Source organism: Nicotiana tabacum, chromosome 21, assembly GCF_000715075.1.
Source record: "Nicotiana tabacum cultivar K326 chromosome 21, ASM71507v2, whole genome shotgun sequence".
Lineage (NCBI taxonomy): Eukaryota > Viridiplantae > Streptophyta > Magnoliopsida > Solanales > Solanaceae > Nicotiana > Nicotiana tabacum.
In genome coordinates, this window is record NC_134100.1 from 1208944 (window position 1) to 1281032 (window position 72089).

Genomic DNA, 72089 nt, shown 5'->3' on the forward strand with positions numbered 1-72089 from the left:
GAAGAAGGAAGAGAACTGCCCCAGAAAATACACAATGCGATCACGAACTAGTCTCCGTTAACGCGAAGAACAAACTCAGCAGCGCCCCAAAATATCCTACACGTTCACGAAACAATGCATGCGAAAGCGATGAACACATAAGTCTGCAGTACGCAGTCGCGACAGGACCAATGCAAACTCGAAGACGAATCAACCTCTGCCAGCTCAGTCCAAACTACTACGCGAATGCGTCACTCTAATAGAGAACACGAAGAAGGAATTTCCAAGTTACAGTTCTCCCTCTACGCGATCGCATCACTTACTCCGCGATCGCGAAGACCAAATGAGGCACCGGAAAACCAGATTGCACCAGCAATCCAACATGAAGGAAAAATGATCTGAACTCAATCCGAAACGCGCCCAAGCCCCTTGGGACCCCCTCCAAACATACCAACAAGTCACATAACATAACACGGACCTAATCGGGGCCTCAAAACACACATAACAACATCGAAATGACGAATCACACCTCAAATTCGAAATCATTGAACTTTGAAACTTCAACTTCCACAATTGATGTCGAAACCTATCAAATCACGTCCGATTGACCTCAAATTTTTCACACACGTTATATTTGACATTACAAACCTTCTCCAATTTCTGGAATCGTAATCCGACCCCAATATCAAAAAGTCCACTCTTGGTCAAACTTTCCAAAATTCCAACTTTCGCCATTTCAAGCCAAATTCTACTACGGACCTCCAAATCACGATCCGGACGCGCTTCAAAGTCCAAAATCACCCAACGAAGCTAACAGAACCATCAGAAATCCAATCCGAAGTCAAATACTAAAAAGTCAAAACATGATCAAACCTTTCAAATTTAAAGCTTCAAGCTGAGAATCATTCTTCCAAATCTATTCCGATTAACCTGAAAACCAAAACCGACGATTTATGTAAGTCATAATACATCATATGGGACTAGTCATGCCCGAGAACTGGTGAGCAAAGTGCAGCTTCTCAAAATGACTGGTCGGGTCGTTACATCCTCCCCCACTTAAACATACGTTCGTCCTCGAACGTGCCCAGAGTTGTTTCGAAAGCCATCAAATTGCTGTATAATCTTACCACTCACATACTCGGAGGTGATCCCACGTCACCCTATCCCATATAGGTTTGATAACACAACATGACTGAAATTTCTTAATCCAACCTAGCCCATAAGTCTTAGAACCCAATTTCCACCATCTAGCATTTTCTATAAGATCAAAATCTCGTATCTACACACTATATAAGTCTGAACAAGCTGTATCAAACCATATCCGTAACCTTAGATGTAATCACATGATATACCACATAACTCAAACACTCATAGCGATAACTTCTAATCACAATAGCTGCTCAAAACAACCCAATACTGGTAATACACCTCTTAACAAATAAAGCCTCATTCTAACACTTTTTATATACTGCCAATGACAAAAGAAACATGCAAAAACTCATAACCATCTGTCAGATCAACAAGACATGGAGCTCATCTTCTCCGACAAGAACTATAGCAGATTTTTAAGCCGACTTCCGATATTATTCTTCCAACCATGCTGTAACCAATTCTTATAGTATTCATTCTAGACCCAATGAAATTATCTCATCCAACACGACCAGTCTGATGACATGATACATCAATACAATCTAAGGCCATAACTTGTGCAATTCGTGCACCCACTAGCGACATCCCTATTGATACCCAATTTTTTCCTCATATTTTTTAAATATGCATATATATTTTTAAAATAGTGCATATGCACCATCACTTTATTTATTAACATATGTAAGTATTTTTCATATTTTTCTATAATTTTAAAGGCTTTAAATCAATTTATTCTTGCATTTTTAGTATATAAATATTTAATAATTATCCTTCAAATTATTTTATGATGATTTAATTATTTAAATTTATCATTTATATCCACATAATGTATAAATATTTTTCAGTGTATTTTTATAATTAAATTTGCATATTTAGAGCTAAAATGCATATTTTGCAATAATAGCCCATATGCATATATAATTACATTATTTATACAGAAAATGGCCTTTTATATTTTTATAATGTTAAGTAATTATTTTTAATCAATTTCAAGCACAAGTAATACTTTTGTTTTTTATCAAATATTTTTTACAAATTATTTATTAATTAAAGTGGGGTATTTAACTAATAGCCTATTTCTAAGCCATTTTCGGACCAGCCCCATAGCCCAATTACCTAAATACCTACCCATACCCGTGGACCAATCCTTAAGCCCAATCCAAACCACCCTTAATTTCCAACCCAGTCCAGAACCCGACCTAATCCCAGCCGTTGATCAAAAGTGATCAACGGCTCACAATACTCCACCCATTTCTCCTTATATCCCCACCCCTTAACCCTAGAGACCATTTTGGTCAGCCATCCGCCTCTATACTCTCTCGAACTTTCTCCTCTCTTCGTCTCTGAAACCCTAGCGATGTCACCAATTTCCCCTCCGATTCCATCCTAGATATGGAATCAATCATTGATTCCCTTACCTTATCGACCCCTTCTCGCTATTGGCTACTCATTTATGGTATCATATAATTGCTTGCCTAACATGGCAAGCCAATTTCTTTCATTCTAAACCAAATCTGGTTTGGACCTTTGCTTTTTTCCATCTATGTTCATTTTCGTCTCTTTATGGTATGAATCTCTGAGATTTTTCTCGATTCTTTACTTACCATAAAACTAGGGTTCAGATCTTTCTAGATCTATTATGGTTCTCCATTTTTTTTCAAAAAATATTTTCCTTTAATATTTCCGTATATCTATCTATGTGCATCTTTAGCATGATTTTTCGTTGATATTTCTGACTAATTTTTTACCCTAAAAATTAGGGTTTTTGATTCTTCAAGATCCAACCAAATATGGTTCAATCTTTAATGTTTCTGTTTATCTGTCTCTGTGCATCTTTATTATTGCTTTTCCTTTGATTATTTCCGTCAATTTTACTTACCCTAAATTTAGGGTTTTCGATTCTACTTTTCCTTCAATGATTATGTCTATCTGTTTCTATGCATCTTTATCACAACTCTTGACGTTAATTATTGACTAATTTTACTTACCCTAAACTTAGGGGTCTTCGATTCTTCAGATCTGTTTGATTCTTTAATTGCTTGTTAAAATCTCTGTCTACATGCTTATATGCGTTTCTTTACCTATGGCTTACCTTAAATAGAGTTCCGAGTTTTCTTTCTTTAAGTTAACTTTTAGATGCTTTCCTTGATTGATTATTGCCATATTTGTGTGCCCTAGTCCAATTCTATTTAACCCCTCCCCCATTCCCCTTTAGACATACTAAGAACTCTAATACTCTCACTATTCAAAAAGCTATACACTGTTATTCTTGTTCTGTGTTTGATTCCTGGCCGCTTGGAAGCCAAGGCCAGAAATTCTCTATTGCTTGCTCCTATTGGTGATCATTGCAACACTGTTAAATTTCTTTCTGTTTCATCTGAACTAGTAAGTTGTTGAAGCCATTTTTCTACTTTACTACTCGATCAATATGTTATTGTTAATTGATTAGTTGCTTTCTGTATTCTAGACATATTTAACTCAGTAGACTAATTGATGAAATATGTTTAATTATGTGTAACTTAAGACTGTATTTTAATATTAGGTATGTTTTGATACCTTTCCTAAAAACTAGTTCATTATGTGTACCTTAGTTTGTTGTTAAATCTGTTAACATGTTATTTATCTGATTTTGTGCTCGCCATGCTATTAGTTCCTACTGATAACTAATGTGCTTCTTGACTCATTATTGATCAATGAATTGCTTTTCTATGACTTATCTTAGTCTGAATTCCTTACTGCCTTTTGTGAAACATCTTTAGGAATTAGTCCTTATCAGTTTATGACTTCACTTATTTTCATACTTGTTAGTTTTAAGTATGTTTAGTTTTAAAGTGTTTGTCTATGTTCTATGTGTGATTTTATCCCTAAGTATACTTCCCAATCCTGTCCTGCACTCTTCTGAATTTTAATTCTTTGTTAGCTGAAAGCTAAAGTAATCTAAATATTGTCCTTTGGCCTTCCTAGTGTGAGCACTGCTTAGGGTTCATATGAGACCCTCGTGAACTCTGACACACTAGGATTTGGTCCATAGTTTTCCTTGAACTAGTTCTGATCTTCCTTATCTAGTGTGAGCCGTGCCTAGGGTTCGTGAAGCCCTTGGGAACTCTGACACACTAGAGAATTGAGTCTGGAATGCTTATACTTAAAATAGAGGAATTATTCATTGTTAGTCACTATGAACATTGGGCTTTGGAGTTATTGTGAATTGAAGGCCTGGCTCGTCCAGGTGTATTTGGGCCTGCTGCAGGCTTCATATAGTCTACATACTTTGTAATTTATTCATTCGATTCTAGTCTGTAATAATTATTTCTAAATACAATTGGGGCAATAATAAATTAGGAAATGGGTTTATCTTGATGTTCTATATGAAATGGGTAGATAACATGACTATAGGTGTTCACTATTATTACTAGATAACTTGCCTATAGGTTTTACTTTACGTGAAGAAATGTTCTGCTAATTGTGTGCTGAAAACTTGTCTAGATGTTTACTATGTTGCGTGTTAGATAACCTGTCTATAGGGATTTTATTTTTGCTCAAGTAAGGTTCTGTGAACATCCTGCCTAATTCGTTGTTACGTGATTAGATACCATGCCTATAGGAAATACAATTACTAAGCTCAACTTACATTATAGCATATTCGAATCTGCTTCATGTCTATAGGTTTTAATTAATTGTCACACTCGCTTTGTTAATATGCATGTCTATAAGAGCTAATGGAAATTTCAATCACCAAAGGTACAACTCATGCCTATAGGGATAATTATCATTTGTGCCATATACTAAAACTGGACTCTACATAGTGTCTTGCTGAATGTCACTAGAAAGCATGCCTATAGGGACAATTAAGTAATTCTTATTATTTTCTGTTGTTATCACTGTCAACTGCTGAATAAGTTACCTAGATCACATGCCATAGGTTTAAATGCTTCTAATTGACATCAGTAGGCAATTACACAGTCACCTAAAAATTACTTTCATGAACTGCCAGTATGTTTTAAAATCCATAATCGCATAGAAATCATGTTTATAGGATCCAATTTCTGAAACTCTCAAATGCCTAATCTATTTGCGTCCATTTGTTGTCTAAGTGTGGATGCTAACTTGAGCCCTTAACTGCTTTTATGTGAAGTTCAACTTGTTTTGTATGTCACCTAGTTTTCTCATTTTGAGCAACCTAAGTTAGGTCTAGAACTATCGAAAATAGAAGTCCAAACGCCTCCTAGACCATAGGCATGGGACGGGTTGTGCACGTATAGGGTATGAGTTATAATTGAACTAGTACGCTTCAGGTAACAACTTAAAGATAGTAATCGGGTAGCAGGAGATGATAGTCTGTGCCCGCTGAATAATATGAGTAACACCCCATCTTGAGGGAGTTAGGAAGTATTATTTATGTTGCACGGGGTGATCCTTTAGGCTAAAAAATTTAGGACCCCACCTTGTCTTTCATCAATTATTTGTGTTTAATAATGAACCCACCAGATCCCTTTCTTTCCTTATCTTTGATCACATAGACTAATTCACATAATTGAGTTCGGTCGGGACCCACAGTTGTGGACCTCGAAGAGTGCCTAATACCTTCTCTTCGAGGTAATTTCGAGTCCTTACCTGATCTTTGTTGGCACAGATTGGTTAAATAGAGTTATCTACAAATAGGTTCCCTAACGCACCTTAATCCGTTAGGTGGAGACTCTCTCTTTTAAAATCCTTCCTTAAAAGAGTTATCAATGTCGAAACCCAATTACGCGAGAAAAAGGGGCGCGACAACATGGCTACTCTGCTGAGGATATTTTTAGGCTCTTACCACAAAGGAACTTGATCTTTGTGAATTAGTCTTCCCTGATAAGTGTGTCTTTGTTATATTGTTGTTACCTGAATCTCCCGCTCCCATTGTTTCCCTTTATTGCTACATCCACATCCTTTTCCCCATTTCCCCTTTATATGAACTCATATGCAATTCTTTGTTTAATTTGATTACAACATGTGTTTCCCGTTATTCCCTAATCATGTTCACATGCTCCAAACGTTTTTGCTATATCATATCTCTCCCCAACCCTTACCCTTTTATTTGCTTTATTACAATTCTTTCATTATATGAACTAATTTCTTCCTTGTTTTTTTCTCTTATGTCCTTACGTTCCTTCAATACTGCATTTATTTTTCAATATATGTGAAAAGACTTGACAACGTATTATTTTTGCATAAAGCATGCTCCGTATCATATTCCACTCGTGCGTATTAATACTATAGCGGCACTTGACGAGTGTCCGTGCTCTTTCCTAAAATCACCCTTTAAATTTGGAAAGGCTTATTTGCGGTAAAACTAGTCGATCAATGGTGCAATCGATGGTTCCGTGTCTTTCCCTCTCAAGTTGTTCGCTTGAGAGTACCAATCTAGACTCTTCTAGAAACCCCATCCTAAAACCCATTGTGCATACATCATGTTTAAACCTAGTATGTGTTAGAACGCTGTCCGCACAATAACTCACTAAGACAAACCGTGTCCAAAGTCCGCTAGGATTTTCATAATCCGAATGGATGTAATCACGATATTGATTCCTACATGATATTGACCTTTCTTCTTGAAAAATAGTGTATGGAACGAGGGTTGAACCTTCGACCCCTTATTTGAAATTGCAAAATTAAACCATTTGAGCAAGATACATAATTATTGACAACAAATAATTTAAAATGATCCTAGAATCAACAACCTTTAAACCTTAAATTTGAATAACTATAGCAGTTATGATGGTGTATTTGAATTATACTTTTTATACTATTAAATCACATAGTGACAACTAACTACTTTAACAGCTTGTTTGGAAGTTGTCACATATTGTATCGTACCGTATTATTACTTTAAATATAAATTTTGTTTTAATTGTTATTTAAATTTTATTGTATTGTATCATTAAATCCGTTATTATATAATGACAAAATGTGTCACTTTATGCAACGACTGATTTGGTGTGGTCGCGTTGTTACCTTATCTTTTTCTTTCAATCTCACCCTTCATTACAATTAAATAATTTTATTTTATCATTTATCCTATAATTTCATATAATAATTTTACCCCGCATCATAATTTTTTTTTATAATATTGCAAGTTTATTCTTCGTATTGATGGTGCATGATATCATCAAATAACGTCAAACGATATAATCTATCCAAACATTGTATTCATCAAACAATACAATACAATATAATACAATACAATGCAATACATTATGAAATGATATGTAACAACCCTCGGCTCCCCATCTCAAACTTACTAGGGTGTGGTGTCTAGAATTATCCATTTAATATTGATTACCTCAAAAAACAAATAATACTATAAAATTTATGCCCCATTTCATCTCTCTTCCCCAAATTTTCCATCAAATCCTAATTCAAATCTTTTAATAGAAATGGATGGAGAAATCATTGATATCACCCTACGACCAATTGAAATATCAGATGGAGATAATTCATGTCATGGGCAACAGTGTAAAGAATAGCAGAAGAAGAGTATTATTCGAAGACCTTCTGCTAGCCCAAGATCGTTAACCAAGATTGGAGGATTCAACTAAAGAAGAGGAAGCTTGAAAAAAGAAGAGAGATTTTAGATAGGAGAACTTATTTAGGAAAGAAGGCTTTCTTGATTTTGGCTTACTTATAAATGAACAAGATACCCCCTATTTATACTAGCCTATGGATGATTCTAGATATGATTCTAGATAATGTACAAAGAAAATTCTAGCAACCTTATCTTCTAACAACACTCTAGAATATCTAGATATGTCTTGTCTTCCTACAACATTCTAGAACATCTAGATATGTCCACTAGATAAATATCAAGTATACTAAACTAGGACATTCTAGAGAATTCTATATTATTCCAAAAAATTAACTTTATTTTTTTCACACTCCCCCTTAAAGTGATTTTTTGGAAACTACTCCAAGCTTGTCACGGAAGAACTCGAACGAAGCTTTAGTAAGTGACTTGGTGAAGATATCAGCGATATTCTCCTGACTTCTCACTTCCAAAGTATTGATAGTTCCATCAAGAACCTTTTCCCGAACAAAGTGATGTTCCACCTCAATGTGTTTAGTTCTTGCATGGAATACTGGATTGTTTGCAAGCTTGATGGCACTTTGATTATCTCCATAGATCACAGTTGGCTTTGATATAGGTAGATGCAAGTCTTCAGCAAGTCTTTGTAGCCATACACATTCTTGAGTAGTGAGAGCAGCTGCTTTATACTCTGCCTCCATGGTTGACAAAGAAACTGAGTCTTGTTTTTTGCTACACCAAGAAACACTTGTTCTACCACAGAGGAAAATATAGCCCGATGTTGATCTTCGGTCATCCAAATCACCACCAAAATCAGCATCCGTATAACCAGCCAACACCAAATTATTCTTCTTTTGGAAGAACAAGCCCATGTCTGATGTTGAGTTGATATACTTTAGAATCCTCTTTGCAGCTTCTAAGTGAGGCTTTCTTGGCCTTTGCATAAATCTGCTGACATATCCCACCGAGAACGCAATGTCCGGCCTTGTAATAGTCAAATACAGGAGACTTCCAACAAGAGCTCGAAAAGGCTTGGAATCTGCAAGAAGTGAGCCTTCGTCCCGCCTTAACCTTGTGCTTATCTCAAGAGGAGTAGAACATGTTTTGCTTTGCTTCAACCCAAACCTGTCAACAAGTTTCTTGGCATATCCTTCTTGAGTGACAAAGATCCCTTTGTTCATGTTTGTCACCTCTAAGCCAAGAAAATGGTGTAGTTCTCCCAACTTCTTGATGTCAAATCTTATGGAAAGCTCATCTTGAAGCCTAGCAACTTCATCTTCATTGTTTCCTGTTATTATCATATCATCCACGTACAAAAGAACAACCATATGCAAGTCTCCTTGTTTTTTAACAAATAAGCTAGGATCTGATTGTGATGCATTATAGCCACAAAAATGTAGATACTGAACAATTTTTCCATACCATGCTCGTGGAGCTTGCTTGAGGCCATAAAGGGCCTTCTTAAGTTTGCAGACATGATTAGGATGTAAGTTAGAGACATACCCGGGTGGTTGCTCCATATAAATATCTTTGTCAAGCTCTCCATATAAGAAAGCATTCTTCACATCAAGTTGCCATAACTTCCAATTATGCGAGGCTGCCAAGGCTAGCACAACTCGGACAGAGATTATCTTAGCCACCGGACTGAAGGTTTCTTCATAATCTTCACCATACTTTTGAGAAAATCCCCGAGCAACTAGCCTTGCTTTATATCTATCTATGTTACCATCGGCTCTTCTTTTGATTTTGTAAACCCATTTACAAGAAATGGGTTGTACATCCTTCGGCTTTGGTACAAGGCTCCAAGTATGATTTTTTATCAGAGCCTCCATTTCATCATCCATAGCAAGCTCCCATTCTTTGACTCCTTTAGCTTCTTCGAATGAGGAAGGTTCTTCATCATCAATTGGTCCTGCAAAGAAACAGGAATACGTACTGACAAAATTTTCATCCCTAAAGCGGGCTGGCTTGATAATAGTTCTTTTTGGCCTTCCCGAACCACTTGAATCATCTTCTTGTTGAGTTTCATGTTGTTGAGGTACAGGACTCCCCCTTTCTCTTAACTCCTCAGCAGTTGTATTATCTAGAGAAGCACCTGCAATGGACAAGCTTGAATCTCCATTATTTAAAGTTTTTGAACTCGCTCCATTCAATGCAGCTCCATAATACAAAGACACTTCATCGAATATGACATCCCTTGAGACAACAAAGAGATGAGTTTTAGGATCCATGCACTTCCATCCCTTTTTCCTTTCATCATATCCGACAAAGATGCATTTCTTTGCCTTGGCATCTAACTTGCTCCTTTGAGAATCCGGTATGTGAACATAACAAATAGAGCCAAAAACCCTGAGGTGTTTCACGCTAGGCTTTCCTCCAAACATTAATTCATAGGGAGACTTCATATTATTTGGAGAAAGCGGCATTCTGTTAATCACGTACGCTGCACATTTCATACCTTCAGCCCACAAGGCTCTAGGTAGATTCTTGGCATGAAGCCAACTCTTACATGTCTCAGTTAAGTGTCGGATCTTCCTTTCCGCCACTCCATTTTGTTGTGGCGTATCTGCGCATGTCAGCTCTCTTTTAATGCCATGCTGACGACAAAAGGAAAGAAACTCATCTGATGTAAACTCACCGCCATTATCAGTTCGTAGCCGCCTTATTCTGGAATCGAGTTCACCTTCAACAGTTTCTTTGAACTCCACAAACTTACTGAAAACTTCTGACTTGTGCTTCACAAAATAAATCCAAGTAAATCTAGTAAAATCATCAATGAAAATTAGCATATAGGAGTAGCCTGAAAATGAAGGAGTTCTCGTTGGCCCCATTAAGTCACTGTGAATAAGTTCTAGTGGGGCATTGCACCTTGACAAGGATCTATCAAATGGAAGACGATGTGCCTTTCCATATTGACATCCTTCACAAACCTCTCCTCCATCAAAATTTCTTAAGTTAGGCAAACCTTTTACTAGATTCGACTTTACCATGGCTTTTAATTTATCCATGCTTAGATGTCCAAGTCTAGCATGCCAAATATGTGTATTATCATTGCTACTCATCTTCTCAATATATGAATTAGAGGCAGATAAGACATATAAATCGTTAACTCTCTTACCTGAGTGAACGATATCTGCCTTGAGTACCTTGATATTTCGGAGGAACTTCACATCACGTGGGCCAAATAGCAAATAGTTTCCATCATCTACAGCATTTGCAACTGAAAATAGATTTTTCTTCATACCTGGAACGTGAAAGACACTGTTGAGGGTGATAGTGTTTTTTTGCTTCTCGTTGATCACAACAGTGCCTTCCTTCTCCACATTATGGATTGTATTATCTGCTGTAACAATGACCTCATGTCCGTTGTATTCGCGAAAGGTGGAGAATTTGGATTGATCTCCAGTGAGATGGTGCCCGCATCCTGAATCCACGATCCAGTCTCTTTCAAAATTTATGGAAGCCATGGCATTTATTGCTCGAGTCTCCGCTGTGAAGCACTTTCCCCAGTCTTCTTCTTTTTCTTCTTCTTCAGCAACTTCCTCGATTTGAGCTATATTGCTCTCTTTGGCTCGATAATATCTTTTTATGTGCCCGACTTTGCCACAACGGTAACATTTTAAAGGCTTTTTATCTTTGCTGGAAGACTCCCCCTTCTTTCCTAGCGAGCTCGAACTACTTGAGGATTGAAAGTGCATGCTATCTCTTGATTTCCCTTTAAAGTTCCTCTTATCGGCGACAAGAGCATTTCCTTCCCCTTATTTGATGGATACACCAACCATCTGTTTGGCTAATAGCTCTTGTGACGATAGCAAATTCTCAAATTCTTCCAAAGATGGTTGTTGAACCCATCCTTGAATCGATGTAACAAAGGGAATATATTCTGGCTTTAAGCCACGAATAATAATTCTTCTTATTCGTGCTTCAGAGATAGCCTCGTCCGGATTCAATAGAGAAATTTCACAACATAGATTTTTAACCTTCAAAAAATACTCAGCGATCGAGAGATTACCTTGAGTGGTGTTAGCTAACTCATTCTCCAAAATCTGTAGCTGAGCTTCATCCTTCTCGTTGAACAGCCGATCGAAGGTCCTCCATATTTCATGTGCTGATTTACACCTTATAATATGATCAAATAAATTATGGGAGATGGACCTCTTTAGGATAAACTCCGCCTTAGCATTAATCTGCTTCCACTTCTTACGTGCATTGCTATTTTCCGATGCGTCAGTAGGAGGACTTGTGTTACTCCCATTGACAACTTCCCACAAATCCTCACCAACAAGGTATGACTCCATACAAGTCTTCCATACCTTGTAGTTGGACTGGTTCAATAACTCAATCCTCAGTCCATTAGCACGACCACCCAAATCCATTTAGAGAAACCAGTTGAATCAACCACTAACCCGACCTTGAAATCCAGGAGCCGACTTATGGCTCTGATACCATGTAAAGAATAGCAGAAGAAGAGTATTATTCGGAGACCTTCTGCTAGCCCAAGATCGTTAACCAAGATTGGAGGATTCAACTAAAGAAGAGGAAGCTTGAAAAAAGAAGAGAGATTTTAGATAGGAGAACTTATTTAGGAAAGAAGGCTTTCTTGATTTTGGCTTACTTATAAATGAACAAGATACCCCCTATTTATACTAGCCTATGGATGATTCTAGATATGATTCTAGATAATGTACAAAGAAAATTCTAGCAACCTTATCTTCTAACAACACTCTAGAATATCTAGATATGTCTTGTCTTCCTACAACATTCTAGAACATCTAGATATGTCCACTAGATAAATATCAAGTATACTAAACTAGGACATTCTAGAGAATTCTATATTATTCCAAAAAATTAACTTTATTTTTTTCACAAACAGATGAAAAAGTCAGCCATTTTTGCACTTGGGATACTTATACTTCCAAACACCAAGCTTTAGAATTTCTCAACACCAACGCTACCCATCCATGGTTTAGAGCAATTTGCATTAATAATAAAGCAACGTAACTGGTAAAATCGCTTTCATATGACCAGAAGGTCGCGGGTTAACAATCTCTTGCAAAAATATAAGGTAAGGCTGCGTATAATACATCTTTGTGGTCCGACCCTCCCTCCCGGACCTCGCGCATAGCGGCAGCTTAATGCACCGGACTGATAAAGCAATTGGTTCCATTTCTGTTACACCCAATTCTGTTATCAGAGCTGAGCTTGGATATGTATTGGCTTATAAGTATTGGGGCAAAGGGATTGTTAGAAAAACAGTGAAAATGGTAACATCAGTCATATTTACTGAGTTGCCAAATCTTGAAAGGATTGAAGCTTTGGTGGATGTTGATAATAAAGGGTCCCAAAGGGTGTTGGAAAAAGCTGGTTTTTTAAAAGAGGGAGTTCTGAGGAAGTACATGGTGTTGAAAGGGAGATCAAGAGACATGGTAATATTCAGCTTTCTTGCAACTGATTCTCATCTATCGTAGCGTTCTTAATTTTTGCTCTAGAGGCGGATCCAAGATTTAAAATTGATGGGTACAACATATAAGTTTCTTAGTGTTGAACTCGTTGTACTTATAAAATTATGAATTTAGATTTAATAGTTGTTGAAATTTTTGTGGATTTTCACATATAAATATATACTTTGTGTATAAAATATTAGGGTCGAATGAATCCTTTATCGAAGTGTTGCATCAGCCATGTCTTTACTCCTTGGCTTTGTGTTGTGGAAGTTTATCATAAATATATAGGCAGTTTATATATACTAGTTGTTAACTTACTGCTACTCTTTTTTATTCGAATTTGAGATTGGTAATGTGAGTATGCTCATTTTATTTAATTTTATATAATATTAGAGTGAAATGAGCTTAGGTGGACGATATCAACTATGTGAATTCATATAACCGACTTCAACTTGCTTGGATTTGAGATATAGTAATTGTTGTTATCTATGTTGCTCTTACTCTCCGATAATATTGCTGAATGCGTGTTAGATCCTTTAAAAGTAGTGTATTTTTGGAGGATCGGACACGAGTGTGGCAGCATCTTGTAGAGTCCGTGCAACATAGGTTGTTATTGCTTTTACCAATTGTCTATCGGAAACAACCTATCTACCTTCACAAAGGTGGGGGTAAGGCTGCGTACACACTACCCTCTCCAGACCCTACTTGTGGGATTTCACGAGGTATTTTGTTGTTGTTGTTGCTTTTACCACAGCTTTATTTGATGATTCATAAGGGAAGTAAAGGGCGCTATCTCAATGTGATACTGTGTAGTAACCTGACCCCTTGTTTTGCTTATTTGCATTCTAAAATATGTTTTGATCTTAGTTGTTTTGGATGACTTTGGCATGTCGGAAAGCTTTTCCAGCTTCACAATACTTCCCTTTAGATTGTGCTTTTAAGTTTAGTATACACGAAATATCATGGGATATAATATTCAGGAGAAAAATCCATGGGAATATGGGATGATAGGGGAGGGCACTGACAAAATGTGATGGAGAAGACGGCGGGCGCAAATAGCTTCTATTTTCAGGTCATGTTGTTGATGCTTGTTGGCTTTGTCTTTTTTCTTGAGCCGAGGGTCTTTCGGAAACAACCTCCCTACTCCTGCGGGGTAGGGGTAAGGTCTGCGTACACACTACCCTCCGCAGACCCCATTAATGGGATTTTACTGGGTTATTGTTGTTTTTGATGCTTGTTGGATAAAGAGAGTACCAAGTCCAAGTCCTAATGGAAATTTATATGATGAGTGAGCGAATAATTGAGTGTTTATCATATGATGGGAAATCTGGGGTGCCATCCTTACAGCAAATAGTGATCAGTTATTACTAGATATATGCGGAGGAAGGGTGAGAAGCAGGGACGGAGCTACCCTGGTCCAAGGGGAGTCAATTGGTACCCCTTGGCCGGAAAATTACATTGCATTGGTGTAGATAGATTGAATTTTTTTTCTCGTGTGTTTACTTCTTTATATTTTAAATCCCCTTAGTGAAAACTCTGGCTCCGCCGCTTTGAGAAGCATTATGAGTTATTCTCCAGTTGAGTACTGTTGCGCTAGCTGATTTTTCATGATTTCTTTGTTTTTCTTGCCTAATAGTAAAACAGCTTATATTCTGAAATCCATTTATGATACTTGACTGCCTATTAATCCTGATATCATGCTATTGTTCTGGTGAAATAAGTTAGTAGCAATTATCACAAACAGAAGCTGGACCACCGACTCCCGCTATTTCCAATAAAGGCCGACAAATTTGTTAATACAAAGAAAAACTAGTTAATACATATCACAATAATGGGCAGGTCGGTGCACAAGGCATCCCGTGTTCGCGCAGGATCCGGGGAAGAGCCGCACCCCAAGAGAATGTTGCAGATATATATTCAACAAAAATACAATAAAAAATCAATCTCTGTGAGAAAGTTGACTTCTGATATGATCCCAAAACCTGATAATCCGGAGTTAGGCGGTGGTGAATGTTGAAGCATAAGAACTAATGAAGAGAAGGAAGAAGAAAGGAAGACCAATCATCTTGGTTAAAGTTGCATCACTGGAACCGCCTTCTGATGATGGTACAGATCCACGCCCTGTCACGCGATATGGTATATGTAAGTTAAGTGTTTCGAGTTAAAACCCAAAATTTGAACTTCCCAAAAAAATGAAGACTAATTTTAACGGATTATAATGTACCTGAAGCTTCTGTACCAGGAGAACTTGGTGTTCCAGCAGGAGAACTATTCGGGGAGCCGGCTGTTACAGGTAAGTAATGTTATTGAACTATCAAATTCGCAAGTAACAAAGTTTATAGTTGATGCTCCTTCCGTTTCAATTTATGTGGTGTTACTTACCTTTTACTCTGTTTCGAAAAGAATATCTATTTTGTAAGTTTTTACTTTCAACGTTCTCAACTTACCCTTAATGACACTAAATGGCGGAACTAAGTAGAGGGAAGGGGGCTCAACTGAATCCTCTTCATCAGAATAATTATATTGTGCAAGTAGGGTGAAATTATTATTTTCTGATTATATGTAAACCATTGAATTCACTTGACATGAAGAATTTTAGTGTAGCAGCAAAAGGGGGTTCAAAAGTTGTTGTAGGTCATATGTTCAAATCCCAATTGTGATATTCTAGAAATTTATGAATCCCTTTTTTTGAAATTCCTGGTTCCGTCACGGATGACACTCCATAAATGACTGTTTAACGTTCCAAATATCAAAGGGTACTTTTGGTATATTATACATACCTTTAGTTTAAGACAACAATATAATCCCGCTAGTGGGGTCTGGTTAGGATAGTGTGTACGCAGACCTTACCCTACCCTGAGGTAAAGAAGTTGTTTCCGATAGACCATCGGCATCCCTTCCTCCAAGAACTCCCCACCTTACTCTTGGGGTGACTCAAACTCACAACCTCTTGGTTGGAAGTAGAGGATGCTCACCTCCTTAGTTTAAGACGCAAGATTCAAAAGTCTTCTTTACATTCTTAAATTTCGTATCTAGTCAAATTAATACATAAAATGAGCGAAAGGAGTATTTTAGAATGAATTGTCTTTCTTACCATTGCATTTGCTGACTGATGGAGTCTGAACTTTGCAAGCAGTAGGAAGAGCCAGAGCTTGAGTCTGGTTAATGTTGAGGCCGAGGTTGGAACCACCACCGTTGAGGACCTGGCACAAGCACTCGGGGTTGTTTTTAACCACCGTGCCAAGCTGCGTGCAGCATCCTGAGGACGGCGATGAAGAGTTCCCCGTGATGTAATTCAGGCAAGGCGACATACTAACCAACACATTCGTGCAGTCATCGTTTGATTGAGCTGCAGCTCCTGTCCAGATCATCGCTAACGCAACGAAAACAAGACCCATTGAGTTCCTTTGAATTGCCATTTAATTGGTGTTTGATGCTCAGAAATGGTAGTGAAGTGCAGAGAAAATGTGGTTTGATTTATATAGAAGATAGAGAATGAAGAGTCAAAATAAGATGTTCATATAATTGGTGAGTTGGAAAGGAAAAATAATTGTTGATGATTTGTTGTCATAATTTACAAATGAATTAGGTAAAGTTGGAAAATAGTTAGTTATACAGGTTACCAACTCATGCTAATTGTACCCCACAATTTGTTTAATCACAATTAGTTTACTGGTAAATAGAAAACAGCTAAGACTTAAAAAGCTATTCAAAGATAAAGACTTTAATGAACTTAAAGAAGGTTATGATTGGAATCTGATTCCAATTATTTCAAACTTTCTTACAGGCAAATTATACTTATGCTGGAAAACCTTTATTAAAGTTCTATTTTTGCATTTCAAGAAAAATTGCTTTTCTGTTTTGAGAAATTTTAATTTTATCAAAAAATTTATAGTGGAATCTGATACATTATAATTATTTTTTACGACCGAGTAAAAGTTAATACTATATTCGTTTCAAAAGGATTGTTCATGTTTGACTTGACACAAACTTTAATAAAGTAGGGAAGACTTTTGAGATATATGGTTTTAAATAAGTCATAACATTTGTGTGGTTGTAAAAATTTTGAAACTTATAGTTTGAAATCGGTTGCATTTATATGGCTATAAACGCTTCCTATTAAAGAAATATTAAAATATATCAATCTTTTTTATACGGACTAATAAGGAAATAATGTCAATCTTTTTGAAACAGAGGGAGTAGTAAATTGCAAGATAATGTCACATGTCATGCATTTGTTTGTTCGTTCAATGCCATGTCTAAAAGTGACCGGCCCCTTCAACGCAGTGACGGAGCCAAGAATTTTAACAAAGGAATTCAAAATTTTCGAACATGCGCCAAATAGTAATTTTTGAATTATCTTTGCCACTACAAATGAAAACTTCCCTTTAAGGGGATTCAAAATTTTATGTATATAGGAAAAAAAGTTACTTTTGTTCTATTTTTACAGTCTAATATTTTAACGAAGGGAATTCAGTTGAACCCTCTTCATTGGCTGTGGCAGAATTCAAAGGCAAAAACAACAATTAGACCACGGCAAGCAAAGCCAACAAGTCAGTAAAACTATTGAAGAATTTGACAAAAAAGTTTGTTATAGTAGTTAAACTTCATCACCTACTTATTCATCAACAACGTAGCTACATTTCTCTTTTATACATTTCTTCTATATATATTCCCTCTTCTTTCTCCTCACTTAACCATTCCAACCATCAAAATTCCTCAAACAAATCACATTAACAAAACATAAACAAAAACAAAAACAAAAAACTCTCTTTTAGTACAATGGCTTTTCACAACTCTGTTTTATTTCTAGTTATGTTTCTTTCTTGCGTCGTCTTAGCAGCTCTACCTATTAATGCCCAATTTCCAACTTCCCCTTGCACGTCGACGATGTTGACAAGTTTCACTCCTTGTTTGAGTTTCTTGGCCAACAGCAGTGGCAATGGGACAACCCCATCTGCAGGATGTTGCACTGCACTTAAAACTTTGATGAGTAATGGCACTGCTTGTCTTTGTGTTATTGCAACTGGTGGCATTCCTTTTCAAATTCCAATCAATCCGAATGCAACTATGTCTCTTCCTCGTGCTTGTAATATGGCTGCTGTTCCATTCCAATGCAAAGGTAAAAATTTTATGATTAAACTATAATAGAAAAGACATCAAATGTTTGTAAGTTTTGAAAAGAAGGAAATGGACACCATTTCTTTCCATTTTTAGTTGCATAGTTGTGTTGGATTAAGAAGGGGAGCTTTGCCGTAACTGGTGAAATTGGTGTCATGTGACCAGGAGGTCACGTGTTCGAGCCGTGGAAACAGCCTCCTGCAGAAATGCAGGGTAAGGCTGCGTACAATAGACCCTTGTGATTCGGCCCTTCCCCGGACCTCGCGCGTAGTGAGAGCTTAGTGCTTCGGGTTGTCCTTTAATTGTGTTGGATAAACTCAAAGTTTGAGCCACTACATTCCTCTAATCAAAAGAGCGGCTTGATATATTAAGCTCCTATTATGCATGGAATTCGAGAAAGGTTGGGCCTAGAGGCGGACCTATGCTGTAAAGAGAGGGTCACCGACACTCTAAAAGTTGGCAAAAATTATATATATACATGCATATGTCTTTACAAAGCAGATTTTGGTTAAATTCAAAAGTGCAACTACAACCTTCAAATCTTGGGTTTGCCTCTGGTTGGACCACATTGGGTCTTATGTATGCTTATCTTATATTTCTGCAAGAGACTGTTTTCGCCACTTAAATCCCTAGCCTCCTAGTCACGACGCGCAACTTTTACTGATGCGCCAACACTCCCCTTCATTCCTCGACTTGTTTTACAAATAAGAAAATTTAAGAGGACTATTATGTTTATATTTACATTTTTAGCCTTATTGTTACAAAATTTTCAATGGTTACTAACACCCTTAGTGATTTTTTTGATTGCAGCCTCAAGTCCACCTGCAGCGGCTCCAGGTACATATTTACCAATTTCATGTCATAATTTTTTAGTAATATTAATGTCCATTTCAAGGATTTTATTATCTAGAATTGCCTTGAAAAATTATGTGAATTTAATACTTTTTTTTGTGTCAACTAGGTCCTTCTGGTGCTGATGCTCCAAGTTCTTCACCAACATCTGCTCCCAGTCCATCTCGTAGTCCTAAAGGTATTAATATAATTTTGGAATCTTTACATAAATAGCCGGTCGGAATTACTTCTTTATTTTTTCTAGTCGATATACATAGATTATACACTGATTACACATGATTATACATACATTTGTCGATACTAACTTCTTAAAAAGTTATGTGCTCGGATCCTTCAAAAATCGTGCTGAGTGTGTATAAGATTCTCCAAAAGTCATTTATTTTTGGAGGATTCGACACGGGTGAAACGATATTTTAGATGATCTGACCAGCATAGATTAAATTTTTATGGATTCTATGATTTTAACTTGATAACAATTTGCACAGATGTGACTGATTCCCAACCAATGTCACCAACTTTGGCACCAGAAGCTGAGACAGTTCCTACTGTAACTCCTACATCTCCATCCGTGACGAATTCCGGCCGTCGTCAAAATCCTGTTACGCCATCAGCTGCCCCTTCTCTTAGCTATGGTTTTTCACCATTATTCCTCCTTGTTGCATTTGGTGCAATTGGTTTTATTTTATATTAGTTTGAGATGATAAGACACCAAAATTAGTTAATTTGTGTGCAATATTATGAGATTTTTATTATAATATTAAGAAATATTCTTTCATTTGTGAAGTTATGATATTGATGTAATATAGAATATTAAGGAGATTATGTACTTTTTGTTGTATTATTTGGGACCTTTGAATTAATTGAATTTGGGCGTTTGTTATTTTTCAATTGGAGAAATTTGAGAACAAAAACGAGTTTGCTATGCTTCACTTGGTGGGTGCATGCTAATTGTCTCCCCCGTTTTATTTTATATAATTATATTTGATTGGGCACGAAATTTAAGAAAGAAATAAAAACTTTCAAAATTTTGTGATCTTAAACTTTTATTTCATAAATGAAGCGTGTCTATAAAGTTTCTGAAACTTTTATGGACTTACACATATTATAATATTTATGTAACTATAAAAGTTTGTTATACAATAAACTAAAAGTTTTACGTGAAATTATTTTCGAAATTTAAAATTTAGTTTTCCGAACAAACTTAAAAGGAAATAGATTAGCATAAACTTAAAGGAATGGAGTAACCACCAAGGATGTAGGATAGCGGATGTGTTGCTTTTTCCTTAACCAGGGCCCAGGGGTCTCAGGTTTGAGCCCTGGTAAGGAAAAATCTTTGATAAAGAGCGTTTCCCCCTGAATACAGTCCTATGTTGTACGAATCCGGATATAGTCGGGCTCTAATGCGGGTACCAAACACCGGGTGGAAAAAAAAATGGTGTAAGACCATTTACCCTAAAACAAGATAGAAACAGTCAAATTTTATTGGAAGTTTGTTTTGCTCTTATTAGTGACTTGTATGGTAATGCAAGTATGAACCAAAAGTAGAGGAGCTTGGACAACCTAATTGTCCTTAAAAGATAAGGTTAATAAGATTTCAAATTTACAATAATAGCCGGTTTAATTTACTGTTTATTTTTTCTAGCCGGTATACATAGATTATACATTAATTATATATGACTGTATATATATTAGATATGGATTATACATATATTATACATCCGCAAACTATTTTTAATTTAAACAGTTGAGTGAGTGGCGATTTAGGTTAATTCTTCAATACCGCAATTAAGACAAAATTGTGCAACAAGACAAAAAGAATGTTCCAGCACTCTTTCTCAATGAGTTTGACTTTAGTCCATCTGATTAATTTCTAAGTGTAAAATTATGACCAAAGAAATGCAATATTGTGCTCATCTTCATTCAACATTGTTAGCATGAATATAAACTGCAAAAAAAAAAAAAAAAAAAAAGAAACACACAATCTGCATGATCTGAGTAGGTCACAAGCATGCCAAACAACTCATGAATACAAACCATAAATTCATGTCATGTTAGTCCTAAAAACTTCATCAGCCTAATTCACGAAGCATCCGGCGTTTATGCTGTTTAAGTGAAAACTACTACTTGTTAGTGACAATGCATACTAAGTTTACTTGGGCTTTTGCATTTTTTCTTCTTATTATTGTTACATTGTTGCCAATAGCAACATGCCATTTGCCACAATGTTCATTCCAAGGGATAGACTTAGAACAATGCTTGGATCAAGGCAAAAGTCAAGCTTCTTTTGATTCTTGTTGTAATGCACTCAATCAAGTTATTCAAGCAGGATATTATTGCTTGTGCGCGATATTAGGCTCGTCTAGTCCTCTTATAACAACCTCACTTGTTCTGCCTTTGTCTAATTGTTTCATTTCAATACCTCCATTGACTCAATGCCAAGGTAATATATAATCTCTCTCTTAGTTCCAATTCTTCTTTCAATTCTGTGCTTGTTATGAATCTTCGGGGTCTCAGTGGCATATGCAGAATTTTTTACAAAGCAATGTCGGCTTATTATTACAACTCGACTAGTTTATATATGAGTTTGAATTTAGGATTGTGGGGGTTCTAAGGCTTCATTTCTTGTTCCAAATTGATTTTCCATTTCCATTATTTTCAAATGCTTATTGTATAAACATATATACACACAATGTATTTATACCAAAAACAAAAAAATACTTTCTCCATTTAAATTTATGTGTTTTGCTTTTTTTGTCTGTTTTAGAAAAAATGACTTTCACCGCTCATTTTATCCTTAATGAATTTCCTTATACAAATAACTAGGCATGTTTAATTAAGACCACTAGATTCAAAGGCTACTTTGATAAGTATGTTATAGATCATACACACATTTAATTGAAGGTCATGTGATTTAAAAATTCATTTTTCTTTCTTGAGCTTCGTACACAGTCAAAATAAGACATATAAAACGAAATAGAGCAAGTACTACTTATACATATACTTTCTTTTTTTTTTCTTTTTTTCTTTTTTTTTCTTTTTGCAAAACAGTGTCAGATGACACCTTTTGCGGCAAGGCATCTAATTTTGGAGCTAATTTATTTTTATAATTTTTTTGTAGCACCTCAAGCAATGTTTAGTCCAGTACAAGAAATGAAGCCTCCACCAAGTAGACCAGTGCCAATTTTTTTGCCTCCAAAGGAGCCGCCTCCATCACCACTACCATCTGTGCCAAAGGATTTAGTCTTGCCCTTACCACCAAATATGGATGATATTCCAGTTCTAAATTCAACCCGAGACGACAAAAATAACCCTTCGATTCAATCGCCAGCAATTCTGGGCAGTCGTCCTGCTCCAGAATCGAAAATTCCTAATAAGGATGAAAATTTGACGTCGTTTGGTGGAGATAATAAGAAATTTTTGTTGTATGCTAGAGTAGTATTCCTTCTGATCACAGTGTCAACATTTTATTTAATGCTTATAGTATGAATTATATATGCATGTATTTCAGTAAATTAAAGATTAGTTTCTATCTTGTCCTGTCAATTGTTGGCAACTATTAAGAGTAGTTTTAGTACAATGTCACAATGTTAGAAATTTTGTCTATGTTAATATATTTATAGTACCCTAAAAATGATGTTTCTAACTCCATCTAATCATTTGACTTAATCTGAATTACCTTATTTCTTTCTTTTTATTTCATTCATTCGATCCATATTTAGTCATCACTCATCACTATTTAACACCCTTTAGTGAAAATTCCGGTTCCGTCAGTGCTTATTTCTATGCATCATTTCATTAAAGTTGTTTCTTTCTAGTAACAACAACAACAATGACCCAGTTAAATCCCACTCTGGAGTCTGTAAAGGGTAGTGTGTACGCAGATCTTACTCCTACCCCAAGGGGGGGTAGCGAGGCTATTTCCGAAAGACCCTCGGCTCAAGAAGACGAAAAGAAGCAACATATTAGTACCATCAAAAGAAACCATGAAACAAATAATAACATCATCAAAGCAAGAAAATAGATGAACAGCAAAACAATCTTTAGTAACATCAAATGAAATAGTAATGCACAATAATCTCTGTATCTTTATAATCCTGTGGTAAATTTGGAAATTTTGATCGAAAAATGATATTATATAGCCGTTGTGAAAATAATAACTGAAAAAATTTATATATTTTTGTATAGCAAAAAATATACAAATTAATATATTTTTTTACAGCTACCAGATATATATAGTTTCTGACACAGGCTAAAAGTGATAATACCCCAATTTTGATCGAAGGAAAATGCTCACTTATCGCAGTGTTGGGCTAGCATTTTGAAGGCCCTTTCGAGTAAAGAGCTGGGCTGTTGAATTCTCCGGCCTACAAGGACTAAGTTGGGCTCAGTTAGGTCAATTCATTTTGACAGTTTGAGTCAACAACTGACAAAGATTCCACAATAAGGCTACTGGTGGCAAAAATAGCCGCTCATCTAACCGCTTAAACAAAAAGTAGCCGACTCATCCAATCGCTCACCCGATGTCGTGCCATGGCGGCCTGCCACGTATATATATAATCAATATACTATATACGTATATTGATTAGAAAAAGTAAACAGTAAATTTGACTGGCTATTTGTGTAAAGATCCCTTATCATTTAATGGATATTATCATTTTTAGTCCGCGCCAGAAACTATTTATACTTGGTAGCCAAGAAAGTGTATAAAAGTAGTATAATTTTTTTATATAACATACAGAATGTATATATACAAAAAATATATATATATATTGGCCTAAAGTCAAATTTTATAAGGGACCTTAATTTTTAAAGAGAAATTTTCATAAAGCACTATCTTTTAGTGGTAATTAGCTATCTATAGATACCATTTGCTATATTACGGATTGTAGATATGTTTTCTGTTGTTATAAGATGTATTAGATGTATTTAAGCTACTATATTCATGAATACAGTAGCAAAAATAGGCGTGAATCAGGGAAGTCCAGCTAATCAGTTGTTGTATTCGAGTGTATTTGACTGTATTCATGGCGTGAAACATGGGATTACAACTGGACAGATTATTGTATTCGACTATATTCACGGCATGAAACAGGGGATTACACTGTTTTTAAACGAAAAATGAATCAATTAATATAATAGACTCCTAATATAACTCAACAAACTCAATTATAACACACAAATTTTGTATTTTCAGTTATAAAAAAGATTCAACCGAAAAATACCCCAAAAAATAGCAATCTTCAGAGAAATTATATAATACATCTGAATACACAAATTATATTAATTAAAAAAAATATATGAATACATTCATGACATATAGCGAGACAGTGAATACAATAAAATACATATAGAATACAACGGGATACATTGAAATACAATAAAAAAAAGACAGTGAATACAATGAAATACATGAAATACAGCGAGATACATTGAATTACAATGAAAAAAAAGACAATGAATACATGAAAATACATTGAAATATATTAACAGAAAATAAGTTGTTCAGCCCCAAACTCCGTCGTCTTTGTTCAAAAACAAAGCCTAATTTCCGATGAATAGTCGTCTTCAGACATTGACTCATCCTCCTAAAGCTTCTTCACGATGAGACCGGGCATGGCTGTTTTTGTACGGGGGATTTGTAAAATATAGAAGTAGAAGGGGTTCTCAGTGTGTATAGATAAAATTGGCAAGCAGGAAGAAATTTGCTTTACCAGAGAGCTATCCCGAGAGAAGGCATAGCCGAGAGGAGGGGAAACAACAGCAACATCTACACAACAACCTAGGGCCGACATCTCTTCTTCTTCTTCTGTTAAAAGAATCAAAGAATACAGAAAATTAACCTAAATTAAGGGTTTGTTTTGGACAGATTTAATGATGTTTTTGCCCAATGGTTGTAATAGATGGGTGAGAGGAATTTTTAGATTGAGTATCGTGTTTTCAGGGAATGAGGAAGAGAATGACATGTATCAAAGTAGAGAGAGAAAGAAAATAGTGTAACTGAATAACGTATTTAGTGGCTTAAGGGTAGGAGGTAATCAAAATTAAATATTTTGCTATAAACATTAAAAGATATCTATAGAATATAACTTTTTTAAATGATATTTATTTAAAATAATAAGGTGTTAACCTTTGCCACAGAAGGTAAAAACTCCTTATTTAAATGATAAAGTACCGAACTGAATGATGGTCCAAAACCCATATATGGCTTCCATCTCCTACTAATATTGGACTGGGCTTCTTGTTTCCGGCCCATCTTAATAGCAATCCAATTTTTCTTTAATGACGAATTTCTGGCATTTATTCCCTCTTAAGCATGTCCTATTGTAATTTACTTCTCAAATTATATAGTATTTTCTCCTTAATCCTAATTACTATCGTCCCATGCGTTAATTAATTGCCATCTAATGCAAATCGTCTTACAATTATTTTTTACCATTTTGCTTCCTCTATATATAGGAATTTGCTATTTGTCACAAAAATACAAACAATCTGAAAGAGGAAATATTTTGTTCTAACAGCCTCAAAATACTTTGTCAACATGAAAATGGGGTAAAATTCTATTCTATTTCTTTGAAACTTATCAAATAGTCTAAATTCTTAAGACTCAGTAATACTGTAAGTATTGGGTTTAACCTTGATTTGAGAGAATTAGGAATCCTTGAGTCATGTGCTATGTGAATTACATGTGTAGCGGTGTATATGCGAGGTGACGAGTGTATATACACCGTCAAAATGCTTGTTTCCATAATTTCCTATATTTCATTAATTATTTTATTCCAAGTCTTAACTATTATATGTTTTAATTGCTTCCCATGCCTTAACTTGATATTGGTCACCTATTACGCTCGTGTTAAAATGTTCGTCTCTCTCGTGCTTCCATGATTAATTATTACTTGCCTTAATTGTCTTACTTGTACACTATAATTGTCATATATTTGACTTGTCTTGTTGCTTTGTATCATTGTATCTAGATATTGCGGTTATTATGGTTTTTCTCACTTTATTCCAGTTCTATTTCAGTTATTCAGCTTAATTGATATCGGTTAATTTGACTTGTTAAAAATGGCTAGAAACTATTCTGACGTTGGCTTGCCTAGCAAGTAAAATATTAGGCGTCATCACGATCCCGAATATGAGAATTCCTTGTATTCAAAAAAAATGATTTAAATTATATATATTGACAATATAAATGTCCTTTTTTCATGACCATTGAAGTTTAACTTCTTATTATATGTTAGTTATGGTTTTTGTTTATTATCAAAATATTGTTTATCATAGAAAGATACATGTAATTATTATATAAGTTATTTTATTGTGCAAATATTTTTTACAGCTCCAGCTTAGCGATGGTTGCATTAGCTTTTCTTCTGCTTACTACTTCAGTTGTTTTAGCTCGAGACCTCAACCCTACTCGCCATTTCGGTGAGTTATCAACAATTTCTCCCTCTATTTTATTTATACGATTTTCTTTTTTATTTCGTAGTTTTGGAAGAATAATATCTTTTAATATTTGAAACTTTTTTAACTTTAAATTTTTTATTGAACCAATAATTATATGTGGGTCGTATCCAATATCTAAGATTCAAAATTATGGTGTTTTGATTTTTAAGTTTCTTAATTTGAAATATCAAAATTATGGATTCAGATTTAATATTCACTTGAAATTTTAGTGAATTTCCATAAAAATGTGTCAATATATGCTTCCCGTCAAAAATATTGTGTACGGATAAACCTGTTATCAGAGGACTGCATCCGCCACTGCCCATAATGACATTCTCTTAGCTATACGAATGTCTTGATGTGTCTAAAACTACACAATTCAAGGGTATTCTTGGCATGTGAAAAGTAGTTTTTATTTTATTCATTAAATACTACATATTTTCAGTCAAATATCACCTTATAAAATAAAACGAAATGAATATAAACTTTTCTTTTTTGAATGTAACAGGTTCATCGCCACCTCAGTGTATAACCAAGTGTGGAAATTGTTCACCATGTACACCAGTTCGAATCATCGTTCATCCTGGAATTAGCGAAAAATTAGAGTACTACCCTGAAGCTTGGAGGTGCAAGTGTGGCAACAAACTCTTCAATCCTTGAGACTAATGTCTCTTTCTATATACTATAATTTAAGTATAAATAAGAAAAGCAGCAAATATACATAGTTATCATGTACTTGATTAATTTATGTTAAATTGATGCTTATAACAATTTTTTTTTTTTTTGGTAAATAAGAATTTTATTATCAAGTATCAATATTTACAACTCATCTAAACTATTACAAAATTTGCCTAGCATATCACCTACTAGACATGAAGCCCCGGTAAGATGATATCTAGCATTCACTTCTTCTATAACTCCATCAACTTCTACTACTGTGTTCTATTCTAACTAATTTCCGGATACCCGTTCAAAGTAGCCATCACCTTATTTAGATAAGGGAACCTTGTTGCCCTTATGTGCACCTCCTGGATAATAAGATTGATTAAAGAAGTGGTTGTCCTTCTCTTCTTCTGAAAAATCATAAAATTCCTCTCCTGCCAACAATGAGACATTGTTGCTGCTAGTGTCATTCTACATATAGCTGCTCTTGCACTCTTGCCTTTAGTCACCTTCACCATCCATGTAATCTCTTCCTGCCCATTGTGGTATGATCTTTGAATCCCTTGTCATCTCAGCAGACCATTCCATATCTTCCTTGTAGTCTCACACTTGAAGAATATATGTTGCATTGTCTCATTTTTCTTATTACATAGAGAGCATGCTTAATCTATATCTATGTGAGATCCTATGTTTTTTTCTTTTTCTCTTACGTAATACGTAATGTGGCGTGGTTATATTAGGTATATATGATTGGGCGTAGCACATTGGGAGAATAAGAATGAAAATGTGTGGTAATATCAAGGAACTAAACTAAAGTTGTAGGTCAAAGGAATCCCTTAAACAAAGGTTCGTGGTTAAAGAAATGGCTCGGGTGGCACCTCGCGCGTTCGGAAGGTTTAAGTTAATTTACACATGTGGGATAAGAACAAGAGTGTCTAATATGCTAAGAATAATGTGTTATGAGGTATTATAATATCACACTGGTCACATGTTAAGTTTTGGAATCAAGCAAGTTGCGAAATAAAGGTCGGCAAAAGTTATCGTAAATTTCTCTAATAAATTTTCTAAACTTTGGGTCAAATGTATCAGATCATTTCTCCCAATATATAAAGGGTTATGGGACTCACAACCTACCAAATCTAAGATCTACGAGTCTAGTCCGCAACCAAAAAACCTCACATTAATCCGACATCGAAGTAAATAGTTATGACTGTTTTACCGCGGACTGTCTAGGCTGAAATCGGGTTGCGAACCGGGTCGGGTCAAACAAGTAGTATAAGTCGGAAAATTCGACTTTTCAGACCTAAAAATATTTCATTTTAGTCCTAAAACAGTAAGAAAGCTGAAGAGAAGGTTCTATGGTGTTCTTGAGTGATTAAGGTGCGTTTTTAACGATTTCTACCGTTAAATTTTGCCCCGGTGCCTAGAAACGCAATCTCTACACTTTGCAATCGTTTCCTCCTTCTATTAGCTGTGTTTGGAGCTATTCTTGAAAGATAGGAATTTGTTGTTATTGCTGGTTCTTCAGGCTTTATACTTGGTTTTCCAAGGTAATCATCTTGGGACTCTTTTATGATCGTTTTTACAAAGTTCTACGGATGTTTCATCAAGTTAGGGTCATATGGCAAATCTGCCGATTTAAACTCAATTATGAACTGTTTATATGTGCGTATAAGCTGCATATATATAGTGTTTTCGAAGCTTAGGACGTAAGGAACAACTTCGTGAAGGAACTACAGGCATTCGGACGTTCGTTGGAGAGGTATGTTAAGGCTAAACTTTGTCCTTCCTTTTAGCACGAATTCTCGGAAATTCCTAAGACGTCAAATATGATATTTTACTATTCTATTGGTAGAAAGACCTTCTGTGAAAGGCATTGGGATCGTAGCTGAAGTATTTTCATGGTGTTATTAGGTTGATATTCCACTTGTTCGGTTAAATAGGGTATTCGACATCTATATATGTCATTTGTTCGGTTTTCTTAACTGTATGTCTATATATGTGAATTCTTATTCGTCTTTGGGTTGTGTGACTAGAAAATAAAGGCATTTAGTATTTGCGATCAGTCCTTCTCCCTTGTTAAAGTGTATCTTAGAATCTCTTAAGTGACACATCGATTTCCAAAAATCTCAAATATAATTTTTATGTTTAAACTACTAAAACACTTGATTTTTGAAATACTTTCTTTTACTAAAATATCTAGAAATCAGGTACAAGAACTAAGTGAAGCATCTTAAGCTTTTTATGAATATCTTCAGAGTTAAGTTATCTTTCTAAAAGTCGAGTTAAGTTTTCAAGCTTATTCAAAAGAAAAGAAAACATATGAGGTTCCACGAGACAATTGTATGTGATACGAATGTGATTATGAGATCATGAGGATAAGAGTATCTATGAGCCAAGATTGGCTAAGTTTTGTTATGGCCTATTATGTGCATTCAAAGTTCATATCATACATGGCATATTATGCATGGACTTCTAGCTAAAATCGGAGGTAAGGGGCCAATTTGCCCAAAAAACTATATATATTGTACAGATGGCCACATGTTGACAATATGATACCGATTAGCTACCGGAAGAGACCACCATTGCTAGCATTTGGTTGGGTATGTCATGCATTTGCATCAATATATATGTATTTACGACATACGATTACACGAGCATACCATGCATATTTGATTACTATGAAGTCGAATGTCGGCCATGGAGGCTATCAGAGTTTCAGTGTCAGGTGGTATCTCTATTACTTCTTTTTTTTACATCAGCTATGTATGATTCTACTATCTGCCTTACATACAAGTACATTTTTATTCGTACTCATGTCCCGTTGCCTGGGGACACTGCATTTTTGTTTCGTGCGTGCAGGTCTAGGTACGGACTCTGATCGACCCCTTCGCTAGGATTTCGGGGTTCAGCTGTGAGTTGGTAAGCTCGACCTCTTCCTGGAGCTTTCATAGAATGGTTACTTTTGTTATATAGTTTGGGTATAGTCGGGGCCTTGTCTCGACAGTGCTTATAACACTCTTAGAGGCTATTGTGGACACAGTATTCTGGGTTTCTTTTTGTAGCTTCCAGTCTCCAGCCCATAGGCTTGGCATGTATATATATGTGTGTAGGCATGTATGTCTCCAATCGCGGCCTCGTCGGCCAGCTAGTACTTTATTATTTTGGCTCATCTACCTTAGTTTATATGACTTATTGTTATTCAGGTCATGACCTTAATGATCCAGACTTAGTATTTCAGATGTTGTGTTGTCCGATCTGTTGGGCCCCCAGTTTAGTTAGCTAGTATGTTTAGTGGCTAACTCGATCGAATACAATACCGAGTGCCAGTCGTGCCTCCCCTAGTTTAGGGCGTGACAAACTTGGTACCAGAGCAGGTCGTATCCCAGGGAGTCCACAAGTCGTGTCTAGTAGAGTCTTGCTTATGGGTGTGATGTGCACCACACTTATAATCAGGAGGCTATGAGGCATTTAGGAATGGTTGCATTTATTTCAATTAATAAATTGTGCTATAGAGCGAAGTTATAAGAACATATGAAATCTAAATCGTGCTTTGTGTTTCTTATCTAACAGGCTACCTACGCTCAGGAGATGGCACAACAAGAGATAGGTATGGATCCGGGGGAAGGTACCAGTCATTCCCCACTAGGTCAGAGGGATAGATTTCCCTTAGAGGCACACGGTGAGTCTCCAGTACCCCTAGTTTCAGCTTTCCCGGCCCGTGTTGGAGCCCCGGGAGATGCAGTACCCCCAGCCTCACCAGTTCCATTAGTACCTATGGCAGCTAGAGACATAGGACCTCCAGTACCTGTTGTTCCCCCATCAGAGACTGTGGAGCAGGGGATGAGGGAGGCAGTTCAGTTGCTGACTAGGATGGTTTCTATTCATGAGCGACAGCTAGAATCGGGAGTAGATGCCCGGAGAGATCGGACATGAAGCTCGATGGTACGAGAGTTTCTTTACTTGGCCCCTCCATTATTTACATGATCCAGTTCCACTGAGGATCCCCAGGACTTTATAGACCAAATGTATAGAGTATTGAGGGTGATGCATGCCTCCGTCACCGAGGCTGTGGAGTTGGCTTCTTTTCGACTACGTGATGTAGCCGTCCTATGGTATGAGGCATGGGAGAGATCTAGAGGACCTGATGCTCCGCCAGCAGAGTGGGAGGACTTCTCTGAGGCTTTTTAGCCCATTATTTTCCATGGGAGGTTCGAGAGGCCCGTCTTGAGTAGTTTCTTAATCTGAAGTAGGGGGATATGAGTGTAAGGGATTATAGCCATAAGTTTAATTCTTTGGCGAGGTATGCACCAGATATTATACGTACCATGAGGGCTAGAGTTCAACATTATGTGGATGGTTTGGGGGATCATCTGATTAGAGATTGTAGGGTAGCATCCCTATCGGATGATGTAGATGTTTATAGCATACAGGCTTTCGCTCAGACTACAGAGGACCTTTCCTGTCGGATTTGTGATACTCGTAGGGATAGGGAGCAGAGTAAGAGGGCTCATACTACGGGGTCTTATAGGGAGCCACAGGGTGATTTTAGGCCCCCACTCCATCGATATCCACCTCGGTCAGCAGGTAGTTTCCCACCACATATGCAGGGCCAGCGGTTTGATCGATATATTCAGTCAGGACCGGGGCAGAGCTCAGGCCAGCCTCAGGGGCGTCGACGGGAGCTTTCCTCACAAATGAAACAACCTACTCCTCCATGTACTTAGTGCGGTAAGCTGCACACCGGGCAGTGTAGATAGGGTTAGAGTGCATGTTATCATTGTGGGCAAACAGGACAATTTATTAGTCGGTGCCCGGGGTTAGGGAGAGGTGCACCAGCTCAGCCTTCAGAATCCACAGCAGCCTCTTCACCCTCAGTCTGTGCTCCCCGACCAGGTCCACAGTTTACTCAGGGTCGTGGTAGGGGGAGAGGTGGAGGAGACACCTCAGGTTCTAGTGGTGGCCAGAATCGTTTTTATGCACTCACAGGCCGACAGGATTTAGAGGCATCCCCAGATGTTGTCACAGGTATATTGACAATACATTCTCATGTCATTTATGCATTGATAGATCACGGCTCTACATTTTCATATATTACTCCATTTATTGCTGGTAAGCTTGACATGAGATCTGAGTTGTTGCCACAGTCAGTTGAGGTGTATACGCCAGTTGGAGACTCTATTATAACTAATCATGTCTATCGAGGTTGTATAATGTTAATTAATGACCGTCTAACCTCTATTGATTTAGTTGAATTGGTTATGTTAGACTTCGATGTCATTATGGGTATGGATTTGTTGGCAGCATGTTATGCTAATATTGATTGTCGTGCAAAGGTGGTTCGATTTCATTTTTCTGATGAGCATGTCCTTGAATAGAAAGGTAATGCAACCACGCTCAAGGGTAATTTTATTTCATACCTTAGGGCTCGGAAGTTTATTGCTAAAGGCTGTATATACCATCTGGTTCATGTCAGGGATATATATAAGGAGCCAGCGACTCTTCAGTCGGTTCCTATTGTGAATGAATTCCCGACGGTATTCCCTGACGAGCTTCCAGGAATTCCCCCTGAAAGGGAAATCGATTTTGTTATAGATTTGCTTCCTGATACACAGCCTATATCCATTTCTCCCTATATAATGGCTCCTGCAGAGCTAAGGGAATTGAAGGAACAACTGAAGGACTTGCTCTACAAAGGCTTTATTAGGCCAAGTACATCCCCATGGGGTGCTCCGGTGCTCTTTGTTCGAAAGAAAGATGGCTCCTTGCGGATGTGTATGGACTACATGCAACTAAATAAAGTCACTATCAAGAATAATTATCCTCTTCCACGGATTGATGACTTGTTCGACCAGTTACAAGGTGCCAAATGCTTTTTGAAGATCGACTTGCGATCCGGTTATCATCAGCTACGAGTCAGGGATATTGATATCCTAAAAACAGCATTTAGGACGAGGTATGGCCATTTTGAATTCCTTGTCATGTCTTTCGGGCTTACAAATGCCCCATCAGCCTTTATGGATCTTATGAACCGGGTATTCAAACCATTCTTGGATGAATTTATGATTGTGTTTATTGACGACATCCTGATATATTCACGATCGGAAGCCGAGCATGCAGACCACTTGCGAGCTGTATTGCAGACTCTCCAAGACTACAGGTTATATGCTAAATTCTCTAAATGTGAATTTTGGCTAACTTCTGTAGCTTTTCTTGGCCATGTTATTACCGGTGATGGTATCAAGGTTGATGGCCAAAAGATTGAAACTGTGATGACTTGGCCGAGGCCCTTGAATCCGATAGAGGTTCGTAGCTTTTTAGGCTTGGCAGGATATTACCGAAGGTTTGTGGAGAACCATTGATGAAACTGACACATAAGGGAGCTAAGTTTCAATAGACTGAGGCATGTGAACAAAGTTTTTAGGAGCTAAAGAAAAGGCTTACGATGGCACATGTCTTGACTCTTCCGGATGGCATCGAGGGTTATGTTGTATATTGTGATACCTCGAGAATTGGCCTAGGTTTTGTTCTTATGCAACATGGTAAGGTTATCGCGTACGCCTCCAGACAGTTGCAGAAACATGAACAGAATTATCCTACGCACGATCTTGAGTTAGCTGTAGTTGTCTTTGCCCTAAAGATTTGGCGGCATTATCTATATGGGGTTCATATTGATGTTTTCACCGACCACCAGAGCCTTCAGTATTTATTTAAACAGAGGGAGTTGAACCTACGACAAAGAATATGGCTAGAATTACTAAAGGACTATGATGTTGATATTTTATATCATCCCGACAAAGCTAATATTGTTGTTGATGCCCTTAGCCGGAAGTCCATGGGCAGTCTAAGCCATGTTGAAGCTAATAAGGTCAAGATGACCAAATATCTATGCCAGCTAGCTAATTTGCAGGTCCGTTTGGTAGACGCAGAGGGTGGAGGCATTCTTGTTCAGAATACAGCAAAATCTTCTTTTGTTACTAAAGTGAAAGAGCGACAACACGAGGATCCTAAGCTTATAAAACTGAGGGAAAGTATTCCACAACAGCGACAACCTTTATTTAAGCTAACTGGAGATGGAGTCCTTAGATACCAGGGCCACTTATGTGTACCGACAGTCGGAGAGCTCCGCTCCAAGATTCTTTCGGAGGCCCATTATTCTAGATATGTAGTTCACCCTGGAGTAACAAAGATGTATCGGGACCTTCGGCAGATCTATTGGTGGAATGGACTGAAAAAAGATATCGCGGAGATGGTAGCCCAATGTCCGAATTGCCAGCAAGTTAAAGCCGAACATCAGAGGCCTGGAGGCCTAACTCAGTATATTGAACTTGCATTATGGAATTGGGACATGATAAATATAGACTTCATCACTGGTTTGCCTTGCACTCCACGGAGGTATGATTCTATTTGGGTAATTATTGATATGCTTACAAAATCTGCTCATTTCCTGCCAGTTAGGATGACATATTCAGCCGAGGATTATGCCAAGCTTTACATTCGAGAGATTGTTCGCCTTCACGGAGTACCATTATCTATTATCTCTGATCGAGGGGCTCAATTTACAGCACATTTTTGGAAATCTTTTTAGAAGTATCTAGGCACCCAGGTAAATCTTAGCACCATTTTTCATTCGCAAAATGATGGACAAGCAAAGCATACTATTCAGACAGTTGAGGATATGTTACATGCCTGCGTGCTAGATTATAAAGGAAGTTGGGATGATCATCTACCTCTTATTGAGTTCGCTTATAATAACAGCTTTCAAGCTAGTATTCAGATGGCCCCTTACGAAGCACTATACGGGCGGAAGTGTAGGTCACCGATCAGTTGGTTCGAGGTCGGGGAAGCAGAGTTGCTAGGTCCTAATTTAGTCCAGCAATCAATAGAAAAGGTAAAACTTATTAGAGACCAGCTGCGTACAGCACAAAGTCGGCAGAAGTCTTATGCAGATGTTCGACGACGAGACTTAGAGTTTGATGTAGAAGATTAGGTTTTTCTGAAAGTATCGCCTATGAAGGGCATCATGCGATTTGGAAAGAAGGGGAAGCTCAGCCCCAGGTATGTTGGACCGTATAAGATTATTCGGAGGATTGGTAGGGTAGCATACGAGCTTGATTTGCCTTCAGAATTGGAAGCAGTCCATCCTGTGTTTCATGTATCTATATTGCGGAAGTGCATTGGAGATCCTTCACGTATTACGCCCATGAAGGATATTCATATTGCTGAAGACTTATCTTATGCAGAGGTACCAGTAGCTATTTTAGATTGGCAGGTAAGAAAGCTTCAAACTAAAGAAGTGGCTTCCGTGAAAGTGTTATGGCGAAATAACAACATCGAGAAAATGACCTGGGAAGCTGAGTAGGAAATGAGGAAGAAGTACCCCCACCTATTTACGACTTAAGGTGAGTCGCATTTAATAATTGGCAATTATTCCTTTACAACAACTTAATTGGATTTTAAATGACTTGAAAGTGCAATTTGAATTTCTTATTGCGAGATAGCTATATGAAGCCTAGTAGTTGGAATCCTCAGAATTTGATTTATGCTTTGCAATGTAACAAATATAGCTTTGCAAATAACGTATTAGCGGAAAAGAAATGAAACCAAGGAATTGACTAGACCCATTCGCGGACGAATGTTCTTAATGGGGGGAGACTGTGAGACCCAATATTTTTTTATTTTTCTCTTATGTAATATACGTAACGTGGCGTGGTTATATTAGGTATATATGATTGGGTGTAGCACATTGGGAGAATAAGAATAAAAATGTGTGGTAATATCAAGGAACTAAACTAAAGCTATAGGTCAAAGGAATCTCTTAAACAAAGGTTCGTGGTTAAAGAAATGGCTCGGGTGGCACCCCGTGCGTTCGGAAGGTTTAAATTAATTTACACATGTGGGATAAGACCAAGAGTGTCTAATATGCTAAGAATAATGTGTTATGAGGTATTATAATATCACACCGGTCACATGTTAAGTTTTGGAATCAAGCAAGTTACGAAATAAAGGTCGGCAAAAGTTATCGTAAATTTCTATAATAAATTTTCTAAACTTTGGGTCAAATATTTCAGATCATTTCTCCCAATATATAAAGATTTATGGGACCCACAACCTACCGAATCGAATTTCTACGAGTCTAGTCCACAACCAAAAAAACCTCACATCAATCCGACATCGGAGTAAAACGTTATGACTGTTTTACCGCGGACTGTCCAGGCTGAAACCGGGTCGCAAAACCGGGTCGGGTCGAACAAGTAGTATAAGTCGGCAAATTAGACTTTTCAGACCTAAAAATATTTCATTTTCGTCCTAAAACAGTAAGAAAGCTGAAGAGAAGGTTCCATGGTGTTCTTGAGTGATTAAGGTGCGTTTTTAATGATTTCTACCGTTAAAATTTGCCTTCATGCCTAGAAACGCAATCTCTACGCTTTGCAATCGTTTCCCCCTTCTATTAGCTGCGTTTGGAGCTAAAATTTGAAGATAGGAATTTGTTGTTCTTGCTGGTTCTTCAGGCTTTATACTTGGTTTTCCAAGGTAATCATCTTGGGACGCTTTTATGATCATTTTTACAAAGTTCTACGGACGTTTCGTCAAGTTAGGGTCATATGGCAAATCTGCCGATTTAAACTCAACTATGAACTATTTATAGGTGAGTATAAGCTGCATATATATAGTTTTTTCGAAGCTTAGGATGTAAGGAACAACTTTCGTGAAGGAACTACAGGCATTCGGACGTTCGTTGGAGAGGTATGTTAAGGCTAAATTCTGTCCTTCCTTTTAGCACGAATTCTGGAAAATTCCTAAGACGTCAAATGTGATATTTTACTATTCTATTGCTAGAAAGACCTTTTGTGAAAGGCATTGGGATCATAGATGAAGTATTTTCATGATGCTATTAGGTTGATATTCCACTCGTTCAGTTAAATAGGGTATTCGACATCTATATATGTCATTTGTTCGACTTTCTTAACTATATGTCTATATATGTGAATTCTTATTCGTCTTTGGGTTGTGTGACTAGAAAATAAAGTCATTTAGTATTTGCGATCAGTCCTTCTCCCTTGTTAAAGTGTATCTTAAAATCTCTAAAGTGACACGTCAATTTCCAAAAATCTCAAATATAATTTTTATGTTTAAACTACTAAAACACTTGATTTTTGAAATATTTTCTTTTACTAAAATATCTAGAAATTAGGTACAAGGACTAAGTGAAGCACCTTAAGCTTTAAATGAACATCTTCAGAGTTAAGTTATCTTTCTAAAAGTCGAGTTAAGCTTTCAAGCTTATTCAAAAGAAAAGAAAACATATGAGGTTCCACGAGACAATTCCATTGTGCCACATCTATAAAGTTCAATCCCTCTGCAACCTTAGGTGAGCAAAGTCTTTCCCAAGCTATCAAGACCTTCTTAGTTGGTTCAGCATCCCCTGTCCACAGAAACCTTCTACAGATGGTCTCTATGAACTGTATAACTTTCTTAGGTAGTATAAAAATCTGTGCCCAAAATATTTGTATAGCAAACAGTACACTCTTCACTAGGAATGCTCTACCTGCATATGACAAATACTTTGTTGTCCAGTTCTGAATTCTGTGCAACATTTTCTTAATTTGTGGCTCACATTGTATAGCATATAGTCTCTTAGTACTCAATGGAACCCCTAGATATCTGAAAGGCAGTTCTCCCTTTTTATAACCAAGAATCTCCATAATTTGTTACTGAGTTGACTGATTCACCCCTCTAAAATAGATGCAACTCTTATTTGGATTAGCAACCAATCCTGATGCTGCAGAGAATTTCTGAAAATGTTGATGCAGTATCTGCACAGATTGCACATCACCTCTACAAAACAATAATAAATCATCTGCAAACCCCAGTTGCACTAAGTTAAACCTGGCACACCTGGAATGATATTTAAACTTCTTATCTTCCTTCATAGTCTTCACTAATGTAATAGTCCGACTTGTCATTTTGAGAATTTGTGTTCCGTTCAGTGGCTTAAGGTCTCGATCAGCTTTGAGATGTGTATTATAACTTGTGAAGGTGGTCAAGTTTGGTTTTCAGATAATTTGGGATTTAATTGAAAGAACAATTCTTGTTTTGAAAGCTTAAGTTGAAATAATTGACCGGATGGTGTATTATGTGTAAACAACCCCGGAATAGATTTTTGATGATTCCAATAGCTCTGTATGGTAATTTTGGACTTAGGAGCGTGTCCCGAATTCTTTTTGAAAGTCTATAGTTAAATTAGGCTTGAAATGGCTAAAATAGAAATTTAAGTGTTGAAGTTTGACCGGGGAATTGACTTTTTGATATCAGGGTCGAAATCCAGTTCCAAAAATTTTCATAGCTCTTTTATATCATTTATGACTTGTGTGCAAAATTTGAGGTCAATCAGAGTTGATTTGATAGGTTCTGGGATCGAATATAGAATTTGGAATTTGTTAGTTTTGAATGAGCTTGAATTGGGGTGTGATTCATGTTTTAGTATTGTTCAATGTAATTTGAGATATCGACTAAGTTTGTGTCATATTATGTGACTTGTTAGTATATTTGGTTGGGGTCCTATGGGGCTCGGATGAGTTTTGGAAGAGTTTTTGGAAGAAATTGGTATTTTGAGCATAAACATGTAATGATCCAAAGGTCCATTTTTAGTTCTAGAGATCAAAATTTGATTTCGAGACTTCCAAAAATTTTATAATGAATTATAGGAGCGATCTGGAAAGTTTGGTCTAATTTTGTCAAGTCGCGATTGGGTTTTTAACGTGAAACATGAGTTAATTGTTTAACGAGCGAAATGGGAATCTCACTAAGAAAATGAGCTCCAAATTGAGTTTTGATTGAAGTTCTAGGTCCGTATTATTATTTGTGACTCATAGGAACAAGAATCGTCGAATTCCGAGTCCGTATGATGGAGTTAGAGCATTTTTAGTGAAATTAAAGACTGTTGGTGCAGCAGGATCTGGTGCGCACTTTTAGCGACCAAATTAGATACATTTAGCGACGAAAATCGGGCCTTTAGCAACCATAATCAGGTTTTTAATGTTGTTCTAGTTTTTTAGCCCATTTTGACATTTTTGGGCGAAATAACACGGCTTGGGGCGATTTTTGAGCAAGAAATCATGAGAAATATTGAGGTAAGTCACTTGTGATCATTTCTACTCCATAATATTGAATTATCATCGAATAATCCGACTAGATTACATATTTTTGAAGTGTAAATTAGGGATTTGAAAATAAGATTTGACGATTTGAAGGCCAAGTTGTTATTGGAATTTTGTAATTTTGGTATGGTTGGACTTGTGGTTGAATGGGTTGTCGGATTTTGTGAGTTTCGTCGGATTCCGAGATGTGAGCCCCACGGGCGATTTTTAGTTAAATTTCGGATTTTTGTGAAAAATTAATATTTTCCCATGGAATTAATTTATATAAATTGTATTGACTGAATCACATTAATTGTGGCTAGATTCAAGGCGTTCGGGTGCCGATTTACGAGGCAAAGGCATAGCGGAGTAAAGAACTTCACGGTTTGAGATATGTAACTCTTTTAAACTTAGTGCTTAGGGTATAAACCCGGAATTATGTGTTATGTGATTGATGTTGAGGTGACGCACGTGCTAGGCGACGGGCGTGTGGGCGTGCACCCTGTGAATGATGACTCTGTTGTTTCCAGGACACTGTGTAGTGGTCCTACTTTGTTGATATCTGTGTTTTCACCATGTGATAAGTAAATTGAGTTGTACATCATGCTAGATATCATGTCTAGGCTTTATGCCAATACTGTTGAGACCCATAGTGGTCGCTTCTTGCTGTCATCTCACTGATTTTATTAATATTTCGTACTCAGTCATATTCATGTATTCATATAATATCTCAGTCTTAATTGTTTCTATTGATACATTATATCATTATTTTGGGCTAATTTTCATGACATTGTGAGCCCGTGGGCGAGACTGGAGAGATTAATGACTGAGTAAGGTCGAGGGCCAGATTGTGAGATATTGATACTATAGCACGTGAGTTGTCCATGCAGATACTGATATTGATACTATAGCACGTGAGTTGTCCATACAACACGTGAGTTGTCCGTGCAGATACTAATATTGATACTATAGCACGTGAGTTGTCCATGCAGCACGTGAGTTGTCCATGCAGATACTGATATTGTTACTATAGCACGTGAGTTGTCCGTGCAGCACGTAAGTTATCTGTGCAGATACTGATATTTATACTATAGCACGGGCTGCACGCCATAACGATATAGCGCTTGGGCTGTAGGAACCCCTCCGGAGTCTGCACACCCCCAGTGAGCACCGTCGACGAGATATATGGATCGGGCTACACGCCGCAGCGACTTCATATTCAGTTTAGTTTTGTCTTTATTCAGTCAAGAGAGCAGAGGGTCTATATATATATATATATATATATATATATATATATATATATATATATATATATATATATATATATATATGCATCGGGTTGCACGCCGCAACGAGTATAGTACAGTGCCGAGTGATTGAGAGTGTTGAGTATTGAGCATGGTAAAAGATAATGCGAGGTAGTGTGTGAGTACATGAGTTCATTACTAAGAGGCATTGCATTTAGCATGTGTACTTGATATAAATGCATAGAGTTGCATTTTTTTCTGCTGCCTGGTTTTGGTGACATTCATGATTTTATATGTATCTTGACATGTAGGCATAGAGATGTACTTTCCTCATGCCATTTGAAAAATGAAATCTCCTATTTTGAAAGAAAGTTTTATGGAAAAATCACAGTTTTCAGACTTACTCATATTTTGGTGATTTCAATGAAAAGAATTGAGTTTTACTATTATACTTGAAAAGAAAATGCTTATTTTTCCTGAACTATGAACGAGCTGAGCATTTTATTATTAATTTATTCTTTGTGCTACTTATGAATATTGTTGTGAAGTATTACTGGATGTGGGTGTGGACCCTAACCTTGGTACAAGCTCTTCACTGCTTTCAACCTGGGTTTAGGTTTGTTACTTATTAAGTACATGGGGTCGCTTGTACTCATACTACACTTCCTGCACATTACGTGCAGATTTCGGATGTCGATGCCGCCGTGTTCGATGAGAGCTGACTTGGAAGATGTTACGATGTCCCAATTGCAGCTGCCTCTTCTTCATAGTAGCCTTAGATTCATTAAACTTTGTTTATGTACTTTTCAAACAGAAGATGTATTTATTTCATATCAGTTTTGCAAATTCTACTCATAGAATCTCATGATTTGTACTAACAGTCCTTGGGAGGTGTATAAGAGATCATTTATTTTTCCTCAGTATGTTATATTTTTATTGGACTTGATGAGTTGGCTTACCTAGCGGGATGGGTTAGGTGCCATCACGACTAGCTGGATTTTGGGTCGTGATAGATTGGTATCACAGCTCTAGGTTCATAGGTTTTACAAGTCATGAACAAGTGTCTAGTAGAGTCTTGTGGATCGGTATAATGATGTCCATACCTATCTTCGAGAGGCTATAGGGCATTTAGGATAAACTTCCCATCTTTCTTTCCTTATCGTGCGAAATTGATTCAGCTTTGAAATATAACTCTTTGAATTCCTTACACGCATACGTGTGTGCATGTGAGTGCTCGGTATCAGTTGTGCATTGAAGGCTTGTAATTCCATGAACAAGATTCGACATGTGTAATTTGTGTTTTGGTAATGGGCCAGTTTAGAGGACTTGAGGCCAGGTGTAGACCGCAGCATACGCTCGGTAGTTTCAGTTGTAACATGTGTATTGAACTTATATGTTCGGTAGTGTCCTTATGAGTTGAAATATGTAGCTCGATGAGCGGTTGAATGGTGATATGATGAGTACGAGAGGACTATGGGATGTGTTCAGATGGTTTGAAAGTGAAAAAAAAGGGACTTTTGAGTATATGACTCCTGTCTCGATTTTGACGTAGAGTCTCGAGTTATGAATGTGTTGAAGGATCTTTCATGTTGTGAAATTGTGGGACAAATTAAAATTTTCATGTCTTGTTGATGAGTCCAAACTCAAAAAGATTAATTGATGGCCTAATAGTTGTGGTTGTGAAAGGTCATAGAGAGATGTCAGTTTGAAGCTAAATAGATGGGTTATCACCTGCGAGGTAAACTACAGATGTATGATCCTTACATTATTGTGGGGAGAATTTTTTTTCTTTACTACCGGTAGGGTAGTGGTATTGGGATTTGAATTTGAATTAGTTAAGAAAGTTGACCTGACTGTCACGAGAATGAAGGTGAGTTTTGTGGACGATTGAGAAACCATATAGGTTGTGTTGCATGAGCTTGTGAAGAGTTTAGTTAAGTCTCACTGTGGTGTTATTACAGTAAATGAATATGGGTATAGAAAATTATTTAATGTTTTGATTTATGGCTTTGAGCCAAGTGGGGGAGCTTGCTATTGACAATTCAATTTTGATAGTTCTATGTTAAATTTAGATTTTGGTTCGAGACATGCTTGTGGGTTAGTTATGACCTACAGAGGTTGAGATCGGGGAAGACTAGAAAAATAAAATTCTCGAATACGGGTTATATTGCGTTTTATGAGTATATTACGATCATGGGATGATTAAGTTATTAATTGTGAAGAATGTAATGTGCATGGAACGTGAATGCGACCAGTGGTGTTAAGACAGGGTTACTCCCTTGAGTGTTGTTGTGCTAATGGGACATGTGTCATTTGGCTTGTTTAGGCGGTGCAATTTAGATTTGAGCAGAGTAGATGACTATTGAAATAATTCTTATGAATTCAGAAAATGTATATGTAGCAATTGAATTTTTTTTCGGATTTGTATGCCGCTAGAATCAATTATTTACATTGGATGGTACCGAGACTTGTAGTAATTATGTGTGACTACGGATTTTGTACTCCAGTATAAAGGAGGTAAAATATTGATTTTAAATTCACATAAGGTACTTTTAGAGTGGGCGTTTCAGTTGCGATACTTACGGGGGTGCTTAAGAAGAATACAGTGGCTTATGGTCCTTAGGGTCGTGTGGTTTTATGCTGGGAACTCTAGTAGTGAGCTTTGGGTAACGTTCATGGTGTACGTCAAGTAAGAGTGTCGACTTGAGGGAAATTCGGAAAGGAATCAAAGAAATAGAATAGCTTGGTAGTAAGTTGGATCAACATGATAATGAATATGATCAGTTCTTTTCTTTAATAATGATGTGGTGATGCTTTACAGATGTTTTGATGGAAATATTCTTGGGTTTGGTAAACTATGTGGCTTGCTCGAGTTAGAGAAATTCATTTTTTGATATCTTGATTATGTGCAAATAGATTTCAAAGTCTTTGAGCCGGATATTTTCTACCGGTGTGAGGAACGCATGGTGTATTTGATTTCCTCCTGGAAGGGAGAAGATGAAAGATTTTTAACTGATCGGATATGTATTCTACTGATGACTCAGATTTGATATGAAATGCTCGTACTTTTCGTATGATGGTCTAATAGGGATGGTGTGTCATGTGGGATGAGAATTTGCATGTATAAGGTAGTAGTTCAGTTTTGAAGAAAAAAACGCAAATTTTGGACAGCATGACCAATTTTAGATATTTAGATCAATGTTATTACTGCTTGATATTTCCTGAGAATGGGTGTGCATTTCAGAAGGGATATTGTATTTTGACTTACAGATGTTTCATTGGTATTGTAGTACTCACTTGGATGATAGACTGCAGATATTCAAATTATTGCTATGTGGAACGAAATAATTTTAGAAGTATTTTTAGTGGGATGATCGTGCATGAGAGATGTTTTAGTCATTTGAGTACTGGAGTTGGGATCAATTACAGTGATTCATGTGTTCTATGAATTTGGAAACTAGGAGTCCCCAGAAGTATACTATTTCGGGAATTGCGGCATGCTTGATGTGACTATTTTATTTAAACCCAGTGGAGGCACTAGTTGCGCTAATTGATTGTTATAGCTACTCGATGTGAGTGCACATATACGTGAGGTTTGAACACATGTGCGAGCATTGGGGTAATTATTCATGCTCGGGAAGAAGCTTGGGCTATGATATGCCTAGAGTTGATTGTTAAGCTTAAAGTTATAATGTTTCTCGCATTCATACCTTTGTTGAGAACTATCTTGGCTATACTTGAGGTTACAAAGAGGCTAATTTATAGAATAAACTTGGTTGTTGCTAATTCTGTGTTAACTTGCCGATTTGAGCTGTGATAGCGCAATTTGCCTATGCCTACAGTATAGCATGTTATTTATGCCAGTCTAGGAGCATGAGAATCCTATTTCATTTAGCATATACGTGCGTACTTTTTGGATTGCTCCTATATGATATGCTTGGACGGGAGGCCTATGACCATGACATGTGGACTATATTATTGGCAACTGAGTTGCTTGTACGGTTGTTGTTAATGTGAGCTATAGGAGTGTTGGTTACTATTATTAGATTCATATGTCTTGGTTATACTATGAATGATGAGCTCATAACATTGCGTTTGTGGTGATGCTTATTGAATTTGCGAAACAGTTCTCTTCTTTGAGACATTTTCCATTTTGGGTGCACGGATTGCACAGTTGAGATTTGAGTTATATTGGTGTGGAAATCGCATCTCCTTGACCGTCTATCAGATTAATTGCTTCCTTCCTCTACATGCTATGATATTTTCTAATCAGGACAATTTGAGAAAAATTAATGTGCATGCACACATAGAAGGTCTTCTCATGAAAATTGATTTGTTGGTTTTAAATAATTTTTTGTGTCGGAAAGGCAGGATTACACTGAAATAGCTGGAATAGTTGTGTTTGGTGCCTAGAATGGGTACTATGATGTTTGATTACAGCGTACTGGAAAAATTATTTAGAATTCAGCATAAACAAGTGGCTATGGTACTTGTTGATTGAGGGAAAGCTCCACAACATGTTGATCTGATTGGGGCTAGGTAATCACACATGTTCTTTTCATTATCGATAATGTATAAAGGTTTTGGAACGAGGTTTTATGGAATGTTGGGGTTTAATACTGGTACTTGATTGGTTTGAGTAGTTACTATGATCGGAAATAGGTATTACGAGTATGCGAGTTATGTGGCATATTATGTGATTACTTCTTGGGTTATGGTTAAAGCTTAATACATCTTGCTCAAATTTATACAATGTACAGATGCAGAATTCGGGTCTTGAAAAAAAATTTGGATTTTAGAAATTTCATTCCAAGGTTTATGGGACACGGTTAAAGTAATGATTTTCAACTATGTTGTGTTTTCATGCCTAAATGGAATAGGATGACATAGGATTACCCTGGATATGTACATGGTAAGGCTACACGTCGGTTTGATGGCATTGGGAACAACTGTTAGCACGTTCAAGGACGAACGTATGTTTAAGTGGGGGAGAATGTAACAGCCCGACTTGTCATTTTGAGAATTTGCATTTCGTTCAGTGTCTTAAGGTCTCGAGCAGCTTTGAGATGTGTATTATAACTTGCGAAGGTGGTCAAGTTTGGTTTTTAGATAATTTGAGACTTAATTGAAAGAACAATTCTTGTTTTGGAAGCTTAAGTTGAAATAATTGACCGGATGGTATATTATGTGTAAACAACCCCGGGATAGATTTTTGATGATTCCAATAGCTCTGTATGGTGATTTTGGACTTAGAAGCGTGTCCAGAATTCTTTTTGGAAGTCTATAGTTAAATTAGGCTTGAAATGGCTAAAATAGAAATTTAAGTGTTGAAGTTTGACCGGGGAGTTGACTTTTTAATATCGGGGTCGAAATCCAGTTCTGAAAATTTTCATAGCTCCGTTATATCATTTATGACTTGTGGGCAAAATTTGAGGTCAACCGGAGTTGATTTGATAAGTTCCGGCATCGAATGTAGAATTTGGAATTTGATAGTTTTGAATAGGCTTGAATTGGGGTGTAATTCATGTTTTAGTATTGTTCAATATAATTTGATATATCGACTAAGTTTGTGTCATATTATGTGACTTGTTCGTATATTTGGTTGGGGTCCTATAGGGCTCGGAAGAGTTTTGGAAGAGTTTTTGGAAGAAATTGGTATTTTGAGCATAAACATGTAATGATCCAAAGGTTCATTTTTAGTTCTAGAGATTGAAATTTGATTTCGAGACTTCCGAAATTTTTATAATGAATTATAGGAGCGATCTGGAAAGTTTGGTCTAATTCGTCAAGTCGCGATTGGGTTTTTAACGTAAAACATGAGTTAATTATTTAACGAGCGAAATGGGTATCTCACTAAGCAAATGAGATCCAAATTGAGTTTTGATTGAAGGACTAGGTTCGTAATATTATTTGTGACTCAAAGGAACAAGAATCGTCGAATTCCGAGTTCGTATGATGGAGTTAAAGCATTTTTAGTGAAATTAAAGACTGCTAATGGAGCAGGATCTGGTGCGCACCTTTAACGACTAGATTTGATACTTTTAGCGACGGGAATTGGGCCTTTAGCTACCAGAATTGGGTTTTTAATGATGTTCTGGTTTTTTAGCCCATTTTGATATTTTTGGGCGAAAGAACACGGCCTATGGCGATTTTTGAGCAAGAAATCATGGGAAATCTTGAGATAAGTCACTTGTGATCATTTCTACTCCATAATATTGAATTATCATCGAATAATCCGACTAGATTATATGTTTTTGAGGTGTAAATTGGGAATTTGGACCTAGGGATTTGAAATAAGATTTGAGGATTTGAAGGCCAAGTTATTATCAGAATTTAGTAATTTTGGTATGGATGAACTCGTGGTTGAATGGGTTGTCGAATTTTTGAGTTTCGTCGAATTCCGAGATGTGGGCCCCACAAGCGATTTTTAGTTAAATTTCATATTTTAGTGAAAAATTAATATTTCCACATGGAATTAATTTATATAAATTGTATTGACTGAATCACATTAATTGTGGCTAGATTCAAGGCGTTCAGATGCCGATTTACGAGGCAAGGGCATAGCGGAGTAAAGAACTTCACGGTTTGAGATATGTAAGTCCTTTAAACTTAGTGCTGAGGGTATTGTTGATACCTAATTTTTCCCTGTATATTTTTATATGCAAAAAATACTTTCAAAATAGCGTATGTATGTATATATAAGTATGTCCAAATGTTTTAATATTTTTCATTAATTTTTAAAGATTTTAAAATCAATTTATTGCCCTATTTTATCAAGAAAATTCCAATAATTATTCCCAAAATTATCATTTTGGTGATTCATTTATTGGACTCTCATATTTATACTAAAATATAGCTAATGTGATTTTTTCACATTTTTACAAATTTACTTAGTATTTTTAAAAGCTAAATTGCATATAATTGCAATATTAGCCTCTTTCAGATTTAATTACATTTATGTCTATAAAAATCAGGTCCAATATTTTAAATTTGACAACTATGTACTGTTAATCATTTTAGTACCATTAATTTATTTTCAGAAATTATTTTATTATTTTTTATAAATCAAATAGGGAAAAGTGGCTATTTAAATGTTAACCTCAATTTGTTTCAATTATAGCCTGAATTGAACCCCAATTTTCAACCCAATTACCCAGCCCAAATCCTAGCCATACCTGACCCACAACCCAATTAGAACAACCCGTCGGATCCCCTACCTACCCATTCAATCCAGGTTGTTGATCAAAATGATCAACGACCACCCTTAACCCTTTCCTAAATTAATTCCGACCTACCCCCAAACCCTAGTCATTTCTGCCTGCAGCCGCCTTTAAATTCCCCCCCCCCACTCCCAATCCTCTCTCAAACCCTAGCCGCCACCTTCAACTAGCACCTTAAAATCGCCTGAATCAATGGCTTCCAAAGCTATTAAAGGCCTGTATATACCTCCTATGACTTCTACCTGCCTGGTTATCATATTTTCAAGGCTAGACCTTGAAGAAATTTTGGTCCAGACCTGGGTTGATTTCAGTTCCATGGCTATCTCTGACCTTGCTCCGGCCAGCCAAGGCTATTCGAGCCTGATCTTGACTTCTCCTACGTAGATCGATGCTTTCCAAGCCTTTCTCACCATCTGGGTTCTTCTGAAACCCTAACCTTCGAGGTACTTCCGATTCTTTTAGATCCATTGTAAATCTGTGTTTATTCTAAACTTCTAAACGTTTTCTCAAAAAATTCTTTCAAAACCTTACCTTCAAAACGTTTATCTTTTCCGATTTAGGGTTGGGTTAAGTTATTTAGAAGCTTTCTCTGATATTTAGCATGTTCTACTGTGTTTCTTTATGTTATTCTTCTACTGGAGTGTGCATCATTAAAAGTCTTAATTCTTTCTTGAGTTTTCTGATTTTATTTTGTTGATGTTTTTGCCTGATTTACTTGTTTTTCATCTCTATACTCGAGTAATGGTGAAAACCCTAAAATTTGGGGTTAATTCGAGTTCTGAGACTATTTGCTATGTGATTTACTTATTCGTCATACTCTGAATACAATGGGTCTCAAAAGCCTGATTCCTTTGAACCTATTCAAGTTTCTGAAGTTGCTTCACCTGTTGCTTGACTGAATTTCAAAATCTTTGTTTCTTTATATGATTCTGACTTCCTGCTAAACTCTATAAGGTCTTTTACTTGACCCCATTTTCATGCTATTTGATACTCTCTCTTTTCCCTATTACTGAGTTACTAAGATTGACATATGGGACTACTATGTTCCTATAGTCCACTACTTACTAACTTTGTGATTGCATGACGCTTCTCTTTGTCCTAAATTCAGCCTTGCATGCCTAATACATATGTACTCTTTTATATGCTGAATTTCCCTCTAAAATGACCTTCAACTTTGGGATTGATTTCAAACCTCCTTGTTTAATTTTGATTGCATTCATGTGTTAAGTGATTGACTCTTTCCTTGTTTCGCCTTACTGATTTCCCTGTTTCTTAGGTTGATTTGAAAACTTTCCTTAGACTTTCAATTCCCCTATTTCTGACTGGTTCATTTGTTTATTCATGGGAACCCCTGTTATCCTCCCCAAATCTGTAATTTCAAAATCCCTGACTCCTTGATTTACTATGTACTGATTGCCTATATATTCTGCAACTTTACTCTATTTTCTTACCTTATTTGGTTAACCGAGTATTTCAAAGATTCTTCCCTTAATTAAACCCCAATGCATTTACCCCTAATTGCCTACTTTGCACAAGATGCTTACTTGATTTCTTTCCTTAAAGGTTTTTCGTCCATTACCGTTTAAGTTTAAACTCCTTAATTAAATGAAGCTCTTATACTGATTGATTTTAATTGGTACACAGTTCCATAATTATTTTATGCATGTTTTCACACTATAAATATCCTGCTCTTTCATTAACACACAGACACGAACACACTTAGTTCTAAAATTTCTTACACTAAAAACATTCTCTCCTGCTTTACTACTACTATGACCCATTTAGCTGGCTGAAAGCCAAAGCTACTTTCAAAGACTTGCTACCTGCTTTTACTGTATTTTGCTTCTTTGAACTGGTATGTTCTGATTAAAATTCCAGCATCACAACAATGTGTTTACTTAATACTTTCACCTTCTTGTCTGCCTACTGCTTGTGTTTAGTTCAGTACTTATTTTAGCATGCTATAATTTCCTTCTGCTTGTTCAGAATCTATTATGAATCCTAAACCCCTACCCCAATGTGTTTGATACTGATGGTTTGTTTGAGGCATGACAGTATTAAGCATTGCTGTCTATGACTCAAACGTGATTCCCCTAGGATCATAACCTCTACGTTACCATTATGTGATTGTGTATTCTGTTGATTTCGTAAGCATAACAGCATTCTCGATTATTGTGCATGCCAAGAATTAACTAATGCATAAGTACATAGGCCCTTTGCAATCCCCAGTCCCTGAACCCCCTTTGTGTGAAGTCCTTAACTCTGTAACTGTTTCCTAGCACCCCTTTCCCTTTCCTTTACTTACTTAGTTCTTAAAGTTTTGTTTCTGCACTTTCACTCTGTCTTAGACTTAAGTTTTGCCCCCTCTTGTGAGCCTTGCCTTGGGACCCATTGAGCTCCCTCTGAACTTGGACACTTGAGGGCTGGCACTTCCACACTGCACATGTCCCCATTCTGGTGATACAATTTGGGTGTGAGCACTGCCCGGAGTCCCATTGAGGCTCTTAGGGAACTCTGACACACTCAAATTGGAGAAAGGCTTTGGATCAATGGTCTTTGAGTTGGTCTATATCATAACTCTGAGAGGAAGTGAAAAAGGGTGGGTAACTATGCATGCAAGGGTAGAAAACATGCCTATAGGACTGTTTTAATTCTGCATATTCAACTTCATGTAGAAAACCTGCCTATAGGGTACTTTTAATTCTGCACAATTCAAACCGCATTTAGATACCATGTCTATAAGGTTTAATACAAGTTTCTGTATTTAGATACTAGGTCTATAAGGATTAATACAAGTTCCTGCATTTAGATACCATGTCTATAAGGTTTAATACGAGTTTCAGCATTTAGATACCATATTTATAAGGGTCTAAAATCAGCGATATATAGAAATCATGCCTATAGGAATTTCCTAAATGAATCTGATTCGCTTCACTCAAATGTTAGATAAAATCAGTAATAATAGATACTACCGCCTGCAGCACCTGTAACTAGTCCAAGTTTTGTATATTCCGTTCTTTTAATAACCTAATTCCCTCGCTCAACAAGGTCTAGTAATCATGCCTATAGGATTTCAGATAACTTATTTCAAGTTTCTACTGTCTCATCACCTTCTGAATTCAGTAGATATCATGCCTATAAGACCTCATTTAAACACTTAGGCAAGCCTTAGAGTAATAACTGTAGACTAAATATGCTTCTGTTAATCGCTACAACCAGCAGGCAGGCCTGATTCGGACTTTCTATCTGAGTTATGTAATAAACTAAAGCTGCCTCAACAATCTCATCTTTAGTATATTTAAATCAGACCTAAGCAGTATGTGTAAGACATGCTATTTTATGTGTTTTGCTTGAGGAGGTGTACTTGAGCCTTATATGTTTATGTGTTTCCCCTTAACATGCAATATGTCTTTTGTATGTCGCGTTAGTTTACCTTTGAACTCCAAATATGCCTGATATCCCTCCCTTTTTTAGGATTAGTAGTCCTAAGTGCCTCCGGGACTGATAGGAATGGGATGGGTAATAGCATACAATAAGTAATCGAGACCAATCCGCGCTTTAGATACCTTAACGGGGTGGGAAGGGTAGATATGGATATGATGACCACGTGATAATGTCACGTGTAGCCCCTCATTGAGGAGTGATTACCGGACATTGTGTGGGGTGATCCATATTTTTAATAAACCTAGGACTCCTTTCGTTTGTTCTTTATTTCTTTCATTATTTAACTCCTTATTAAAAAATCAGCTTTTCTAATTGTTCTTTCAAACTTTGTTTACTTTCAAACCATTATATACTGAAACCCCCTCTTATTTTAGCCTAATTTGCTTTTATGTTAATTGCACTCCAAATTTACAATAATTGTCTGGCCGGAAACCACACTAGTGGAATTTGAGGGGTGCCTAACACCTTCCCCTTAGAATAATTTCAAGCCCTTACCCTATCTCTCGTTATTCAAATCAAACCCTTTGGTGTCCTAATTCACCCCTAATCATTAGGTGGCGACTCTTCAAATTCAAACCCAATTCCCAAAAGGAATGAGTTGTCCTTCCAAATGTCATAAACTCAGACTCCGCGAGGAAAAAGGGAGCGCGACAGCATGACAACTCTGCTGGGGATCTTTAGGCTTTTACCATTTCAGACTATTGTTGTGAATTTATGCGCAATTATTTGTTTACTTCTTTTAAGCATTCAATTTCCTTTTCAATTGCCAAACTGACTTGTCTTCTTTTTTTCTTTCCTTTACGGCTTTCCTTCATTACTGCTTTAAATTATGAAACTGCTGTATTTACTTCTTTCTTAAACGTGCAAGTACGTGACAACATGCCTTTAATTGTTGCATAATCATGTTCAACATCATATTCCAATCGTGCCAAAACAAATCCTATAGCAATGCTTATAATGAGTGGTTGCGCTCTTCTGATATTATCACCCCCTAAATCCGGAAAAGGCGTATTTGCGGTAAAACCAGTCGATCAACAGTGTAGTCGGCGGTTCCGTGCCTTTCCCCTTTGAGTTGTCCGCTCAAAGGTACCAGTCTAAAACCACATAGGAACCTTACTCTGTTTGAACTGTGCATGCATCATGGTCAGCCTAGCTGAGTCGGTTATGTTGTCCACATAATGACTCTTTAAGATAGCTTTGTCCAAAGTCCAATGGGTTTCCCTAAAACCCAAACGAATATTATCACGTTCTGTGCATTTATTTGGAGAACTAAATGCTTTTATGTCAATTATTGATATTAAATAGTCGAGTCCGGTCGGGGTAAGGGCCTAACCTTTTTGTCTTGAAGAAATATGAAGAACGAGGTCCCCAGTTTTGGTACGGTTAGCACGTCCCCACTCTTACTAGACTAGTGGAGGAGTCTTCCATCATATGACCAAATCAATGAGTGGAAAGAGAGGGCCGCTAGAGCTAGCGAAAAGTTGGAGTATCTGGAATACAGTCTGCTGGAATTAGAAGGAAAAGTGAGGAAGAGAGTCACCAACTGCCAGAACGCTCAGGGAAACGAAGGAGAATACCTGGCAAAGGCATTTTTACTGATGAACCTACGCGAACTGGAGGATTTGATCAACGAGAGCATTCAACCTGAGGAAGGTCCTTCTGGGACCAAATAGATAGGAGTTTTTCTTTTGCTTTAAGAAATGTAATAAGGCCAATGGCCAATAGTGACTTTATTTCCCGTTATTTAGTGTCGATTTGGGATTCGTCTATTTTTAATCAATGAAATGAGGCATCTAGTATTCTAAGTTCTCCAAATTAATTTGTCGCTATGCCTACCTCGGGCACAAAGAGGTTCCCTAAATTAGGACACGATTTACATTCTCGCACTATGTGTTTAAATATTGCGATGCTTTTTATACTCCTCACTAACTTGTTACCTTTTTGTTTTTACTTTTTGTTTATTATTCTCCTCTCCAAAGGTTAGTTCGTGCACTCTGGCAACATCATTTTATTCCACGAGATCCAGGGGCCCTCCACCCACTCCTCCTCTCAGTCCTGTCAAAAACAAGAACAAAGGGAAGATGAAAGATTTGAACAATGCCAGAAAGGAGAACTCAACTGAACGGGTAGAGGTCACTCATGGTCATGACACTCTGGTTCCTAAGGAAAGTGCATCCCAACTTGAACAAAAGCTGCTGAAATTCCAAGAAGAACTTGATCAGGTTCGGAATCTGGCAAATCTATCATTTTCCCTCACTACTCCAGATGTCAATTTCCCAAATGCTCAGAACCCTACACTGCCACAAAATATCCCAAAACCACAAAACCATCCCGCTCCTCACCACCACTGCAGCACCTATCATACTTCCAACAATAATCCACTACTCATCCCAAAACCTTTAAACCCCACAAATGACCACTTCCACACTCATCACAACACTCTCATCTACGTGGAGACCATGCCACACTCCACGCGACACATCTCGAGCACACCCGAGTGATAAATACTCGCTCATCAGGAACCTGGTGGAAGAACTTAAGAAATTGGCGAGCCGAATCCAAGGCGTCGAAGGAAGAAAGAGAATTGAGGGGTTGAATTATGAGGATATTTGCATACAGCCCGATGTCGAACTACCCGAGTGGTACAAACCTCCGAAGTTCGAAATGTTTGATAGTACAGGGGATCTAAGAGTCTATTTGAGAACTTACTGTGACAAGCTGGTCGGAGTAGGGAAAGACGAGAGAATCCGCATAAAACTTTTCATGAGAAGTCTGAAAGAAGATGCTCTATCTTGGTACATTAGCCAAGATCCAAAGAAATGGTCAAACTGGGTAGGCATGGCGTCCGACTTTATGGACAGGTTCAAGTTCAACACGGAGAATGCGCCAGATGTGTTCAACATTCAGAATCTAAAGAAGAAACCTACAGAAACATTCTACGAATATGCTACTCGTTGGAGATCCGAAACTGCTAAGGCCAGACCTGCCTTAGAAGAGGAACAAATGAACAAATTCTTCATCCGGGCTCAGGACCCGCAGTATTATGAAAGGCTGATGTTGATTGAGAGCCATAAATTTTCTGACATTATCAAGCTGGGTGAAAGGATCAAAGAGGGCATCAAAAGCGGTATAGTTACGAACTTCGAGGCTTTGCAAGCTACCAATAAGGCCTTACAGTCTGGTGGTGCATCCAAGAAAAGGGACGTAGGGTCCGTAATGGTTGCACAGAGAACCAAATCTCCTATCAAATACCAAACCTATCCAATGTCTCCACTCACATATCAGCCTACTCCAAATTACCAAGCACCCCACCCTCTTACCAAACTCCACTATTCACTTATCAATCACCTCCACCTCTCACATATCAGCCTACTTCACCCAGATATTCCCAACCTGCGCATGTTTACCAAGCCTACAATGCTTAATCGTCTCATCATCAATCACCTCCTACACGCTAAAACTACCCTAGACCTCGACCAAGTTTTGATCGTAGACCTCCTAAGTAGTATACAGCCATTACTGAACCCATTGACCAGTTATATGAGAGACTCAAAGTTGTTGGTTATGCCACCCCTATCCCTGCTGTAACCCCTGAGAACCCTTCTTAGTGGATTAATCCAAACAAATCATGTGCATACCATTCCGGATGAAAGGGCACACCATCGACGAATGTCGTTCCTTGAAGGACAAGATCCAGGCTCTGATTGACAACAAGATTATCATGGGAATTGAAATAGAGGATGATTGGGATCCCAAGGGAACGATCGGTTTGATCGTAGAAAGTGATGACCCAAAGAAGCCAATAGTTACTCCTAATCTGATCGTGGTCCAGATTCAGCCCTCTGGGGGCATCGAGGTAAATATGTTCGTATCACTGGAGTTTGAAACAATGTTATCTGCAAAGACACCAATGACAATTGAGGTCGAATTCGTGTCTCCAGCAAGTGCACCTCTACCATTCGCAGCTGCCATCCTACCACCCAAAGCACATGCTCCATTCGGAGTGAAGATAGCCGTGCCGATTCCAGTGGCGATGTCAACCATGACACCCTTCCATACAAAGGCCATACCATGGGACTATACAGCTGAGGCAAGAACAAAAGGCAAGGGTAGGTTCGAGAAAATTGTTGTCGCACAGGGTATAACGAGAACTAGTAGGATTTATACCCGGGAACACCTAGCTGAGTCAAGCAAGCAGGCCTCCAATCGGTTACCCATCATTGAGACAGGTCCAGGCAATCTCTGGAGAAAAATACAGGCAAAGGAATACTCGGTCATCGACCAGTTGAACAAAACATCGGTGCAAATTTTCATACTTGCTTTGCTACAAAATTCTGAGGTATACAAGAATGCTCTGTTGAAGGTGCTGAGTGAAGCATACATGCCAAACAACATTACTGGCGGGGAAATAGCCAACATGGTCGGACAGGTATTGGAAAGTCACAAAATTACTTTTCATGAGGTTGAGCTACCGCCTGAAGGGTTAGGACACAACAAAGCACTGCACATCATCGTGCAATGTGAAGACTACTTCATCACTAGAATCCTGATCGACGGGGGTTCCAGTCTTAACATTTGTCCGTTGGTAACACTCAAGAAGTTAGGTAAGGGACTGCACGAGATAAAGGATGGAGCCATAAACGTGAAAGCTTTCGATGGTTCCCAAAGGTCCACCATTGGGGAGATTAGTCTGTGTTTGCAAATGGGACCGACTTGGTTCGATGTTGATTTCCAAGTGATAGACGTAACAGCATCTTACAATTTGTTGTTGGAAAGGCCGTGGATTCATGATGTTGGAGTTGTAGCATCAACACTGCATCAGGCAGTAAAATTGGAATAGAATCACCAGGAAGTGATCATTCACGGCAACCATAGCAATCCTATATACAGTCGCCAAACCATTCTGTCAATCGAGGGGAGAAAGAAGCTGGGAGGAGAGACTTATCACCACATCGAACGGGTAAATGCTGTTGACAAAGACAAATGGTGGGATAACAAGATCGAGAGCATACTAAATTGGAATGGGTATGAACCTGGCAAAGGACTTGGCAAGAATCTCCAAGGAATCACTGAACCCATAAAACTCAAAAAGCACGGCACCACTTACGGTTTGGGATATGAGTACACTTGGGAGGAATTCAACAACTGGTCGTCGCCATGGCGTGGTCCTTATTATCCGCTGCAACAGCTAGTACCGCGTTTGGAGCAGACTTTCCAACCAGCCAATGTTATCTATGGGTAAAGAGGAAGAAGCACTCGGAGCAGTGAAGAATTTGTTCTTAGAAGATAATGATATGTATTGTTGTGTTGTTCTCGAGGAGGAGGGGAGGAAAGCCCTTCCATATAGGTTGTAAGCATAGGATCATGCCTCAATAACTGGACTATCAGGACAACCAGAGCCCGATGAGCCTTGGGGTAGCAAGGCTAAAACAAGCACTGTTTTGTTTACTAAAAGATTTTGTTTTAGCATGTTTTCAATTCCTGTAATAAGATCTTCAATGTTCAAAACAATTATGTAATTTATCAAAGTATTTTGACTTTTCTTATGAATTAACACTCATTATTATTTTTCTCTCATTACTTTGCTTATACAGCATTACTATTACTTATCTTGATGAACCAATGACTGTGACATGCAACGAGACAACATAACAAACAGACACAGATTCAGAGGAAGATGACGTACCAGAAGAGATTGTTAAGGAAGTTGAGAATTTTGAGAACAGACCTAAGTCCAACCTGGATGAAACAAAAGTGGTTAACTTGGGAAATGCAGAAAACGTCAAAGAAACACGAATCATCATCCACTTATCGCCATCAAAAAAGAAGGAGTACACGGAATTTCTAAGAGAATATGAGGACATATTCGCCTGGTCATATGACGACATGACTGGTCTGAGTACATCTATCGTGGCTCAAAAACTGCCAACCAATCCAACATGTCCGTCGGTAAAGCAAAAGCTCAGAAAGTTCAAGCCTGACGTGAGTCTGAAAATCAAGGAAGAAGTCACTTAGCAGGTCAAAGCTAAGGTTCTCAGGGTAGTGGAATACCCAACATGGTTAGCCAACATCGTGCCAGTACCAAAGAAGGATGGGAAGGTCAGAGTCTGTGTTGACTACCGGGATCTCAACCGGCCAGTCCGAAAGACGACTTCCCTTTGCCAAACATACACATCTTGATCGACAATTGCGCCAGGCATGAGTTGCAATCATTTGTAGACTGTTTTGCTGATTATCATCATATCTGGATGGATGAAGAAGATGCTGAGAAAATGGCTTTCATTACACCGTGGGGAATGTATTGCTACAAGATGATGTTGTTCGGGTTAAAGAATGCAGGGGCCACCTACATGAGGGCCATGACTACCATTTTCCACGATATGATACACAATGAAATAGAGGTGTACGTAGATGATATTATCATCAAGTCCAAGAAAGCCACTGATCACATGGAAGATTTGAGGAAGTTCTTCAATAGACTGAGAAGGTACAACCTAAAACTAAATCCCACGAAATGTGCATTTGGGGTTCCAGCTGGAAAGTAGGGTTGGGCATATATCGGGCATAACCAATAGACCAAACCAATAAAATGCTATTGGGTTATCGGTATCGGGTTATTGGTAAATAGTTCGATAACGATTTAATGCTATTTGACTAATGGGTTATTGGTTCGGGTCTCAATTTTCCCAATTTATAAATGGTTTAATCGATAGCCAATAAGCTTTCACAAAATTATAATTTTACCCACTAAATATATAAAACCACCTTATGGATTCATTCTCTCATTCTCTCAATTCTCTCGGTAGCTACTCTTCATCTTCTAACCTTAATTAGTTTTAAACTTTAAAGAATTAATTGTTCAGATTTTTAGTTTTTCTATTTGTTTCTTTTGTTGCACTGATTCTTTAGTATTTACAAGATTAGGATTTTACTATTTTTTCCTATAAATTTTGCCCGCTCGCAGTGAGATAGTTAGTAAGATTAGATTGTTGAATGTCTTATCCCTTACTCCTATTAACTTATAACTTTGAAAATTGAGATCATTCATTGGGATTTTCAAATGCAAAGAAAGTTTTATTTTCTAAGTTGAAATTTAATCCCTCTTATCTTAAGAGTAAAAATTCAATTCCTTTCTCCTAATAGTTCGATCATGATTTCTATAATAAAAACATGAATTTTTTGGATAGTTTTTATTCTTATCAGGTAAACCGATAACCGAACTGATAAGGATCGATAACCGATACCCGATAATCGATATCCGATAACCGATATCTTATCGGTTCCATTATCGGTTTAGTATATTTATAAACCGATAACCGATATGACGAACCAATAACATTCATAACCAAACCGAACCGACCGATACCCATCCCTACTGGAAGTTTCTTGGGTTCATTATAAGTCGTCGAAGGATAGAACTGGACCCATCGAAAGTCAAGCTATTCAAGAATTGCCACCGCCAAAGAACAAGAAGGATGTGATTAGTTTCTTGGGGAGACTCAACTACATCAGCCGGTTCATAACACAATCTACAATTATCTGTGAGCCAATATTTAAGATGTTAAAGAAGGATATCGCTACCAAATGGACTGACGACTGCCAAAAAGCTTTCGACAAAATTAAGGAGTATCTATCAATACCACCAGTCTTAGTCCCGCCTGAGCCAGGTAGACCCTTATTACTCTACCTTGCAGTACTGGATGGAGCTTTCAGTTGTGTTCTGGGGCAACATGATGAAACGGGGAGGAAGGAGCAGGCTATTTATTACCTCAGTAAGAAGTTCACCCCGTACGAGGCCCGGTATTCTCTGTTAGAGCGCACCTGTTGTGCATTAACTTAGGTAGCTCAGAAGTTGAGGCACTACTTCTGTGCCTACACTACATATGTCATATCAAGGATGGATACTCTTGAAGTACATCTTTCAGAAGCCCATGCTCACTGGAAAGCTAGCCAAGTGGCAAATCCTGTTGAGTGAATTTGACACTGTCTATGTAACTTAGAATGAAATCAAGGGACAGGCACTAGCAGATTACCTTGCTGAAAATCCCGTGGACGGAGAATACGAACCCCTGAAAACGTATTTTCCTGATGAAGAGGTATCATTCATAGGAGAAGATACTGCAGAATCCTATGATGGTTGGAGAATGTTCTTCGATGGAACAACAAATTTCAAAGGAGTTGGTATAGGAGCGGTCCTAGTATCAGAAACCGGTCAGCATTATCCAGTGTCTGCCAAACTCAAGTTCCCGTGCACCAACAATATGGCCGAGTACGAAGCCTTCATCCTAGTGCTCAAGATGGCTATTGACATGAACATTCAGGAGTTGCTAGTGATCGGAGATTCGGACCTACTTATACATCAAGTCCGAGAAGAATAAGCGACCAAGAACTCCAAGATACTCCCATATCTACATTATGTACAGGAACTAAGAAAGAGGTTCACAAAAACGGAATTCCAACATGTTCCCAGAGTCCAGAACGAGTTCGCTGATGCCTTGTCTACCCTGTCATATATGATACAACATCCAGACAAAAACTTCATTGATCCCATTCCAGTAAGGATCCATGATCAGCCAACTTATTGTGCCCATGTTGAAGAAGAAGCAGATGGAAAGCCTTGGTTTCATGATATCAAGGAATATTTGGCAAAAGGCGAATACCCAGAACTTGCAAATCCTACTCAGAAACGCACGCTTTGGAGGTTGTCCAATAATTTCTTTCATAGTGGAGGAATCTTGTATAGGAGGACTCCTGATCTTGGATTGTTAAGGTGTGTCGATGCAAAGGAAGCATCCAGGCTACTAGAGGAAATTCACGCTGGGACCTGTGGTCCACATATGAATGGCTTTGTCTTAGCAAAGAAGATACTCCAAGCTGGTTACTTTTGGATGACTATGGAAACGGACTACATCCAGTATGTCCGAAAATGCCACCGCTGCTAGGTAAATGCAGACATGATAAAGGTACCCCCAAACGAACTCAATGCAACAAGCTCACTGTGGCCGTTCGCCGCCTGGGGAATGGACGTTATTGGATCAATCGAACCTGCCGCTTCCAACGGGCATAGGTTTATCCTAGTAGCAATTGACTATTTCACCAAATGGGTCGAAGCAGCATCCTACCGAGCGGTAACTAAGAAAGTCGTGGCAGACTTTGTCCACGACCGCATCATTTGCCGATTCGAGATTCCAGAATCAATCATTATCAATAATGGCTCCAATCTTAACAGTGACTTGATGAAAGCTATGTGTGAAACTTTCAAGATCAAACACAAGAATTCTACAACCTACAGACCTCAGATGAACGGGATCATAGAAGCCGCCAATAAGAACATCAAGAAGATACTAAGGAAAATGATAGAGAAGCATAATCAGTGGCATGAGAAGCTATCATTTGCTTTATTGGGGTATCGCACCACAGTCCACACATCAACTAGGGCAACCCCCTATATGCTGGTTTATGGCACAGAAGCCATCATTCCCGCCGAAGTGGAAATTCCTTCCCTAAGAACCATACAGAAAGCAGAGCTCGACGACGCAGAATAGGTAAAGAGTTGCTACGAGTAGCTGGCTCTTATAGATGGGAAAAGAATGAATGCAGTCTACCATGGTCAACTTTATCATAACAGAATGTCCAAAGTCTTCAACAAAAGAAGCCAAGATAGTTCACACCGGGGCAGCTGGTGTTAAAGAAAATCTTTCCACACCAAGATGAAGCCAAGGGAAAATTCTCTCCCAACTGGCAAGTCTCGTACATGGTTCACCGGGTTCTAACAGGAGGAGCCCTCATACTAGTAGAAATGGATGGAGAAGTCTGGCCAAAGCCGATCAATTCGGATGCAGTCAAGCGTTACTATGTGTAGTCTTTATGCTCTCCTATATGATGTAATTGAACTACGCCTGACCTGATTTCCATTTAAGAGGGGATACGTAGGCAACCCTATGGGTTCGGTCATAATTCAATAAAATTTTCATTTCCCCCACAATTGGAAACTAGGGCAGAATTTTGAGGAGGACCTTCAAAATTTCGAAGTAATTTCAGGCAATCATCACAGGCAACAATCAGAAGCATCAACCCATTAAACTGGGGAAGAATTTTGAGGAGGACCCTCAAAATTCCATAGCAAGAAAGGTTGCAATGTCCTGAACCACGTCATAGTCGTCGATTCATCTAAAAGTTTTTTATTATACATTTATGTCATATTTTTACAAAATCATGCATGTTTATTATTGAAATTGGCTTTTTTAGCAACACTACCCCAATGATACATACAGTATCGCCAGATCAAAGCCGAGCAGGTCAAGCAATCTAGAGGGGATACAAACTAACCTCCCCCTTTACAGAACTCATGATTTTTCTTTGGATACAGCCACTTGAGTTGCAAAATCGTCAAATATATTATACACTCACGAGATAAACATTGTTCAGGAATACAACTCTCATAACTATTGCACTTACTCACAGTTTCTATCCGCACACAACAGTGTTCCCAGTAGGCACAATGTCCCCGGCAATCACAATGTCGCGATCTACTATCAGCTAAGAAAGCGCTATTACCATTCTATTTATTGCATAAGGCTACCATTCTGCCTTCCAAGACTAAACGATGTCTCCATCTGCATTTTTTTCATTGCATAAGGCTACCATTTTGCCTTCCGAGGTTAAGCTCTACCTCCATTTGCATTTCTGCATTGTATAAGGCTACCATTCTGCCTTCCGAGACTAAGCTCTATCTCCATCTGCATTTCCGCATTGCATAAGGCTACCATTCTGCCTTCCGAGACTAAGTGTTGTCTCCATCTGCATTTCTGCATTGCATAAGGATACTATTCTGCCTTCCGAGGTTAAGCTCTACCTCCGTTTGCATTTGCATGGATGAAAGATCGTCACCTCTACATTCGCATGGCTGAAAGATCACCACTTTATTTGAATGGCTGAAAGATCGCCACCTCTACATTTGCATGGCTGAAAGATCGCCACCTCTACATTTGCATGGTTGAAATATCACCACCTCTACATTTGCATGGCTGAAAGATCGCCACTTCATTTGTATGGCTGAAAGATTGCCACCTTCTGCATTGCATAGGCTGAAAGATTGCCAAATACTGCATCTCAAGGGCTACAAAGATAGCCAAATTTTTCAAAGGCGTCATTGTTCGGAGGCACCATTTTCAAAGCCTGAGAACATCATGCCACGGCCTGAGGACCCCTTTTAATCTTTTGCATATCATTATTCAAAGGCATCATGGTTCGGAGGCATCATTCGCATAGCCCAAGAGCATCATTTCATGGCCTGCGAATCTTTTATTATACGCTTCATAGCCCCGGACATCATGGTCTAAGGACGTCATCTTAACCGTCTGAAGACAAACATTCACGGTCCGACGGGAATTTGCATCATGTTTAAATTTACAACAATATACGCTTGTGTTACTTATTTGCAGGTGAACCGAAAAGCAACGGCCATCTTGTCAAGAGTGATCCGCTCCAGTTCCCGCAGCCCTATCAGACTTTGACCAGTCACCCCATCCTAAATATTGCGTCCATTCTTGAAAGGTCTCCATCGGCATACTCCGTCGACGGATCCTGAACAACATATGGCCTGATTCCTATAAGATCAGGGATATGTAGGAAGCTCAGGAGCCAGATCATGGCCAAACCTCTTCAAACCATTTCATTCGGTCAAAATTGGTCATCGTATCTTTACCCGGCAACTCTTTCATCCTTCCCGGGTAAAGAGGGACAGTTGTTGATATCCAATTTTTTCCTGCATATTTTTATATGCAAAATACTTTCAAAATAGCATATGTATACATATATAAGTATGTTCAAATGTTTTAATATTTTTCCTTAATTTTTAAAGATTTTAAAATCAATTTATTGCCCTATTTTATCAAGAAAAACCCAATAATTATTCCCAAAATTATCATTTTGGTGATTCATTTATTGTACTCTCATATTTATAATAAAATATAGCTAATGTGATTTTTGCATATTTTTACAAATTTATTTAGTATTTTTAAAAAATAAATTGCATATAATTGCAATATTGGCCTCTTTCAGATTTAATTACATTTATGTCTATAAAAATCAGGTCCAATATTTTTAATTTGACAATGTACTATTAATCATTTTATTACCTTTTATATATTTTCAGAAATTATTTTATTATTTTTTATAAATCAAATAGGGAAAAGTGGCTATTTAAATATTAGCCTCATTTTGTTTCAATTATGGCCTGAATTGAACCCCAATTTTAAACTCAATTACCCAGCCCAAATCCAAGCCATACCGGACCCACGACCCAATTAGAACAACCCACCCGGATCCCCTACCTACCAATTCAATCCAGGCCGTTGATCAAAATGATCAACGGCCACCCTTAACCCTTTCCTAAATTAATTCCGACCTACCCACACACCCTAGTCATTGCCGCCTGCAGCCACCTTTGAATTCACCCCACTCCCAATCCTCTCTCAAACTCCCTCTCAAACCCTAGCCGCCGCCTTCAATCACCACCCTAAAATCGCCTGAATCAATGGCTTCCAAAGGTAAAGACCTGTATCTACCTCCTATGACTTCTACCTGTCTGGTTATCATGTTTTCAAGGCTAGACCTTGAAGAAGTTTTGGTCCGGACCTGGGTTGATTTCAGTTCCATGGCTATCTCCGACCTTGCTTCGGCCAGCCATGGCTATTCGAGCCTGATCTTGACTTCTCCTGCTTAGATTGATTCTTTCCAATCCTTTCTCACCATCTGGGTTCTTCTGAAACCCTAACCTTCGAGGTTCTTCTAATTCTTTTAGATCCGTTGTAGATCTGTGTTTATTCTAAACTACTAAACGTTTTCTCAAAAAATTCTTTCAAAACTTTAGCTTCAGAACCTTTATCTTTTTCCGATTTAGGGTTGGGTTAAGTTATTTAGAAGCTTTCTCTGATCTTTAGCATGTTATACTGTGTTTCTTTATGTTATTCTTCTACTGGAGTGTGCATGATTAAAAGTCTTAATTCTTTCTTGAGTTTTCTGATTTTATTTTGTTGATGTTTTTGCCTGATTTACTTGTTTTTCATCTCTATACTCGAGTAATGGTGAAAACCCTAAAATTTGGGGTTAATTCGAGTTCTGAGACTATTTGCTATGTGATTTACTCGTTCGTCATACTCTGAATACGATGGGTCTCAAAAGCCTGATTCCTTTGAACCTATTCAAGTTTCTGAAGTTGCTTCACCTGTTGCTCGACTGAATTTCAAAATCTTTGTTTCTTTATATGATTCTGACTTCCTGCTAAACTCTATAAGGTCTTTTACTTGACCCCATTTTCATGCTATTTGATACTCTCTCTTTTCCCTATTACTGAGTTACTAAGATTGACATATGGGACTACTATGTTCCTATAGTCCACTACTTACTAACTTTGTGATTGCATGACGCTTCTCTTTGTCCTAAATTCAGCCTTGCATGCCTAATACTTATGTACTCTTTTATATGCTAAATTTTCCTCTGAAATGACCTTCAATTTAGGATTGATTTCAAACCTCCTTGTGTAATTTTGATTGCATTCATGTGTTAAGTGATTGACTCTTTCCTTGTTTCGCCTTACTGATTTCCCTGTTTCTTGGATTGATTTGAAAACTTTCCTTAGACTTTCAATTCCCCCATTTCTGACTTGGTTCATTTGTTTATTCATGGGAACCCCTGTATCCTCCCCAAATCCGTAATTTCAAATCCCTGACTCCTTGATTTACTATGTACTGATTGCCTATATATTCTGCAACTTTACGCTGTTTTTTTACCTTATTTGGTTAACCGAGTATTTCAAAGATTCTTCCCTTAATTAAACCCCTATGTATTTACCCCTAATTGCCTACTTTGCACAAGATGCTTACTTGATTTCTTTCTTTAAAGGTTTTCTGTCCATTACCGTTTAAGTTTAAACTCCTTAATTAAAGGAAGCTCTAATACTAATTGATTTTAGTTGGTACACAGTTCCATAATTATTTTCTTGCTCTATTTTTCTGTCTGTTTTCATACTATAAATACCATGCTCTTTCATCAAAACACACACACGAACACACTTAGTCCTAAAATATCTTACACTAAAACATTCTCTCCTGCTTTACTACTACTGTGACCCATTTAGTTGGCTGAAAGCTAAAGCTATTTTCAAAGACTTGCTACCTGCTTTTATTGTATTTTGATTCTTTGAACTAGTATGTTATGATTAAAATTACAGCATCACAACAATGTGTTTACTTAATACTTTCACCTTCTTGTCTGTCTACTGTTTGTGTTTAGTTTAGTACTTATTTTAGCATGCTATAATTTCCTTCTGCTTGTTCAGAATCTATTATGAATCTTAAACCCCTACCCCAATATGTTTGATACTGATGGTTTGTTTAAGGCATGACAGTATTAAGCATTGTTTTCTATGACTCAAACGTGATTTCCCTAGGATCATAACCTCTACGTTACCATTATGTGATTGTGTATTTTGTTGATTTTGTAAGCATAAAAGCACTCCATATTGTTGTGCATGCCCAGAATAAACTAATGCCTAAGTACATAGGCCATTTGCAATCCCCAATCCTTGAACCCCCTATGTGTGAAGTCCTTAATTGTAACTGTTTCCAAGCACCCCTTTCCCTTTCCTTTACTTCCTTAGTTCTTAAAGTTCTGTTTCTGCACTTCTACTTTCTCTTAGACTTAAGTTCTCTACCCCCCTCTTGTGAGCCTTGCCTTGGGACCCATGAGCTCCCTCTGAACTTGGACACTTGAGGGCTGGAACTTCTACACTGCACTTGTCCCCATTCTGGTGATACAATTTAGGTGTGAGCACTGCCCGGAGTCCCATTGAGGCTCTTAGGGAACTCTGGCACACTCAAATTAGAGAAAGGCTTTGGATCAATGGTCTTTGAGTTGGTCTATCTCATAACTCAGAGAGGAAGTCAAGAATCAGGCTTCCTCTGGTTGTATTTTTCTTTGTAATCTTATTTATTCTCGGTTTGTAATAATTTGTAATGAACATTCGGGGCTGGCTAGTGAAAAAGGGTGGGTAACTATGCATGCAAGGGTAGAAAACATGCCTATAGGACTGTTTTAATTCTGCATATTCAACTTCATGTAGAAAACCTGCCTATAGGGTACTTTTAATTCTGCACAATTCAAACCGCATTTAGATACCATGTCTATAAGGTTTAATACAAGTTTCTGTATTTAGATACTAGGTCTATAAGGATTAATACAAGTTCCTGCATTTAGATACCATGTCTATAAGGTTTAATACGAGTTTCAGCATTTAGATACTATATTTATAAGGGTCTAAAATCAGCAATATATAGAAATCATGCCTATAGGAATTTCCTAAATGAATCTGATTCGCTTCACTCAAATGTTAGATAAAATCAGTAATAATAGATACTACCGCCTGCAGCACCTGTAACTAGTCCAAGTTTTGTATATTTCGTTCTTTTAATAACCTAATTCCCTCGCTCAACAAGGTCTAGTAATCATGCCTATAGGATTTCAGATAACTTATTTCAAGTTTTTACTGTCTCATCACCTTCTGAATTCAGTAGATATCATGCCTATAGGACCCCGTTAAAACACTTAGGCAAGCCTTAGAGTAATAACTGTAGACTGAATCTGCTTCTGTTAATCGCTACAACCAGTAGGCAGGCCTGATTCGGACTTTCTATCTGAGTTATGTAATAAACTAAAGTTGCCTCAACAATCTTATCTTTAGTATATTTAAATCAGACCTAAGCAGTATGTGTAAGACATGCTATTTTATGTATTTTGTTTGAGGAGGTGTACTTGAGCCTTATATGTTTATGTGTTTCCCCTTAACATGCAGTATGTCTTTTGTATGTCGCGTTAGTTTACCTTTGAACTCCAAATATGCCTGATATCCCTCCCTTTTTTAGGATTAGTAGTCCTAAGTGCCTCTGGGACTGATAGGAATGGGACGGGTAATAGCATGCAATAAGTAATCGAGACCAATCTGCGCTTTAAATACCTTAACGGGGTTGGGAAGGGTAGATATGGATATGATGACCACGTGATAATGTCACGTGTAGCCCCTTATTGAGGAGTGATTACCGAACATTGTGTGGGGTGATCCATATTTTTAATAAACCTAGGACCCCTTGCCTTTGTTCTTTATTTCTTTCAGTATTTTAACTCCTTATTAAAAAAAATCAGCTTTTCTAATTGTTCTTTCAAATTTTGTTTACTTTCAAACCATTATATACTGAAACCCCCTCTTATTTGAGCCTTATTTGCTTCTATATTAATTGCACTCCAAATTCACAACAATTGTCTGGCCGGGAACCACACTAGTGGATTCTCTGCCTAACACCGTCCCCTTAGAATAATTTCAAGCCCTTATCCTATCTTTGGTTATTCAAATCAAACCCTTTGGTGTCCTAATGCACCCTAATCATTAGGTGGCGACTCTTCAAATTCAAACCCAATTCCCAAAAAGTATGAGTTGTCCTTCCAAATGTCATAAACCCAGACTCCGCGAGGAAAAAGGGGGTGCGACAGGTATAAACCCCGAATTATGTGCTATGTGATTGATGTTGAGGTGACGCACATGCTACGTGACAGGCGTGTGGGCGTGCACCCTGTGAATGATGACTCTGTTATTTCTAGGACACTGTGTAGTGGTCCTACTTTATTGATATTTGTGTTTTCACCATGTGATAAGTAAATTGAGTTGTACATCATGCTAGATATCATGTCTAGGCTTTATGCCAATATTGTTGAGACCCATAGTGGTCGTTTCTTGTTGTTATCTCACTGATTTTATTGATATTTTGTACTTAGTCATATTCATGTATTCATATAATATCTCAGTCTCAGTTGTTATTATTGATACATTATATCATTATTTTTGGGCTGATTTTTATGACATTGTGAGACCGTGAGCGATACTGGAGAGATTGATGACTGAGTGAGGACGAGGGCCAGATTGTGAGATATTGATACTATAGCACGTGAGTTTTTCGTGCAGCATGTGAGTTGTTCGTACAGATACTGATATTGATACTATAGCATGTGAATTGTCCGTACAGCACGTGAGTTGTCCGTGCAGATACTGATATTGATATTATAGCACGTGAATTATCCGTGCAGCACATGAGTTGTCCGTGCAGATACTGATATTGCTACTATAGCACGTGAGTTGTCTGTGCATCACGTGAGTTGTCCGTGCAGATACTGATATTTATACCATATCACGTGAGTTGTCCGTGCATATTTTAGCACTTGGGTTGTAGGAACCCCTCCGAAATCTGCACACCTCCAGTGAGCGCAGTCGACTATAAATAAATGGATCAAGTTGCATGCTGCAACAAGCCTTATGGCTATATGTATATGGATCGGGTAGCACGCCGCAACGAGTATAGTACAGTGCTGAGTGATTGAGAGTGCTGAGTATTAAGCATGGTAAAAGATAATGCGAGGCAGTGAGATTGAGTACTCTGAGAGTATGAGTACATGAGTTCATTACTAAGAGGCATTGCATTTGGCATGTGTACTTGAGATATATGCATAGAGTTGCATTTCTTTCTGTTGCCTGGTTTGGGTGACATTCATGATTTTACTTGTATCTTGACATGTAGGCATGGAGATGTACTTTCCTCATGCCATTTGAAAAATGAAATCTCCAATTTTGAAAGAAAGTTTTATGGAAAAATCATAGTTTTCAGACTTACTAATATTTTGGTGGTTTCAGTGAAAAGAATTGAGTTTTAATGTTATACTTGAAAAGAAACTACTTGTTTTTCCTGAACTGTGAACGAGCTGAGCATTTTATTATTAATTTATTATCTGTGCTGCTTATGAATATTGTTTTGAAGTATTACTGGATGTGGGTGTGGACCCTAACCTCGGTACAAGCTCGTCACTGCTTTCAACCTGAGTTTAGGTTTGTTACTTATTGAGTACATGGGGTTGGTTGTACTCATACTACACTTCCTGCACATTGCGTGCAGATTTCGGATGTCGATGCCGATGCCGTCATGTTCGATGAGATCTAACTTGGAAGATGTTTCGACATCCCTGTTGTAGCTGCCTCTTGTTCATGGTAGCCTTAGATTTATTAAACTCTGTTTATGTACTTTTCAAACAAAAAATGTATTTATTTCATATCAGTTTTGTAAATTCTACTCATAGAAGCTCATGATTTGTACTGCCAGTCCTTGGGAGGTGTATAAGAGATCATTTATTTTTTCTTAATATGTTATATTTTTATTGGACTTGATGAGTTGGCTTACCTAGCGGGATGGGTTAGGTATCATCATGACTAGTTGGATTTTGGGTCGTGACAAATGACCTGCTCAGGTATTCCATAGCCAAAACAAATAAGAAAGGTGAAAGTGAATCACCATGCCTGAGCCCCTTCTTTGCCTCAAAAGGATCTGTTGGACTACCATTTATTAGAACTGAATAAATCATTGTACTAATGCAAGCCATTATCCATCTCACAAAGATTTCTGGAAAATTCAGTGACCTTAACACTTGTTCTATGTACATCCACTCCACAGAGTCATATGCTTTTTGCATGTCAATTTTAAGCATACATCTAGGGGAGATACTCTTCCTTCCATAACCTTTCACTAGTTCATGACTCATCAAAATGTTATCTGTGATCAGCTTTCCAAGTACAAAAGCAGCTTGACAATTATCCACCAGTCTATCCATCACCCCTTGCATTCTTGTAGTTATCACTTTAGAGATGAGCTTATATAGAACTGTATAGCAAGAAATAGGTTTAAAGTCTCTTATGTTTGTTGGATTCTGGATATTTGGAATCAGTGTGATTGTTTTGCAATTAATGGCTTTACACATATCTGCACTCTCAAAGAAATCTTGAACTGTTGCAGTTATTTCCTCTCCCACAATGTTCCATGTCTTCTTAAAGAAGTAGGAGTTATACCCATCACACATTGGTGCCTTGTTATCATCAATGCCCAATAAAGCTTGTTTCACCTCTTCGTTGCTGACTGGACTGATTAACTGTAGTTGTTGACTCATGTTCAACACATTGTCATTCTTCATTATATCATAGTTGATCATTGGTAGCTGTGTAGCTGAACTACCAAGTAACCCCCTATAAAAATTTAGAATTTATGCTTTTATCTCTTCAGTATTTTGCACTATATCCCCATTACTATCGATTAACCTGCCAATGTTGTTCCTTGCTTGTCTATTTTTCATACAAGCATGATAAAAAGTTGTATTAGAATCTCCCAAATTAAGCCACTGTACTCTGGACTTTTGCTTCATAATACTCTCATCCACCATTAGCCATTTCTCTAGCTCCAATTCAGTAGTTCTTTCCAATTCAACCTACATTTCTCCTTGGTCAGGACAACTCATTTGGTTATGTATACTTTCTAATCTTTCTCTAGCACCATGCTTACTATCAATGCCACTGAACTCCTCTTTATTCATCTGCTTCAGTAACACTTTTAACTTCTTAAATTTGTTCCACATTGTCAACATTGTTTGTCTGCTCTTCCCAAGCTCTCAACCAATCTGCACTATATCTTCAAAAGACTTCAAGTTTACCAGACAGTTCAAAAACTTGAAAGGTTTCCCTCCAACTTGGCTACTTGTATCAAACTTCACACTTAGAGGGCAATGATCAGAGAAACCAGGGTTCATAGACACCCCCTCCATATTGGGCCACATTTGTATCCATTCAGAATTTACCAGAATTCTATCAATCCTACTATATACATAGTTATTAGTCCATGTGTATTGTCTTCCCACTGTCTTCAGTTCATCTACTTTAGCATCCACTAAAAATTATTTAAATTCCCTTATCTCCATCTCCTACACAGGACTACCATTGAATCTATCTTCACTGGTTTGAATTGTATTGAAGTCCCCCATTATAAGGCAAGGACTCCTTATATTGACTACTCATATCAGCATCTCCTCCCATAGATTCTTTCTGTCATGCATTGTATGCTTACCATAGACAGCACATAGGTGAAACTGAACATTCTGCTACAATGTTGTTACTTTTCCCAGAATAAATTGTTCATGATATTCTAGTCATTGTATAGTCCACCAATGTAGAATCCCATGCAACCCATATTCTACCCCCAGGAGCCTCATCATAGTTATCCACCCATTTCCAGTTTTTCAGAGCCTTCCTTAACACAGACTCAGCATTACTTTGCTTCACTCTATGTTCAATTATGGCTATCAATACTACATTATTAATCCTGCAAAAAAATTTTAGTTCTTTTTGTTTGTACACCTTATTCAGACCCCTTACATTCCATGCAATAAAGTTCATCATGATATAATAGATAAAATTGGAGGTCCACCCTTATCTTCCTTGTTTTGCATTTCTTTTGCACCTTGAGCTTCAGACAGTTGAACAATTTTTTGAGCATTATCAACCAGAGCTTTGAAAGCATTGCCAATATCCACTTCCTTTTCCCTTATCACATTTGTGTGCTTCTTAGTTGCAAATCTTCCTCGAGCTATTTGCCATTGTGTTTCAACCTCTGAGTTACTATTATATATAGTTGCTTCTTCCTCCAATTGTTCATTAAATCTCCCTTGTGCATCAGTTTTGTCAACCTTAGGATCAAGTGCTCTAACTTTTCTCCACTCCTGCTTTTTCTTCCCTTCCACATTTTTCCTCACTGCATCCTGTCTCAGCTTCCTTTGATCCTTACATGTATGGCCAAGTTGACAGCATTTTTGGCAGTATAATGGTTTCCAGTCATAGTGTACTAATTGTTCCAACACCTTTCCTTTTGGATCACATAGCTTAATCTTCTCTGGTAATGGCCTAGTAACGTCCATCT

At 37.6% G+C, this 72089-nt stretch overlaps 4 protein-coding genes across 4 annotated transcripts; 2 read left to right on the forward strand and 2 right to left on the reverse strand.

The window, feature by feature from the left end:
- Window positions 1-11442: 11442 nt before the first annotated feature.
- Window positions 11443-12060, reverse strand: LOC142175549 (uncharacterized). Its single transcript, XM_075242554.1, has one exon. The coding sequence runs from the start codon at window positions 12058-12060 to the stop codon at window positions 11443-11445; it is 618 nt and encodes a 205-aa protein (XP_075098655.1).
- A 759-nt stretch (window positions 12061-12819) lies between these two features.
- Window positions 12820-13152, forward strand: LOC107823251 (uncharacterized). The gene has a single exon (XM_016649877.2). It carries the CDS (start codon window positions 12820-12822, stop codon window positions 13150-13152), a length of 333 nt encoding a protein of 110 aa, XP_016505363.1.
- A 1744-nt stretch (window positions 13153-14896) lies between these two features.
- Window positions 14897-16697, reverse strand: LOC107823252 (non-specific lipid transfer protein GPI-anchored 5). Its single transcript, XM_016649878.2, has 3 exons — window positions 16223-16697; window positions 15353-15412; window positions 14897-15249 (listed from the first exon to the last, which is right to left on the reverse strand). The coding sequence occupies exons 1-3, from the start codon at window positions 16545-16547 to the stop codon at window positions 15125-15127; spliced, it is 510 nt and encodes a 169-aa protein (XP_016505364.1). The 5' UTR covers window positions 16548-16697; the 3' UTR covers window positions 14897-15124.
- A 1125-nt stretch (window positions 16698-17822) lies between these two features.
- On the forward strand, window positions 17823-19989 carry LOC107823253 (non-specific lipid transfer protein GPI-anchored 20-like). Its single transcript, XM_016649879.2, has 4 exons — window positions 17823-18250; window positions 19060-19086; window positions 19211-19279; window positions 19587-19989. The coding sequence occupies exons 1-4, from the start codon at window positions 17911-17913 to the stop codon at window positions 19790-19792; spliced, it is 642 nt and encodes a 213-aa protein (XP_016505365.1). The 5' UTR covers window positions 17823-17910; the 3' UTR covers window positions 19793-19989.
- Window positions 19990-72089: the final 52100 nt, after the last annotated feature.

Bases quoted from the DNA above. Each gene is read 5' to 3' on its own strand.
- LOC107823253 (XM_016649879.2), top strand. From the start codon at position 17,911: ATGGCTTTTCACAACTCTGTTTTATTTCTAGTTATGTTTCTTTCTTGC. The intron at 19,087-19,210 runs GTACATATTTAC...TGTGTCAACTAG, and splicing joins TCCACCTGCAGCGGCTCCAG to GTCCTTCTGGTGCTGATGCT. The intron at 19,280-19,586 runs GTATTAATATAA...CAATTTGCACAG, and splicing joins TCCATCTCGTAGTCCTAAAG to ATGTGACTGATTCCCAACCA.
- LOC142175549 (XM_075242554.1), bottom strand. From the start codon at position 12,060: ATGGATTTGGGTGGTCGTGCTAATGGACTGAGGATTGAGTTATTGAAC.
- LOC107823252 (XM_016649878.2), bottom strand. From the start codon at position 16,547: ATGGCAATTCAAAGGAACTCAATGGGTCTTGTTTTCGTTGCGTTAGCG. The intron at 15,413-16,222 runs GTAAGAAAGACA...TACCTGTAACAG, and splicing joins ATCAGTCAGCAAATGCAATG to CCGGCTCCCCGAATAGTTCT. The intron at 15,250-15,352 runs GTACATTATAAT...ATCGCGTGACAG, and splicing joins TCCTGGTACAGAAGCTTCAG to GGCGTGGATCTGTACCATCA.
- LOC107823251 (XM_016649877.2), top strand. From the start codon at position 12,820: ATGCACCGGACTGATAAAGCAATTGGTTCCATTTCTGTTACACCCAAT.